At 48.9% G+C, this 72089-nt stretch overlaps 1 protein-coding gene across 1 annotated transcript; it reads left to right on the forward strand.

Moving 5' to 3' along the window:
* Window positions 1-3349: 3349 nt before the first annotated feature.
* ELMOD3 (ELMO domain containing 3) lies at window positions 3350-50548 on the forward strand. The gene is made up of 13 exons (XM_075342955.1): window positions 3350-3454; window positions 9394-9526; window positions 11701-11778; window positions 15456-15528; window positions 15862-15921; window positions 24334-24354; window positions 27717-27808; window positions 28068-28191; window positions 43863-43985; window positions 44280-44410; window positions 44501-44577; window positions 45996-46123; window positions 48561-50548. The coding sequence occupies exons 2-13, from the start codon at window positions 9515-9517 to the stop codon at window positions 48776-48778; spliced, it is 1137 nt and encodes a 378-aa protein (XP_075199070.1). The 5' UTR covers window positions 3350-3454; window positions 9394-9514; the 3' UTR covers window positions 48779-50548.
* Window positions 50549-72089: the final 21541 nt, after the last annotated feature.

Consider the following 72089-nt stretch of genomic DNA (forward strand, 5'->3'; position numbering starts at 1 on the left):
TGGAAAATGTCCAGCAGTGCCACCAACTCAGAACAGGCAGCATCCAGTGGGACCTGGATAGAGACACATACTGTGTGGAGAACTATAGCCAGAAGTGTTCCTCATGGAAGAATTGCAGTTGTGGCCAATAAGCCTTATTACTTCAACATAGAAACAAGGCTAGGCGACTCTTATATGCATGAAAACATAGGAACTGGGCTACAGAAAAATGGCTGCAGCTGCTCAGGACTGTTGAGTTAAAATGTGAAAACGTTGGCTGTAACATAACAGTTTGTTTGCTGAAGGGCTGGAGAGGTACAATAATGAGTGTCTCCAGGAACAGTGAAGCATGGTTGAGGGTACTGGCAAGTTTTGGCTGCATTTTAGCAAATGGACTAGGGGTTTTGGTCAGGATTAATGGTGTCCTCAAGGCTGAGAAATATAGGCAGATACTTATGTAACGAGGTGGACTGCTTGTCGTGTTCCTTTCCCTGAAGACACCAATCACGTTGTTGTATTGTCATGTGAATTGTGTCCTGTCTTTGTAAATAATGTAATATGTGTAATGTATTATATGTGGTATAGTTGGACTATACGGCAGAAAGTAGTTAAGTGTTGGTACTAATCCACAATGGGAGGGGTTAGCTTAAAGGGGGAAATACGGTTTCTTCTAAACAGTTAATGACGATCCAGTGTGTAACAGAAACAGATGTAAATTCTGTAGGTCGCCAATGTGGTATGCAGTGGGTGACCTGTGGTAGCAAAAGGAGAAAGGAGACGAAGCAGAGAGAGCACAATCCTGAAGTGCTGATTAAGACACAGAGTGTAAGAGGGACTGGTACGTGATGCAAGTTGACTTTCCCGCTCAAAGTCTCCTCAAGCATCCGAGAGTGCAAGGCTCCATTCTGGCACTATTGTCTACCTTCTCCTCTACAAGGAGAAGAGACGTGGATTCGGAAGGGCCTGAGAGCGCAAAGCTCTACTCTGGCTATAGTGACAAAACGTATCCCCTGCTCTACCAGGAGACTAGACATGGAGCTGCAGGAAGGGAAAGTGACTATCATGGACTGGACTGTTGTGCTGGGACTCATAGGACTAGTAAGATCGGGAACAACCCAGAGGGAGCTGAGAATGTGACTAAAATTGTGTTGTAAAACTGTAATGACCTGGAAGTTGTGTGTGCTGTCTCGTGTGTAAAGTTGTTATGGAAGGACCATTAAGTAGAGTTGTTGTTGAAACTGGTGGCCTCCTTGCGGAAGCGAATTGTCATCTAGTCCTGGCCATCTGAAGCCAACAGTAACATGCGGCCTGCACGGTTATAGTGCCCACACCTAACAAGTTGACACATCGGGCCAGGACCATGTGTTTCATGTAGCGTGCCCAGGCGTTTGAAGTCAATCCATCGCCCACGAATACCTCCCTGCGCCACTCTACACTAACCTAACATGTTATATCATCAGGGAGTTGTCTGGTTGGCTCCAAATTTAATCTACAGCAGGACAATGACCCCAAACATACAGCCAATGTCATGCTCCATTAGCATATAGCTTCCGATACGAGAGCATCGGAAGTGATATGTTAATGACCCTCTTCTGCGAGCGACAGGTGAGGGCCATGCAACTGTGATCTGATCTTGCGATCGTATCACAGCTGCGGAGAAGAGTGAGGCAGCACTTTCTCCCCATCTCCTCCATGGCCTGTCTCTGCATATATCGCACTGCACTCGGATTACATGCAAGTGCAGTGCGATGTTTCACACGCTCCCATAGACTTGTATGAGGGTGCGTGAGCCGAGACTTGCTTCCAAACGCAGAATGCTGTGATTCATTCTGTATGCAGATAAGACATGAGAAATCAATCACAGATGGACACTGCCCCATAGTTTTGCACTAGAGTGAGAGCAATCTGATGTTTTATCGGATTGTACTCGTCCGTACAAAACGCAAGTGGAACCAAAGCCTGAGAAAGAACAAGGAGTTCTGGAAGTGATAATATGTTCTCCACAGAGCCCTGATCACAACGTTATCCAGTCTGTCTGGGATTACATGAAGAGACAGAAGGATTTGCACAAGCAACAGCCACAGAAGATCTGGGGTTTGTTCTCCAAGGTGTTTGGAACAATCTCCCTACTGAGTTCCTTCAAAATCTGTGTACAAGCGACCTAGAAGAACTGATGCTGTTTGAAAGCAAAGGGCGGTCACAACAAATATGGATTTGATTTACATTTCTGTTTTGTTCATTCACTTTACATTTTGTTAATTAATCTCTTCATGGTCTATGACGTACCTGTACATCCAGGGCTGTTCATGTCTCTTTAATGCGGGCTCACATGGCGAGCCGGCATTTTTCTCCGCACATGTCACTGATCTGATCAGCTGACATTTGCAACTAACAGGTGCAAGTAGATCTCTGATCCACCCGTGCCTGTTAACTAGTTAAATCAAGTTAAACTATCATCCTCTGACAGCGGGATTTAACACACTGTGATCAGCGCTCCCATGACGTGATCAGGGGGCGCCGATGCGTTATCATGACAGTCAGGGGTCAGCTGATGATGACCTCTGTTGCTGTCATGATTCACTTCCTGTGAATGCTGGCAGAGTGCTGCCACTCACAGGAGAACAGCATTTCTGCTATACATGGGGATGCTGAAGCCTTGCTCTGATCAGCAGAAGAGATTATACATGTTTGGTGTCTATGAACTCGTACCGACCTGAGGAATCATACCTACACATCCGTTTTACCAAATAGTAAACGTGGTGAATAAAAAAAACCCCAAATACAATCGTACAATTTTTTTTCTGATTTCCAGTACAATATCGGGCAGAATAAATGGTCTCATTCAAAAGTACAACCTGTCCAGCAAAAAACGAGCCCTCAAGTAGCTATACTGATGGAAAAATAAAAAAGTTACGGCTCTTGGAAGAGGGGAGGGGAAAACAAAAATCCCCAGGTGGTGAAGGGGTTAATAAACATAAGCTACTAACACAGACGGGTGTGGAAAAATGCTGCAGAGTATTGTATGTAACATATCTCTATATATCCTAATCTAATGTAATGTCAGTGCTGCATGTGCAGAATCAGACCCCAGAAGCCTCTGTACAGGTTACAGCACATAATTCTACAGCTACATCTGTTCACAATCCACTTCATAACACAGAAATGTCTTCGATTTAGAAGACATATTGCCGTAGATGATCCTCATTCCAAGTGATATAAAGTAGTCTTCAACAAAATGGCCGCCGCCCAGGACTTCACCTGCTAGGGACTGAAGACAATATTAGAAAAAAAAAAACCGTTGCGGTATAATCAGATTGGGAAGCGGAGACTTCTGGGAGTTGTGGTCTATTTGTGAATCTTTAACGTGATAGAATACTCTCGGTGAACTACATTTCTCAGGATGCAGTGCGAGGCTTGGTTGCCAGGACTTGGGAAAGTTGATGATGGCCGCAGAGATTGGAGGGAGCTATGAGGGGTAAGGGCTCGTGGATGTAGCCGGAGAGCGGCTGTGTGTTCCTGGAGGGCAGTGATGGTGTGATGGCTGCAGGGCCGGGGCTCTATGTAGGTGCACGGTGCAGGGAGAGCTGCTGTGCTGCACTGGGGACTGCACCTGTGCCTGCAGCGCTGTCAGGGGCTGCACGTCTGTGTCACTGTACACAGAGGGGGCTGCATGCAGAATGCAGATCTCCAGCACACTGATTGTGCAGTAATTGCTTGTGTTGGGCATTGATTATTCAGCCTGGACAATGGGAGCATAAGAACAGCGCCACCTATAGGCTAACATTCTGTACCTCTATCTATACATCTTCTATCCCGCTAGCTATCTCTGTATCTATCTATCTATCCACCTATCTATCCATCCCTCTATCTATCCATCCCTCTATCTATCCATCCCTCTATCTATCCATCCCTCTATCTATCCATCCCTCTATCTATCTATCCCTCTATCTATCCCTGTATCTATCTATCCCTGTATCTATCTATCCCTCTATCTATCTATCCCTCTATCTATCTATCCCTCTATCTATCTATATCCCTCTATCTATATCCCTCTATCTATCTATCCCTCTATCTATCTATCCCTCTATCTATCTATCCCTCTATCTATCTATCCCTCTATCTATCTATCCCTCTATCTATCTATCCCTCTATCTATCTATCCCTCTATCTATCTATCCCTCTATCTATCTATCCCTCTATCTATCTATCCCTCTATCTATCTATCCCTCTATCTATCTATCCCTCTATCTATCTATCCCTCTATCTATCTATCCATCCCTCCTTCTATCTATCCCTCTATCCATCCTTTTCTCCATCCATCCTCTGAGATATGATGACCCTTTATGATCGCAGTGTTCTGACCTCTGCCCCCCACTGATCCTAAAAATGAAGGGGGTTTTAATTGTGTTTTGCGTTTTATTTACTTGCAGCCTGTATCCCATGTGATAGATGGGCAATAGTCATTGTACATTGAACCTTATTCTTCTAATGTCACCAATTAGCAGTTGGAGATTTTGGGTTTCTTGAGACCTTGTGATGTGGTTCAGTGTAATATTGTCACATTATTGCACTTTTATTTACAAATAGTTGATCTTTATGTTGAATGAGTAGTTTAACCCTGCCCTTAAGAGAGAATATTTAAAGGGAACCTGTCAGGCCTCCTCTCTCTCCATCCCCCCTTCAGTATAGCCGTATGGGTGCAGAGTTCTGTAATCTGATAAGTAAACTCTTTTTATTTAAGGGTACTGTCACACTTGCGTTGTGTGCCATCCATTACAATCCGCCGCCTTGAGGAATTACGGTAACCGTTGCAGGAAGCCGTTTATTCCTCATAGGCTTCTATTAAGGGCGGATTGCAACGGATGGTCTTGTGTTGCATCTGCCCCGCGGGGCATCAGTTGTTTTGTCGGTCACCGTCGGGCAGAAAGAACGCTGAATGTAGCGTTTTTTGTTGCTGTAAAAAAACGCACTCCGCTTGATTCCGTCAGGATCCGTTAAGAGGCATAATGAATGTCTATGGTGCCGGATTCCAGTGCAGGATTCCATCAAGTTCTACTGAGCATGCTCAGCAAGTCCAGCAGAACGTTCTAAATCGTTTAAAATCACTCTTGGTCTCTCCCCCTCTCCCCCTATATATATATGATATAGAGTCATTACACACAGAGGGATCTATATATTATATAGAGTCATTACACACAGAGGGATCTATTCCTATATATTATATAGAGTCATTACACACAGAGGAATCTATTCCTATATATTATATAGAGTCATTACACACATGACTATATTATATATAGGAATAAATCCCTCTGTGTTTAATGACTCTATATAATATATAGAAATAGATCCCTCTGTGTGTAATGACTCTATATAATATATACCCTGCACCCCCGCTGATCAGCTGTTCTTGGTCCCGGCCGCCTCCTATTTATTAGAATGGGAGGAAGATATGCAGTACCCGGCTGCAGCCGCTATCAGAAGACGAAGCAGCTCCAGAACTGAGCATTTCCGGCTGCATGCTGCCACCACCGGGACAGAGAACAGCTGATGTGCGGGGTGTCATTTTGTAAGGGTATGTTCACATGCGGCATCTTTTTTTTTTTTTTTTTTTTTTTACCACAAGGATGCAGCGTTTTTGTCCCAAAAAATGCACCAAAAACACACCGCAGCAAAAATGCATAAAAACGTAATGCGTTTTTGACTCATTTTTACCGTGTTTTGCCCAATGCGTTTTTTAAGTCAAATTTATTGACTGGAATTGCTCAAAAACGCTGGAAAAACACAAAGAACTGACCTGCTGCATCTTCAAAAACATAGCCAAGATGTAGCCAACAAAAGATGCCCAGTGTAGAAAGCAAAATCGAAATCTCATAGACTTTGCTGGGGAAGGAAATGCTGCATATAGGGGCATCTGTGTGACCTCAAAAAATGCAGCAAAACATGCCCTGTGTGAACCTAGCCTAAAGCAGGCTGGGCAAAAATTTCAGCTTCTAGATGTGCAAAGCTTGTGGAGACATCCCCCAAAACACAGCAGTAATTACAGCAAAAGGTGATCCTACAAAGTGTTGACTTAAGGGGGATGAATACAAATGCACGTCACAATTTGCAGATTTATATGTTTAACTCCTTCACGCCATCCGCCATACATGTACAACGCTAGTCGGAAGCCGTTATATGGAGCAGGCTCAAGGAGTGAGCTCGCCCCATACTTGGCAGGTGATGGTTGTCTATTACAAGCCTCGACCTTAAGCCTGCGTTACACCTTACAATTTTGCATACGATATCGTATGCGATCGTACCCGCCCCCATTGTATGTGCGTCACGTTCAATTTGTTGACCGTGTCACACAATCGATTAAAAGCTGTCACATGTACTTACCCTTCCATATGACCTCGATGTGGGCGGCGAACATCCACTTCCTGGAGTGGGAGGGACGTGCGGCGCCACAGCGACGTCATGCGGCAGCCGGCCAATAGAAGCGGAGATGAGCGGGATGTAAACATCCCGCCCACCTCCTTCCTTCCGCATTGCCGGCGGGAGCCGCAGGACGCAGGTAAGATCTGTTCATTGTTCCCGGGGTGTCACACACTGCGATGTGTGCTGCCTCGGGAACATTGAACAACCTCACGTTCAATTTTTAGGAAATGAACGACGTGTATGTGATGAATGGTTTTACGTTCAATCGCAGTCGCACATAGCTGTCACACGCTACAACACCACTAACCATGCCGGATGTGCGTCACTTACAACGTAACCCCAACGACACATCGTAAGATACATTGCAGCGTGTAAAGCGGGCTTTACAATCGCGGGTGGAGTGAAGCTCTTCCCACCATTGTTAACTTGTTAAATCCCACTGTCAAACTCCAACAGTGACTTTTAACAGTCGCCAGCATGGGGCCTCACCATTCTAACCTGCTATCGGTGCTCCCGTGATGTGATCACAGGTCGCCGATGGGTTTCTATAACAGCAGGGGGTCTGTTAATGGCCTCTGGCTTGTCATAGCCGCTCTCCTTTGACAATATTACAAAAACAAAAAGTCTGCATATAAGGCCGGGGCCATAAAGGGACTAATGCGATCCTCGCATGACACTCGGTTCGCGCTGGCAGCACAGCAGGAGCCGAATGTCATGCGAGTGTCACTGCGACTGAGGTCCGATTGCATGATTGGAACAGCTGCTGGGGCGCGGGCCGGCACAGAGGAGGGGAGGGAGGGATTTATATCCCTCTCCCCTCCGTTGCCGGCTATTGCCATTCTCGCTATGCACTGAAAGTACACTGGTGTACTGCGAGTGCAGTGCGATCTTTCTCTCGCCCCATAGACTTGAATGGGTGCGACAGAGTCTCGCATTACACCCGCAGCATGCTGCGATTGTTTTCTCGGTCCGATTGTGGCCAAGAAAATAATCGCTCATGTGCGCTGGCACACAGGCTAATATTGGTCCGAGTGGAATGCAATGTTTTATCGCACTCCACTCGCACCGATTTTCATGGCGTGTGTCTTAGGCCTAATATATGCACACCAATAAATATTGTAAGACAATTCAAATTTAATTATGACCCAAAAACATACTGTAGACTGTATATTAAAATCAATTGAAATAGCGAGGCATGCTAACAACCCTATACATAGCCAACATGCATATAATAATTCAGAATAATGATAATACCAAAACAATCCCCACAGCTGGTAACGTGCTTATCTCAATACTATGGACTGAAACCAGCTGATAACACTGATGGTATATATATATATATATATATATATATATATATATATATATATATATATATATATATATATATATATATATATATATATATATATATATATATATATATATATATATATATATATATATTATAGTATCCAACGAGATATCCCTAAGAGTGCTAGTAGGCAAGGACGGCTGGTAGAGCATAACCCACAATAGAGGAACAGATTTAGGGAATATGAAGCATATAATGCCAGCTGGCAAGTGATACAATACCCGTAGGGGAGGAATAAGCTGGAGGAAAGCCTAAATGAGGCTCAGGGATGTCAGCAAGAGGAGGACCCGACGCATGTTACCACTCTCCATGGCTTCGTCAGGCCCCTGATTTAATCAGCCATCATGTGCCTCTAACAGCTGTGGGTGGATAGGAGATCTGCCCTCAGCTGTTAACCAGTTAAATTTATTTAACACGCAGCGGTAGGGGGTGCCTCACTCCACACTCCAATCATCGTCTGTGACATGATCACTGGGTACCGATGGGTTTTCATGACGACCTGTGGTCAGCTGGTGACCCCTGTGTCTGTCATGGCAATCCTCCAGTGAACGCCGCCTGTGAGCTGGCATTCATAGGAGATCATGATTCCAGCTATACATAGCAGTGTTGATGCACTCTGTTCTGTATAGCTAAGTGATCAGGCTAAATTAATCTGATCAGTAAACATTGTAACACAAAACAATTCAAACTTTTTTTTTTTCTGCACTAAAATGCAATTAAAGGCGGTGAAACTATGTTATCTTGTATGTTAGGAGTTAACTCGTCTCCTGAAGTGTAACTACTGTGCACTTTAAGCAGGCACTGGTGGATCAGCTATGTAGAAACCAGCTGTACAAGATGTAAGATAAAAGCTCTCAGAAAACGCAAGGTAATTTCTGTCTAACTAATTAAAGCAATTTACTAACTTGAGAATATCCCTTTTATGGGGTTAATCTTGTAGTGTTGCATATGCTATTGAGACAGCACTAGTTCGGTGGCTGTCTGTTTTTCTGGACTACTCCTACCTCGAATGTTCTGATTCTGCTTCCCTGCATGTATTTGACAATACCGTAACACCCAGGGAGGAGCGATTGGAAGATTTAAGGCAGGACTAGTTGGCATATATAGAATTAAAGTCCATTCTTCAAACTCTGCAGCATTAGTATATTGAATGACCTATTCATACTAAAGAGATCCGCTATAGTAGTGGTTTTGGGCAGTCTGGGGACAGGACAAGTTCCCTTAAAGTTTTTATCTGTCGAATAAAAGTTTTTTTTTAGAATATGTTTAAAAAACAAAAGAAATAATACTTGTCGATCCTCTGATGCTTCCGGCGTGATTCAGCCCGATTCCCTGCAAATCTGTACTGACTGCTGCAGTGATGATGTCCCAACACCGGGACATGTGACCGCTGCAGCCAATCACTGGGTTAGGAAGTAGAGACTGGCGTGGACCGGAGAATGTTGAAACAGGGGTAACCGGCAATGGTGAGGTGAGTAATGGGGCACATCCTCTAGTACTGCCATGGTTATACCAGTATGGCATTATACAGTAGTCTAGCGAGCACTGGATCGTAAGGCAAAGTGTATTAGGTCCTTATCACAAGACTTCTTGTAATTGTACATAGATTATATATTGTTTTATGTTTGTCTTCTGCTCAGGCATCTTCCACCCATTGCCCAGTGTGGCCCATAATGGAGACCGTGGCATTAGGATGAAGCTTGAAACCTGCACAACTGTAACACCTACCGCCCTTTATTTGCACTGACATCAGGATGAAGCATGGAGAGTGAGGTAGGGGGGTCACTGGATCCAAAACTAATAGAATTGCGGTGTTGTGTGACATTTAGATTAATACTTTATTATAGCGAAGGCTTTCATGAGATTCTGCTGCATGTATCCACATGTCATATATATACCGTATTTTTCGTTTTAGAAGACGCACCCAAATTTAGAGAGAAAAAAAGGTAAAATAAAAATGGGGTCCGTCTTATACTCCGGTGTTGTCTTACCGGAGGGAGGCAGCAGTGGTGGTGAAGCGGGGTCACAGGAGGCAGAGGTTGTGCTGGCAGCGCTGGCAGTTCAGTAGTGGCAGCAACAGCGGCGGGTCAGTGGTGGAGCAGGCCAGTGCGGTGAGTGTCCCAGTCTGTCCGTGGTCCTGGTTCAAATGATGGTGCCAGGAGCAGCGCATGCGTAGATGGAGCTCTCATCCAAGGGCTACATCTGCGCATGCGCTGACTCCAGGCGCCATCATTTGAAACTGGGACCGCAGACACACTGGGACACCGCAGTCCACACAGCCACCCGGCCGCACGCACAGAGTGGCAGGCCGCCCGCCCACCCGCACAGAGAGGCAGCCAGCACCGACAGGCACCCGGCCGCCCGCACGCAGCCATAGGCACCCGGCCACCCGAACACACCCGGTCACTGCACAGACAGCCCCCACTGGTAAGCTATATTCGGATTTTAAGACGCACCCCTCATTTTCCTCCAAAATTTTTGGGAGGAAAAGTGCGTCTTAGATTCCAAAAAATGCGGTAGATGTTTGTTTGTTTTTTTATTTATGAGGGAATGTCAGTTTATAGAAGCCTTCAATGTATTTTAAAGCAGATCTATAATCAGATATCACATCAAAATAAACAACTATTATTAAATATATGTTAGACCTGATGAGACCGGTGTATTTACTTTGATAATTCATATCAGAAAGGCAGTATATTCCTATTTCAAAGTTTTAAAATAAATCTCTGCCCACCTTGCCTGATCAGCAGCTCCTCAGTGTCCCCCTTCTGCTGAAATCTCGTTCTGCTCAGTACAAGCTGCAGCTGATATCTCTCACTGCTGAGTACAAGCTGCAGCTCAGCTGAGATCTCGCACTGCCCAGTAGAAGCTGCAGATGAGATCTCTCACTGCTGAGTACAAGCTGCAGCTGAGATCTCGCACTGCTCAGTACAAGCTGGAGCTCAGCTGAGATCTCGCACTGCTCAGTACAAGCTGGAGCTCAGCTGAGATCTCGCACTGCTCAGTACAAGCTGGAGCTCAGCTGAGATCTCGCACTGCTCAGTACAAGCTGGAGCTCAGCTGACATCTCGCACTGCTTAGTACAAGCTGGAGCTCAGCTGAGATCTCGCACTGCTCAGTACAAGCTGGAGCTCAGCTGAGATCTCGCACTGCTCAGTACAAGCTGGAGCTCAGCTGAGATCTCGCACTGCTCAGTACAAGCTGGAGCTCAGCTGAGATCTCGCACTGCTCAGTACAAGCTGCAGCTGTCTGTCAGGATGGGTGGAGGCTGAATACATTTGAACTCATGTGCTCTCTTTCTATAGCTGGACTCCTAAAATGTTCATGTTATTATCAGGATTACAAAGCCATTCTGACATAGATTTTTTTAAGTAAGTACACCAGTTTCATCAGGTTTAAGATACCTGTTTAATAATGCATACCGATTTGTCTTGTGAATCCAGTGACCTATCTGCTTTAAAGGGAATCTTCTGTTTCAATAAAATCAGTGTTTTACCAGCAGGAGATTATCATCACAGGACTGTGTCTCATGCTTTTTTGTCCAACCCTGTCTCCACCACTAATTAGCAATTTTCTGAAAATGTACACAGAAAGCTGCCAATCAGTGGTGTTTGTGTGGTTATACAGGACTCAGCATTCTGGGGTCTGTTAGATCTGCAGCAGCGGATTGTATCAAAATGATAGCAAAGTGACACATCACAGGAGTTAGGGTCTCTGTCCCTACCCTACATGATGTTGCTCTCAGATTACATAGCAAAAACCTGGTGACAGATTCCTTTAGTCGCCATATATGCTACTACAAATATTCCAGCACCACGGCTTGTCCACCAGACAATCCTCTGGCCACAGACTGGACGGATGATGAGTTTCCTGGCAGTGGTGGTTTCCTTGTGCTCTGTGTCCTCTGGATGTTAGGTATATGTTGATATTTTCTGTTTTCTTTCCAGATAATGAATGGTTGGGCCGTGGGCCCTGATGTTCACCAAAACCACAACAACTTCCTTCCAGTCATCAAATCAATGCCAGTAAGTGACGGCCATGACTGCCCGTGTGTGGGTATCATACGTCCGCAGACCTCCTTTTACAATGTGACCTCTCGGATGTTGTGACTCCCCCCCCCCCCCCCCCCCACACCACCCTACATCCACACCGATCTGTGGATCTGTGGTTGTTAGTCATGCACATTTGTATATGACTCTGAGTTAACCATTTCCTATATAGTAGGATTCACGGTTTGTTCATAATTTTATCCCATATGATACCATATTATAGTGTGCACTGTGTGCCCCAAATTCAGTCTGCTTTGTGGGAAAGTTCCTCCAGTGCCAAGGAATCAGCCAATCTAAAACCAAAACAATTAAAGGACACAAACCTTCTGCCGCTCGTATCGGTGACAGCTGCAGTGGATCACCTGGGCAGGTGTATTTGCTTAGCCATAGGCCCAGATGAGCAGCACAGACTGGAGGTTTTGGTGCAACAGGGTACAGTGGAGTTGGACAAGCCAAATAACACTTGGAGCAGTGGAGCGGTCTATGCAGATGACTACCTGGAACACTAGAGTGTTATGATCCGGTAACCATGGAAGATTAAAAAAAACTCCCATAGGTGAAAAAACACCAAGAAACACGAGTAGTTGGAACCTGGGCTAACCGCAATCCCCTGACTATCAGACCACACTAGAAGTAGCCGTAGAGCATTCCTAACATCCTAGACACCACATCACAGCCTGAGAAACTAGCTACGCCTCACAGAATGAAATGAGGAAATCTACCTTGCCTCAGAGTAGTCCCCAAAGGAATTGGTAGCCCCCCCACATACAAAGATTACGGTGATGTAGAAAAACACAATACTCAGGAAAAATAGAATTAGCAAAGGTGAGGCCCAACTAACTTAATACAAAGGAAAGGAACTGATTGTGGTCAGTGTAAAATCCCTATAGAAAAATATCAAACTCCTGATAGTAAAAAAGTCCCTTGAGATCATACAACCTCACCCCCACATTATCAAGTACTCCTGTAAATAATGGGAAAACAAGGTACCAAAAGAACACAAAATACAGAAAAGCAAATAATCAAATCAGACAGGGATAAAAATCCCTTTTCCTGCAGGAAAGCCAACACAGGGGAAACCCCCATGCTCACAACACAACGTCACCTGCAAGAAAACAGATACAAAGCAAAACAAGGAAAATCAACACCCTAAGGTATAAACCAGAAAGCAAGGCAAAAACTGAAACTTATTTGCAGAAATCTTGCTCAGGGATACAGGGAAGGACAAATCTCCAGGACAGGAACAGAGACAGGGAATATACAATTATAACCGGCAACAGCCGGGCAGAAAGTGCTCTACTATATAGACCAGACTTGTCTGCAATAGGACTTCCCCCAATTCCCAATTAACACCGACACCTGTCTGAGTCAATGGCTCAGATTTAGCTCCACTACCATTCCTGACCACAAGAGGGAGCTTCAGAACAGCACCCACACAGACGACGTTCACAACAGTAGAGCTGTCTATGCAGATTAGTACCTGGAACAGCAGAGCTGGATTTCACATGGCACATAGGCTGGTTGGCACCTGAGGCATGCAACAGAAGAGCGGAGTATCCTAGATGGCATCTTGGTTGTGCAATAACAGAGCACAGAAGACACCTTGGAACACCAAAGCTGAGTATGCAGACATGCAACTTGGAACTGCTGAGTTGAGTATGCGAACAAGCGGGTGAGTTTTCCTGGAGACCTATACGTAGTTGAGCTCAGCAGTTTAGTGCCACATGAGAGTTCAAGCATGAGCTAACTAGGGTACCCTGAATTAGCTGAAAATTCAAGTGGCCTAAGAAGACATTTCAGGTGACATCACAGGTGTGCCCCAGGTTACAAAGGTAAACGGGTGCACAAGAGTAGAGGTAGGCAGCTGCTGGAGAGGCCGGTGCTGGAGCTGAGTCAGGTGATTAGCAGCAATGTATGATAAGTACAGTGCCCCCTAGTGATGAGAAATGGTGGGAATTGAGCAGGAATCATGAGCTGAATGTTATGCACGTACGTATGACAACACAGGTTATACTACCTCTTTACCCATTTCATTGCAGCTGTGCCTGCACTCTACTGGTTCCTCTACAGACTGGTATCCTCAGCTACACAACATTCTAATGGTTCTTGCACAGACTGGTATATCCCTAAATGCACAACTAGAAACTCACAACTTGGACCTGTCTGCCTGAAAGACCGTCAAGTTGTTTCTTGAACCTTCTGAGGAACCAGAAGGAAGATTGCTAACCTTAAAAATCAAGATAAGGGTAAAAGTGCAGAGATCGACAACGATCAAAGGTGTGGAAACCTAAAATGTGCACAAGTGGATAAGGGAGAAATAATAGATGCAAACAAGGGTAAACTCCTAACAGAAAACAAAAGATTGAAGGAAAGGCAATGAGAAAACTCAGAAAACAACCATTTTCTCTGCCTAATTCCCTTAGCGGCAGGGCTGGAACTCCTTAATGGGGTGGTTCACCCATATTTTTTATTGTCTAGTTCGATATTATATTGAGAAACAATGTTTCTCTCAAATACCTTATGTTGGCAATAGTGCCTGTGAGAGGCGCTATTGCAGACAGCTGTTCCCCACTCTGGTGACGTCACGTCAAGTTCCGCACACGTCACATCACTACGGCCAGCTGCAGTCTTCCTGACTCACTGAGCTGTGGGCGGTGTTTCACTGCTTGTCACAGCCCATCAGCTCCCTGCTCCCTCCTCCCTCACAGCAGAACGCTGCAAGCAGGAGATGTGCTGCGCTGTGACAAGCAGTGAAACACCGCCCACAGCCCAGTGAGTCAGGAAGACTGCAGCCGGCCGCAGGGATGTGACGTGTGCGGAACTTGACGTGACGTCACCGGAGCGGGGAACAGCGGTCTGCAATAGCGCCTCTCACAGGCACTATTGCCAACATAAGGTATTTGAGAGAAACATTGTTTCTCAATATAATATCGAACTAGACAATAAAAAATATGGGTGAACCACCCCTTTAACAGTCATCCACATAGAAATATAGCCAGCAGAGAATGCTGATATATGGGGAGTGTAAATAGCCCCACCCAGGATGTGATGGGACAAAGAAAATGAGCAAGTGAGCACACCGGATAACCAGAAAAGAATAGAAGAAGTAAAATACCGTCAGCATTTGGTCAGGGGTCTACCAGGCTGTGGCTCAGCATGGAAGGAAACTGACCACGCTGCATATGGTCACTAGTTTGAGTCCCGAACCTAAGGCATGACACTGGACATCTGTGAGTGGCACCAGCGCAGCACATCCTCCCAAAATCCCAGCACACCATCCATGGGACAGACATATTGCTTGAGTCCATGCAGACAGTATAGCAGGCACCCACAGTACAGCATCCATTTCTTACATGCTGAAAAGCTCTAGTGTAGGTGATTATTTTGGGTGATAGTAGGATTAGCTATTCCACTTATACTGTATGACAGTGAGTGATGGAGGGGTCCGATTCTGGATACCTCCTGCCTGTGCCCAGAGACGTTGCTGAACTGGATAATGGTTAGTGGTTCGGATCCGATCCGTATAAAGCTATTCATATGGCAGGTATAGGCTTTGTCCTGGGGCCTTAACCACATGTGACCTCTTTATTATTAATGGGGACTTATATGTTGTATTATAATTTGATGTCTAGTATATGTTTTCCATCTTGCAGATTTCTGCTGTGAAACAGAACAGTGTCTTACAGACCTTGGTGGGCAGGAGCGAGGAACCTGAGAAGGAGCTGGGTAGGAGCCTTCATCCTAGTCACCAACCCGTCATTTCAGTGGTGTTCATTTATTTACCACAGGTGGAAAGTTTAATTACACTTCACCTCCATTTCCTCCTTCTTCAGGGCATCCTTTACAGTTGGGAATAGGGGTAAAGCACATATTTGGGAGGGGACCTGCTTGGTCCCTTGTAACGTGGCGAGATTCTGTCGTCTCTTTTGAGTCTACATGATCACATCTGGTCTGGCTTTAGAAGCAGCTCATTGGCATTGAGCCATGATCTAAGTTCCTTAGACCCCTCTTCGTTATTGCTTTCTTTCACTTTTCATGAGTTTATTCTTTTTTTTGCAGAAAGTGAAGATTTGCTCAGAGCGGAGCAGGAATGGGACGCCTTGGAAAATATACAGACAGGTCAGTGCCCGATCATGGGAATTAATAATGTCTGTACTTTGAATACACTTGGTTTTAGTACTGTGGCGATATAGAGATGTGCTTACAATTTGTGAATAAAGGAACTTATGTTCTACAATAGATAATCCTATACTGACCGGATTGTCTGGATAGCAATTCTGTGCACAAGTATAAGTCCCAATACCAAGTAAGATGGAAGTGGTTTGAATGACCCCCTGCACAATGCTTGTGTCAGTCAGACACGATGGAAATATGGTTGTTCAGAAATGCTAGTAGAATGTGGGTCACCTAAAAGGGAATCTGTCACCAGGTTTTTGCTATGAAAGCTGAAGCTAGCATGCTGCAAGGGTTAACACAGATAATTCAGGGCTGTCTGTCTTGTTACAGTAAGAAAAATGAATCGGAAACAAAAAAGTACCGTATTTTCTGGCATATAAGACGACTCGGGGTATAAAGGCCGCTTTACACGCAACGACATCGCTAACGAGATATCGTTGGGGTCACGGAATTCGTGACGCACATCCGGCCTCGTTAGTGACGTCGTTGCGTGTGAAACGCAGGAACGACCGTTAACTATCAAAATTACTTTCCTAATCGTTGATCGTTGACCAGTCGTTCCTTTCCCGATTATCGTTGCTGTTGCAGGACGCAGGTTGTTCGTCGTTCTGCGGCAGCACACATCGCTATGTGTGACACCGCAGGAACGAGGAACTACATCGTACCTGTGGCTGCACGCAATGAGGAAGGAAGGAGGTGGGTGGGATGTTCGGCCCGCCGATTTCCACCCTGCCGCTTCTATTGGGCGGCCACTTAGTGACGCCGCTGTGATGCCGCACAAACCGCCTCCTTAGAAAGGAGGCGGTTCACTGGCCACAGCGACGTCACAGGGAAGGTAAGTCCGTGTGATGGGTGTAAGCGATGTTGTGCGCCACGGGCAGCGATTAGCCCGTGATGCACAACCGACGGGGACGGGTATGCTCGTGTAAAGTGGCCTTAAGACGACCCCCAACTTTCTTTATCGTTCCTTATGGGAGACCCAAACCATGGGTGTATAGCTTCTGCCTCCGGAGGACACACAAAGTACTACACTCAAACGTGTAGCTCCTCCCTCCGGGCTATATACACCCCCTGGATGACAATCTACCCAGTTCAATGCTTTGTGTTTCAGGAGGTACACACACTTGCATTCTCTGATATTTATTTTTTTTTTCATTTTTATTTTAATTTTAAAGATTTGGAAGAAAAGCGGGTCCAGTCTGGACTCCCGGCATGTCCCTTCACACCCCACTTTGTCGACGGTGCTGTTAAGGTTGACTTTATAAGGCTGGAGCCTTCACATGCCGCGCTCCTTCACATCCTCTGTCGAGGCTCTGGTTTGAAGTGGGAGCTTCCACGGTCCTCTCTGCTTGCAGAAGACCGGTCTCCATCCGCAGCCCTGTCTGGTCCCTGCTGGAAGGAGCGTTTAACCCCCACTCAGGGACATGGCCCTGCGTCTCAAAAGCTAAGTATTGAGACGTTTTTCAGGGGTCCCGGGTACTTTTATTGGGGGGGACAGTATGTGTTTTAGCGTTACTGTAAATTCCGGCCGGTTCTGGGGGTTTCCCCTAAGAACCGCGCCGAAGGTGCCTGCTCGTCGGCCGCATTTTAAAATCTAGGCCCCGGCTTTAGTTTGGGCCTAGTTTCGGTTTCGGCTTCTCTGCATGTTTTGCATACAGCGCCGCCCACCGCCCGACCAGCAGAGGGGAGGGCACTCCTCTCTGGGGAGATGTTCCCTCCCCTGTATCTCTCCCTGTATCTCTCTGCCCTCCGTTTTTCCCGCTCTTGGGCTTATACACACCCCCCCTCCTTCTCCCAGCGCCATTTTCTCAGCGTTCTTACACTGGAAGGCGCTGGATGCTGCATACTGTCAGGAAGGCTGACGCTTCACAGGGTCTTTGAGCGGTGGAATCCGGAGGGCACACAGAGAGCGGGCTGGTAAGCCACAACCTTCGGTTGTGGACTTTTATTACACTCTCAGGGCATTCTACAGGAGTGTATTCTTGCTGCAGAGCTTCCACCTCAGCAGCATGTCTGTCACCCGAAGCAAGGCTGCAAACATGTACGCTATATGCACTGCATGTAAGCTCATTCTGCCAGAGCCAAGCACATACCCACATTGTGATGCCTGTGCTAACATGTTTGTGTCTCAGCCTGGAGCCTCCTCAGGGGTCCCTCCGGCTGCTCCGACCCCGGTGGCTGAACCCCCGGCTTGGGTAGCTTCCTTTTCACAAGCTATTTCCCAGTCTTTTGCCGACTCCATGGGGCAGCTGTCCCGGACACTGCTGTCCATGCATCAGCCCCCTTCTCAGGGTGCCTCTGCGGCTCCGAGCTCTGCAGAGCCCTCAGAGCATGTCCCAGGACCCCGTCCCCCTAAACGGAGACGCAGGGAACCTTCTCCTTCCTCGTCCCACGGCTCTGATTCACAAGCCGAGGTGCAGGGCGAGGAGGATTCGTTTACTGTGGGCTCAGACGCTACCTCTATGTACCCCATTGACTTGTCTGAGGGTGATGCGGATGTTAGTGACTTGATTGCGTCCATTAACTCCGTACTGAACCTCAACCCACAAGAGTCAGAGGAACAACCCTCTCTGGTAGAGGTACACCAGTTTACCTCTCCTAAGAAACCTAGGAGTATGTTTTTTAACCACTCCAGCTTTCACACCACTGTTAACAAGCCCAGGGCCTGTCCTGACAAACGTTTTCCGAAGCGTAGTTCAGATGACCGTTTTCCTTTTCCACCAGAGGTGGTTAAGGACTGGGCCCAGTCCCCAAAGGTAGACCCTCCGGTGTCCAGAATCTCAGCCCGCACAGTCGTAGCTGTGGCTGATGGCACTTCTCTTAAGGATCCCACTGACCGCCAGGTTGACCTTCTGGCCAAGTCTGTATATGAGGCGGCAGGAGCCTCGTTCTCCCCGTCTTTTGCGGCAGTGTGGGCTCTTAAGGCAGTCTCTGCCTCTCTGGCGGAGATTCATTCCCTCTCCAGGGACTCTATTCCTGAGACGGATGCCTTAACTTCTCAAGCTTCGGCTTTTGCATCCTACGCCATGTCTGCCATCCTGGAGGCTTCTCACCGCACGGCGGTGGCCTCCGCTAACTCCCTCGCGATCCGCAGGATCTTGTGGCTTCGAGAGTGGAAAGCAGACGCTTCCTCTAAGAAGTACCTTGCGAGTCTCCCTTTTGCTGGGTCCCGGCTGTTTGGGGAACAGCTGGATGACATAATTAAGGAAGCTACTGGCGGGAAGAGTACTTCCTTGCCACAAACTAAAGCCAAGAAACCTGTCCAGGGCAGGAACCAATCGAGGTTTCGTTCCTTTCGTTCCTCTAACTGGTCATCCTCTAAGCCCTCGGCCTCGTCCACTACCGCAGCCAAGGATCGTAAATCCAACTGGCGCGCAAAGCCGCGTCCTCAAAAGACCGGAGGAGCCGCTGCCACTAAGGCAGCCTCCTCGTGACTATCTGGCCGCGCCAGCAACGTCCTTGGTCGGTGGCAGGCTCTCCCACTTTGGCGACGTTTGGTTGCAACACGTCTCCGATCAGTGGGTGCGGGATATCATCTCCCACGGCTACAGGATAGAATTTTCTTCCAGCCCGCCAAACAGATTTTTTCTGTCCACCCCCCCCTGCTCCAAAGCCGCCGCCTTCTCTCAGGCCATGGCATCCCTGCAGGCCAACGGTGTAATTGTTCCGGTTCCCGCCCGGGAACGGTTCAGCGGTTTCTACTCAAACCTCTTTCTAGTCCCCAAAAAGGACGGTTCCTTCCGACCCATCCTGGATCTCGAGCTTCTCAACAAGCATGTTCAGGTGCGGCACTTTCGCATGGAATCTCTGAGATCGGTCATTGCCTCAATGACCCAAGGAGATTTTCTGGCATCCATCGACATCAGAGATGCCTATCTGCATGTGCCTATTGCGGTTTCACACCAGCGCTGGCTACGCTTTGCGATCGGAGAGGAACATTTCCAATTCGTGGCTCTCCCCTTCGGCTTAGCCACGGCCCCTCGAGTATTCACCAAGGTCATGGCAGCAGTGGTTGCGGTCCTGCACCTCCAGGGGTTGGCAGTGATTCCTTACCTGGACGACCTTCTAGTCAAGGCCTCATCCAGTGCAGACTGCCAGCGGAGTGTCTCTCTCACTCTCGCCACGCTAGTTCAGTTCGGGTGGCTTGTCAACCTGCCCAAGTCCACTCTGACCCCGACCCAGGTGCTTTTGTACCTAGGGATGCAATTCGAGACTCTGCCGGCACTTGTCAAGTTGCCCTTAGTCAAACAGCAGTCCCTTCGTCTGGCGGTGCGCTCTCTGCTGAGGCACCGCCGTCATTCCATCAGACACCTCATGCAGGTGCTGGGTCAGATGGTGGCGTCCATGGAAGCGGTCCCCTTTGCTCAGTTCCATCTGCGTCCCCTGCAGCTGGACATTCTCCGCTGTTGGGACAAGCGGATCTCTTCCTTGCACAGGCAGGTGGCTCTGTCGTCACAGACCAGGAGCTCCCTTCAGTGGTGGCTTCGGCCCCTCTCTCTGTCTCAGGGACGCTCCTTCCTGACTCCGTCCTGGGTGATCCTCACCACGGATGCCAGCCTCTCCGGTTGGGGAGCAGTATTTCTCCATCACCGAGCACAGGGCACTTGGACTCCGTCCGAATCAGCCCTCTCGATCAATGTGCTGGAGATCAGAGCTGTGTTTCTAGCTCTCCTAGCCTTTCACCACCTGTTGGCGGGCAGGCACATTCGAGTTCAGTCGGACAACGCGACAGCGGTTGCCTACATCAATCACCAGGGCGGGACTCACAGCCGTCTGGCGATGTTGGAGGTTCAACGAATCCTCCAGTGGACGGAGGACTCCAAGTCCACCATATCTGCAGTCCACATCCCAGGCGTGGAAAACTGGGAGGCCGATTACCTCAGCCGTCAAACCGTGGACAGCGGCGAGTGGGCCCTGCATCCGTCAGTGTTCAGATCAATCTGCCGCAAGTGGGGCACTCCGGAAGTGGACCTAATGGCATCCCGGCACAACAACAAGGTTCCGGTTTACGTGGCGCACTCCCACGATCCTCAAGCCTTCGCAGCAGACGCACTGGTTCAAGATTGGTCTCAGTTCCGTCTGGCCTATGTGTTTCCCCCTCTAGCGCTCTTGCCCAGGGTTCTGCGCAAGATCAGAATGGAGGGCCGTCGAGTCATACTCATTGCTCCGGACTGGCCCAGGCAAGCTTGGTACCCAGACCTGCTCCGTCTGTCCGTAGAGGTGCCGTGGCATTTCCCGGACCGCCCAGACCTTCTCTCTCAAGGTCCGTTCTTCCGCCAGAATTCTGCGGCTCTCAGATTGACGGCGTGGCTCTTGAGTCCTGGATCCTGACGGCTTCAGGCATTCCCTCTGAGGTCATCTCCACCATGACTCAGGCTCGGAAGTCTTCCTCGGCCAAGATTTACCACAGGACTTGGAGGATTTTCCTGTCCTGGTGTCGCTCTTCCGACCATGCTCCTTGGCCGTTCTCCTTGCCGATCATCCTGTCTTTTCTACAGTCCGGTCTACAGCTAGGACTGTCCCTCAATTCCCTCAAGGGACAGGTGTCGGCTCTGTCGGTATTGTTCCAGCGGCGTATCGCCCGACTGGCTCAGGTGCGCACCTTCATGCAGGGCGCATCTCACATCATTCCTCCTTACCGGCGGCCCTTGGATCCCTGGGACCTTAATCTGGTCCTCACGGCCTTACAGAAACCCCCCTTTGAGCCTCTCAGGGAGGTTCCCTTGTTTAGACTTTCACAGAAAGTTGTTTTTCTAGTAGCCATAACTTCTCTCAGGAGAGTTTCTGATTTGGCTGCGCTCTCTTCGGAATCCCCCTTTTTGGTGTTTCACCAAGACAAGGTGGTTCTTCGTCCGTCTCCGGACTTTCTCCCTAAGGTGGTGTCTCCTTTCCACCTTAACCAGGACATTTCATTGCCTTCTCTTTGTCCGGCCCCTGTGCATCGCTTTGAAAAGGCGTTGCATACCTTGGATTTGGTGCGGGCGCTCCGAATCTATGTGTCACGCACCGCCGTTTTTAGGCGGTGCACCTCACTTTTTGTGCTAACCACTGGTCAGCGCAAGGGTCTCGCTGCTTCTAAACCGACCCTAGCTCGTTGGATCAGGTCGGCTATCACCGATGCCTACCAGTGTTCTCAGGTGCCTCCCCCGCCAGGGATTAAGGCGCACTCGACCAGAGCTGTTGGTGCCTCCTGGGCTTTCAAGCACCAGGCTACGGCTCAGCAGGTTTGTCAGGCTGCCACGTGGTCCAGTCTGCACACTTTTTCGAAGCACTACCAAGTGCATGCTCATGCTTCGGCAGATGCGAGCTTGGGCAGACGCATTCTTCAGGCGGCTGTCGCCCATTTGTGAAGTTAGGTTTTGCCTACTTCTCAGTTTGGTTTATTCCCACCCATGGACTGCTTTGGAACGTCCCATGGTTTGGGTCTCCCATAAGGAACGATAAAGAAAAAGAGAATTTTGTTTACTTACCGTAAATTCTTTTTCTTATAGTTCCGACATGGGAGACCCAGCACCCTCCCTGTTGCCTGTTGGCAGTTTTTTTGTTCCGTGTGTTTCACCGGCTGTTGTTAGTAGTCAGAGTTCCGGTTATTCCGAGTTTTACTCTATCTCTACTTATGGGTGGATGTCCTCCTTCAGCTTTTGCACTGAACTGGGTAGATTGTCATCCAGGGGGTGTATATAGCCTGGAGGGAGGAGCTACACGTTTGAGTGTAGTACTTTGTGTGTCCTCCGGAGGCAGAAGCTATACACCCATGGTTTGGGTCTCCCATGTCGGAACTATAAGAAAAAGAATTTACGGTAAGTAAACAAAATTCTCTTTTTTCCAGTTAAAATATAGAGTTTGGGATATACCGTATATACTCGAGTATAAGCCGACCCGAGTAATGAGCCCATTGTTTAGTAATGACCCCATCAGTAATGTCCCTATTGTTTAGTAATGTCCCCTGCAGTAATTATTAATGAGCTCATTGTTTAGTAATGTCCTCCTACTGGTCCCCTTCTTACCCCCTGTGTGCCGTTGTTTACACATAATAAAAGATATGCTCACCTCTCCTCCGTTCCCTCTGTGATAGCATCCGGTGCACGCAGCCGTCGCTGTAGCATGTCGTAATGGCTTTACTGCAGTTGAATGCTTTACGGCGCCGGATGCTATCACGAAGGGGTCTGTGTGCCTGTGGTCTGCAAGAAGCAGCTGAAGGCACCGCGGGAACGGAGGAGAGGGGAGCATATCTTTTATTGTGTGTATAAACAACGTCAGTAAAGCCATGACTGCACCGTGCACTTTTGAGAAAATTTTCAGGGGTTAAAAAGTCGTCTTATACACCGTAAAATACGGTAGTAGTACTTACTCGCCAATCTCTGTGTACTTCATTGCAGCAATGACCTTCATATACTACTCACAACAATCACTGGTGTCAGCAGTTTATGGCACAAGACCACTGGGGCCAGTGATCGTCTGCAGTGGTCATGTGTGGAAATGGGACACCATCTATTCTGAATGGTTGATCCTGTGATATCTCCTGTATATAGAGGGGTTACCTGTTTTTGAAATCCTGCCTGTGATGATAATGAGATGACTGGTAAGCAGTGATCTCTACAGAACAGGAAATGTCAGCTTATTATTAGGTTCAGTAATTGAAGAGAAAACTGTAAAGCGGGCTTTACACGAGACGATAGATTGTGCGATGTGTCGTTGGGGTCACGGTTTTCGTGACGCACATCCGGCATACCGCACGACGTTGTCTCGTGTGACACCTCCTAGCGACGCAGTATCGCTCACAAATCGTGAGTCGTGTATTCGTCGCTAGGTTTCATAAAACTGTTTAATTAAAATGGCGGCGGTTGTTCATCGTTTCCGTGGCACCACACGTTGCTCCGTGTGACACCACGGGAACGATGAACAGCAGCTTTACCTGCCTCCCGCGGCACCCGACGGCTTAATGGAAGGAAGGAGGTGGGCAGGATGTTTACATCCCGCTCATCTCCGCCCCTCCGCTTCCATTGGCCGGCTGCCGTGTGACGTCGCTGTGACGCCAAACGTCCCTACCACTCCAGGAAGTGGACGTTCGTCGCCCACAGCGAGGTCATCCGGAAGGTAAGTACGTGTGACGGGGGTTAAACGAGTTTGTTCGCCACGGGCAACTAATTGCCCGTGACGCAAAAACGACGGGGGCGGGTACGATCGATTGTGCTATCGCACAATCTATCGTCTCGTGTAAAGCAGGCTTAAGAGTTTAGTTGTTTGTTGTTTTTTTTTAAATTGACAATGACACGGAAAATAAAGAGAAAATATTTATATATCATTCTCACATGTAAGCGTAAAGAGTAATTGCATTTTTGTTTTCTTTCTTAGAGTTGTACTGCAAAAAATCAGGTATGTACAAACCTTCTATGAACTGCTGATTTCAATGACCCATTGATAATATAAAGCGATCTATCCCCAGTTTTGACTTGTAAATGTTGTTGGCCCAGTCTGTACTGGTAGCTGATAGTCAAATCATTATTGTCATTTTAAAGGGAACCTGTCACCAGATTTGGGGCCTATAAGCTGCGGTCACCACCAGTGGGCTCTTATATACAGCATTCTAACATGCTGTATATACTGTAAGAGCCCAGGCCGCTGTGTAGAATGTAGTATACACTTTTATAATACTCACCTAAGGGGCGGTGCGGTGCAGACTGGTCGGATGGGTGTTTCCGTTCTCCGGTATCGGCACCTCCTCTTTTGGTGGTTGTCATGGTAGCACAGGGTCATGTGATGACTCCTGTGCTAGACATGAACTACTTTCAGTTTCACTTGGCCCGGAGCCCAGTGAAGCAGAAAGTGACCGTATCTGCTGTTTACAGCTGTATAGCTCTGATCAGGAGATAAGGCAGAGCTGATCGCTATAGCCCCCTAGGGGGACTTGTAAAATAAGTAAAGTTTTAAAAAATTAAAAAAAAAACAAAAAAAAAAAAACCTAAAAGTTCAAATCACCCCCCATTCGCCCCATTGAAAATTAAAGGGTTAAAAAAATAAAAAAAATATACACGCGTTTGGTATCACCGCGTTCAGAAACACCCGATCTATCAAAATATAAAATCGATTAATCTGATCAGTAAACGGCGTAGCGGCAAAAGAATTCCAAACGCCAAAATGACTTTTTTTGTCGCCACAACTTTTGCGCAAAATGCAATAACAGGTGATCAAAACATAGCATCTGCGCAAAAATGGTACCGTTAAAGACATCAGCTTGAGACGCAAAAAATAAGCCATCACTGAGTCGTAGATCCTGAAAAATGAGAACGCTACGGGTCACGGAAAATGGCGTAAAACAAGTGCCACTTTTTTCAGACAAACTTCCGATTTATTTTTTTTAACCCCTTATATAAAAGTAAACCTATACATGTATGGTTTCAAGAACTCGCAGTGACCTGAGGCATCACATCCACACATCAGTATTACCATATAATGAACACAGTGAATAAAATATCTCAAAAACAATAGTGCTATCGCACTTTTTTTGCAATTTTTCTGTATTTGGAATTTTTTGCCGCTTTCCAGTACACTATATGGTAACAGTTATGGTGTCATTTAAAAGTACAGCTCGTTCCGCAAAAAATGAGCCCTCACATGACCATATTGACTGAAAAATAAAAAAGTTACGTCTCTCAGAAGAAGAATGGCGAAAAAACAACCGGAAAGCAAAAAATCGGCCGGTCGTGAAAGAGTTAATGATGTCAAGTTAAATAAAGAATTATAAAATAAAAAAAAATCATCATTATCATCATTTAAAGGGAACCTGTCAGGTGTAATATGCACCCAGCTCCACGAGCAGTTCTGGGTGTATATTGCTAATCCCTGCCTAACCGTCCCTGTATCTAGTAGCACAGATAGGGAGATCATTAGAAAAAGTATTTCTAAAGATCCTTTATGATATGCTAATGAAGCTAGCGGCTAATCGCAAGGGTATAGGTTTCACCTCTCATTCCGCCCTCTTAGCATGTCCCTGTGGGCATGCTACCATGCTAACATGCCATTCAATGCCCAATGCCCAGCAGTGACTTGTGTACCTGTGTCCGTTGTCACTGCATCAGAACGCTGGTCAGTGAACATGATCAGAAGTCACCGCACTTCCGGTCATGCGCACTATGAAGCAGGGTGTACGCGTCCCGGCTTCAGAGAGGTCAAGTGCGCATGACCGGACTTCTTATGCAGTGACAACGGACACAGGCACACGAGTCACTGCTGGGCATTGGGCATTGAATGGCATGTTAGCATGGTAGCATGCCCACAGGGACATGCTAACATGCCATTCAATGTCCAATGCCCAGCAGTGACTCGTGTGCCTGTGTCCGTTGTCACTGCATAAGAAGTCCGGTCATGCGCACTTGACCTCTCTGAAGCCGGGACGCGTACACCCTGCTTCATAGTGCGCATGACCGGAAGTGCGGTGACTTCTGATCATGTTCACTGACCAGCGTTCTGATGCAGTGACAACGGACACAGGTACACACGTCACATTGAATAGCATGTTAGCACGTCCCTGTGGGCATAATAACATGCTAAGAGGCCGGAATGGGTGCACGAACTAACACCCCTGTGACTAGTCCCTGCGCTCATTAGCATATCATAAAGGATCTTTCGAAATACTTTTTCTAAAGATCTCTTTATGCTACTAAATACAGGGACGGTTAGGCAGGGATTAGTAATATGCACCCAGAACTGCTCATGGGTCCGGATGCATATTGCACCTGACAGGTTCCTTTTAACTACTGGCTCATCCAAAAGGACCATATCTCTCAGGTACTTACCTCGGAGATGTAGCTAATGTCTAAACCTTTTAATAAGCCTTGCAACTTGAGTAGGGATAAATCCCAAGGCAGAAACACCTCTATAGACACCTGTTTCGGGGGGTTTGCCCATCATCAGTGTAGAGCTGAGTCTGGCTGGCTGAGTGCGATGTCTTTGAGGCAACAAGGGGGTAAGTAATGACTCTAAAGAGACAAGCGGAGTATGAAGTCTTAACGCCACTTTACACGCAATGACATCGCTAACGAGATGTTATTTGGGGTCACAGAATTCATGATGCACATCCGGCCTCGTTAGCGACATCGTTTTACATGTGAAACACAGAAACGACCTTTAACAATCAAAATTACTCACCTTATCGTGGATCGTTCACACGTCGTTCTAATCACAAATATAGTTGCTGTTGCAGGACGCAGGTTGTTCGTTGTTCCTGCTGCAGCACACATCGGTATGTGTGACACCGCAGGGACGAGGAACATCTCCTTACCTGCGGCCGCCCGCAATGAGGAAGGAAGGAGGTGGGCGGGATGTTACGGCCGCTCATCTCCGCCCCTCCGCTTCAATTGGGCCCACGATTTGCCTGTGTCGTACAACCGACGGGGGTGGGTGCTTTCACCAGCGATATCGCTAGCGAAGTGCCCTTTACAGGCAGTGAACTATGTTTCCTAGGATAGGTTCTTTCGGTGAGAGAGTTAATTTTCATACTTTTTTTTTCCCCCATGTAACCTTGCCTATAAGGCTCCGTACTCCACTGTTATGGAGTACGGATCTATGCACACTTCAGCATCAATGTTCTGCATGAAGGCAACAAAACATGGCAGTTGACCCCATTCCAAAATGTCATCAAATTATATTTCTAGTTTAAAAATGGGGAAAACAAGTTTAATATTAAAGTATCGCTCCCATTCTTCTTAGCAGATTCTCACACATATTCCTATTTACAGGACTTCTGGGAGTTCTTCCAGGACAGACGCCTTTGATATCCTTCAATGAAGCCCTGCAATACTTCCAGACAGCAGACCTGTCCGAATACATGGTACGGAGCCGATAAAATTGTGAAATGGAATATTACCTAGGGGGCAATCCACATGTCTGTATCCTCTGACCGCTCATAGATTTCCACAACTATCAGTCATGGTGTCTTATTCCACTGTGATATACGCCTGGGACAAGGCATCTTGAACCGCTTTCCTCCATGTCCATTTAGCCTATCCCACAATCTGAGAGTCTCGGTGGACGGTCCCCTGACACCTTCCATGTTTCTCCCAAATTCTATGTATTCTTTCTATTTTCAGAAAAAGATCCAGCCCACCGTGCGGCGCTCAGGGTTGTCTGCCGTCAGTCACCTACTGTTTGGACCCCCTCGGCTCCATCGAGACCTGCATGCAGAGAGGGACCTGGTGCTAACAATTGCACAGTGTAAGTATGTAATAGTCACCGTATGGCAGCACAATAGAGACATGGTTGACAGTAAGACTATTTTACAGTTAATCTGTTTCCTCATATGCTGCCTTAAAGGGGTTTTCCCACAAACAGTTAATTTTAATCAATAGATCTTGGAATAATAATAATAATAAAAACACACACACACACATTATGCTCACCTTACCTTTCGTTCCCTCGCCGGCCTCCTGGTTCTTGTAGTCCGCCAGTACAGGATGTGCAACGGGTAACCATCGCGACAAGGGAGGAACTTCCGCTGTCAGCCGCTTCTCAAAGGCAGCGCTGACCAATCAGAGGCAAGCGGCTCATGCCTTTGATGTCAGCGCACTGGCAGCGGAAGCTCCGGCATCGGTCGCGATGGTTACCCGATACACATCCTGTACCTGCGGACTACAAGAACCAGGAGGCCGGCGAGGGAACGGAAGGTAAGGTGAGCATAATGTGTGTATGTGTGTGAGTTTGTGTGTGTTTGTGTGTGTGTGGAATGGCACAATAGGGGACCAGGATGGGACACTGAACAAGTTGGGGAACGAATTTTCTGAGCTTGCATTATTTCCTATGGGAAATTTTGCTTTGCTAGATGAGTAACTTGGTTTACAAGCACACTCCCAGGACGGATTGTTCTCGTAAACCAAGGTTCCACTGTATATGTAACAAAATAATTATTTTATAATATTATTATAACGCCATTTATTCCATGGCACTTTACATGTGAAAAGGGGTATATATAATAGGGACAAGTACAATAGTCATAAACAATACAAGGCACCGACAGGTACAAGAGGAAAAAAAGACCCTGCCCGTGAGGGATCACAATCTACAAGGAATGGGTGAGGATACAGTAGGTGAGGGTGGAGATGGTCAGAGAGCGGTATAGTGGACTGAGGGTTACTGTAGGTTGTAGGCTTGTCGGTAGAGGTGGGTCTTCAGGTTCCTTTTGAAGCTTTCTATGGTAGCTGAGAGTCTGATATGCTGGGGTAGAGCATTCCAAAGTATGGGGAAGACATGGGAGAAATCTTCTATGTAATTTCGGGAGGAGGGGATGAGAGGAGAGTAGAGAAGGAGATCTTGTGAGGATTGTAGGTTACATGCAGGTAAGTACCGGGAGACCAGGTCAAAGATATAGGGAGGAGACAGGTAGTGGATGGCTTTGTAGGTCATGGTTAGGGTTTTGAACTGGAGTTGTTGGGCAATTGGAAGCCAGTGAAGAGATTGGCAGAGAGAAGAGGTCGGAGAGTAGCGGGGGGAGAGGTGGATTAGCCGGGGAGCATAGTTTAGAATAGATTGTGGGGGTGCCGTGCAAGACTGTTAGAATGGAGGCCAGAGAGAAGGAGGTTTCAGTAGTCCAGGCGGGAGATAATGAGGGCATACACTAGTTCTTGCAGCTTCTTGGGAAAGGAATAATATGAGCAATTCAAAAATAGCAATAACAAATCTGTGTTGCTTTTTGGTGAGTGATTTTTTTTAGAAAAAGCAACATTTTTTTGTTGGTAAAACTGCAATTTGGTTGATAATTTTTTAACTTAAATATTGTTAATAAAAAAGCAAATTTTGTCTTATTGATTTAAAAAAAAAAAAAAAAAAAAAGGGACTTAAACTGCAGTTCTTTGATCAGTGCCTGTCATTGATGGGGCTTTTCTTTATCGTTCCTTATGGGAGACCCAAACCATGGGTGTATAGCTTCTGCCTCCGGAGGACACACAAAGTACTACACTGAAAGTGTAGCTCCTCCCTCCGAGCATATACACTCCCCGGATGACAAATCCAACCAGTTCAATGCTTTGTGTTCAGGAGGTCACACACACACATGCATCCTCTGATTTTTGATTTCAAAGATTTGGAAGAAAAGCGGGTCCAATCTGGACTCCCGGCATGTCCCTTCTCACCCCACTGTGTCGGCGGTGCTGTTAAGGTTGATTTCAGGGCTGGAGCCTTCACATGCCGCGCTCCTTCGCCATCCCTTGGGGCTCTGGCTTGAAGTGGGAGCCATCACGGTTCTCACTGCTTTGCAGGAGACCGGTCTCCATCCGCAGCCCTGTTCAGGATCCTGCCGGACGGAGCGATGACCCCCCAGGGACCTGGCACCTGCGTCTCAAGCTAAGTACTGAGACGTTATTACCACAGAAAGTGGTCTTTCTAGGGGTCCCTTGTACTTTATTTGTGGGGGAGAATGTGTTATATGTATGTTTTAACATTTCCGGCCGGTTCTCCAGTTTTCACTGGAGAACCGCGCCGATGGTGCCTGCACGCTGGCCGCATGTTTAAATCTAGGCCCCGGCTTCGCCTGAGGCCTAGTTTCGATTCTATGTCAGTCAGTGCAGTGAGACAGGGTGGCTCCGCCCACCGGCTGCTCAGCACAGGGAAGGGACACTCCTCACTGAGGAAAGATTCCCTCCCCTGTATGCCTCATTTGCCCTCCGTCCTGCTCTCAGAGTAGGCCCCGCCCCCTCTCCTCGCTGCGGACGCCATTTTCTCAGCGTTCTAGGGCACAGAGATCAATGTCTGCAAACACATTGTGACAAATGGGGGCCTGGGACAGAGCCCCCAGTTCTGGGGGATCTGGAGGGCACAGAGATGCCCCTATGTTAAACAGTCTGGCAAGCCACAACCTCCGGTTGTGCAGCTGCTTATACACTCTGTTTATATACTCTGCTGGGGGTTTTTTTCCGAAAAGCCCCCACTTCTGGGGAATCTGGAGGGCACAGAGTTGTTATGTTAAACAGTCTGGCAAGCCACAACCTCTGGTTGTGCTGCTGCTTATATACTCTGTTTATATACTCTGTTGGGGGTCTTTCTGGACAGAGCCCCCACTTCTGCAGCATGTCTCATATCAGTGCAGGGCTGCAAGGCTGTTTTTTATTATGCACCGCATGTTGACTCGTACTGTCTGTACCGAGCACATAACCACATTGTGATGCCTGCTCTGACATAGTGGTGCCTCAGCCTGGAGGCTTATCCCCAGTGGTCCCTCCGGCTGCTCCGGCTCCGGGGTAGAATCCCTCTCTCCAGGGGACAGCTGTCCCGGACACTGCTGAGCATGCATCAGCCCCCTTCTCAGGGCGCTTCTGCTGCTACGGCTCGCTCAGCAAAGCTCACAGAGGATTCTTCATCTGGGAGCCCGTCCTCCTAAAATGGAGACGCAGGGTCCCCTTTCCCTCCTCGCCCCGCGGCTCTGGTTCACGAGCTAACTCGCAGGACAAGGAGGATGCCTTACTGGGGGCTCGGACGCTCTCCATGTACCCCATTGATCTGTCCGAAAGTGACGCAGATGCTAATGTTTGATTGCGTCCATTATATTTGTACTGGACCTCAATCCGCCTGTATCAGGGGAGCACCCCTCTTTGGCAGAAAAGCATCAGTATACCTTGCCTAAGAGAACAAGGAGTGTGTTCCTTATCCACTCCAGCATTCAGGTCACTGTGACCAAGCCCAGAGCCTGTCCTGACAGACGCTTCCCAGAGCGTGGTTCTGATGACTGTTTCCCCCTTCCACCAGTGGTGGTCAAGGAGTGGGCTCATTCACCAAGGGTGGACCCTCCGGTGTCTAGACTTTCAGCCCGGACAGTTGTATCAGTGGCTGACGGCACCTCTCTGAGGATCCCACTGTCCGCCAGGTTGTCCTTCTGGCCAAATCTATATATGAGGCGGCAGGGGCCTCGTTCTCCCCATCTTTTGCAGCAGGGCGGGCTCTCAAAGCCATCTCTGCTTCTCGGGAGGAGATGCATTCCCTCACCAGGGCCTTTATGCCCGAATTGGTTGCCTTAACTTCCAGGCTTCAGTCTTTTCATCCTATAGCTGGAGACTGTCACCGCACTGCGGTGGCCTCGGCTACTTCCCTCGCTATCCGCAGGTTCCTGTGGCTTCGAGAGTGGAAGGCAGATGCTTCTTAAGAAGTTCCTTGCTGGACTCCCTTTTGCTGGGACCAGTCTATTCGGTGAACAACTGGATGAAATTATTAAGGAAGCTTTTGGCAGGAAGAGTACTTCCATGCCACAACCCAGGAAACCTTCCAGGGCAGGAACCAGTCGAGGTTTCGTTCCTTTCGTTTCCTCTAACTGGTCGTCCTCTAAGCCCTCGGCCTCGTCCACTAACTCAGCCAAGGTCCGTAAACCAACTGGCGCATGAAGCCGCGTCCTAAGTCGGCAGGAGCTGCTGCCACCAAGGCAGCCTCCTCTTGATTATCTGTGGGTTCAACACGTCTCCGATCAGTGGGTGCAGGATACCATCTCCACGGCTACAGGATAGAATTCTATTCAGCCGCCAAACAGATTTTTTCTGACAACTCCCCCCTGCTCCAAGGCCGCCGCCTTCTCACAGGCCGTGGCATTCTTGCAGGCCAATGGAGTAATTGTACCAGTTCCCGACTGGGAACGGTTCTGAGATTTCTACTCAAATCTCTTCCTAGTCCCCGAAAAGGACGGTGCTTTCCGACCTGGATCTCAAGCTTCTCAACAAGCATGTTCAGGTGCGGCAATTTTGCATGGAATCTCTGCGATCAGTCAATGACCCAAGGAGATTTCTTAGCATCCATCGACATCAGAGATGTCTCTCTGCATGTGCCATTCGCAGTTTCACACCAGCGTTGGCTACGTTTTGTAATCGGAGAGGAACATTTCCAATTCGTGGCTCTCCCCTTTGGGTTAGCCACGGCCCCTCGTGTATTCACCAGTTACGGTTCTGCTCCTCTAGGGGTTGGTAGTGATTCCTTACCTGGACGCCCTTCTAGTCAGGGCTTCATCCAGTGCAGACTGTCACCGGAGTGTCTCGCTCACTCTCGCCACGCTTGCAAGTCCACTCTGACCCCGACCCAGGAACTTACGTACCTAGGGATGCAATTCGAGACTCTGCTGGCACTTGTGAAGCTGCCCTTAGTCAAACAGCAGTCTCTTCATCTGGCGGTTCGCTCTCTGCTGAGGCTCCGCCGTCATTCCATCAGGCACCTCATGCAGGTGCTGGGTCAGATGGTGGCGTCAATAGAAGCGGTTCCCCTTGCCAGTTCCATCTGCGTCCCCTGCAGCTGGACATTTTCCGCTGTTGGGACAAGGGACTTCTTCCTTGCACAGGCTGGTGGCTCTGTCGCCACAGACCAGGAGCTCTCTTTAAGTGGTGGCTTCGGCCCCTCTCTCTGTACCAGGGACGCTCCTTTCTGGCCCCGTCATGGGTGATTCTCACCACGGATGCCAGTCCATCCGGCTGGGGAGCAGTGTTTCTCCACCACCGAGCACAGGGCACTTGGACTCCGTCCGAATCAGCCTTCTCGATCAATGTGCTGGAAATCAGGGCTGTAGTCCTAGGACTCGCAGCCGCCTAGCAATGTTGGAAGTTCAACATATCCTTCAGTGGACGGAGGACTCAAAGTCCACCATATCCGCAGTCCACCATATCCGCAGTCCACATCCCAGGCGCAGAAAACTGGGAGGCAGATTATCTCAGCCGTCAAACCGTGGACAGCGGCGAGTGAGCCCTGCATCCGGCAGTGTTCCGGTCAATTTAGCAGGCGGGGCACTCCGGAAGTGGATCTAATGGCATCCCGGCACAACAACAAGGTCCCGGTTTACGTGGCTCGCTCCCACGATCCTCAGGCCTTGGCAGCGGACGCGCTGGTTCCAGATTGGTCCCAGTTCGTCTGGCCTACGTGTTTCCCCCTCTAGCTCTCTTGCCCAGAGTCCTGCGCAAGATCAAAATGGAGGGCCGTCGGGTCGTACTCATCGCCCCAGGCCCAGGCGAGCTTGGTTCCCAGACCTGCTCCGTCTGTTCGTAGAGGTGCTGTGGCATCTCCCGGACCGGCCAGACGTTCTCTCAGAGGGTCCGTTTTCCACAACAATTCTGCGGCTCTCAGATTGACGGCGTGGCTCTTGAGCCCTGAATCCTTACGGCTTCAGGCATTCCTTCCGAGGTCATCTTCACTATGACTCAGGCTCGGAAGTCTTCCTCGGCCAGGTTTTACCTCAGGACTTGGAGAATTTTCCTGTCCTGGTGTCGTTCTTCCGGCCATGCTCCTTGGCCGTTTTTTCCTTGCCGACCATCCTGTCCTTTCTACAGTCCGGCCTGCAGCTAGGTCTGTCCCTCATTCCCTCAAGGGACAGGTCTCGGCTCTGTCAGCGGCGTATCGCCCGACTGGCCCAGGTGCGCACCTTCATGCAGGGCGCATCTCACATCATTCCGCCTTACCGGCGGTCTCTGGATCCCTGAGACCTTTCTTTGGTCCTCATGGCCTTACAGAAACCCCCCTTTGAGCCTCTTAGGGAATTTCGTTGTTTAGTCTTTCACAGAAAGTGTTTTTTCTGGTGGCCATAATTTCTCTCAGGAGAGTCTCTTATTTGACTGTGCTCTCTTCGGAGTCACCCTTTTTGGTTTTTTTCACCAAGACAAGGTGGTTCTCCATCCAACTCCGGACTTTCTCCCTAAGGTGGTGTCTCCGTTCCACCTTAACCAGGACATTTCATTGTCTTCCCTTTGTTCGGCCCCTGTGCATCGCTTTGAGAAAGCGTTGCATGCTTTAGATTTGGTGCGGACGCTCCGGATCTATGTGTCACGCACCGCTGTTTTTTTTTTTTAGGCGGTGTACCTCTCTTTTTGTGCTGACCACAGGTCAGCGCAGGGGTCTCTCGGCTTCTAAACCGACCCTAGCTCATTGGATTAGGTCAGCCATATCCGATGCCTACCTATGTTCTCAGATGCCTCCCCCGCCAGGGATTAAGGCGCACTCGACCAGAGCTGTCGGTGCCTCTTGGGCTACGGCTCAGCAGGTCTGTCAGGCTGCCACTTGGTCTAGTCTGCACACCCTTTCGAAGCACTACCAAGCGCATGCTCATGCTTCGGCAGATGCGAGCTTGGGCAGACGCATCCTTCGGACGGCTGTCGCCCATTTGTGAAGTTAGGTTTCGCCTACTTCTCAGTTTCTGTTTATTTCCCACCCATGGACTGCTTTGAGACGTCCCATGGTTTGGGTCTCCCATAAGGAACGATAAAGAAAAAGAGAATTTCTTTGTCGCTCCATTGGGAGACCCAGACAATTGGGTGTATAGCTACTGCCTCCGGAGGCCACACAAAGTATTACACTTAAAAGTGTAAAGCCCCTCCCCTTCTGCCTATACACCCCCCGTGGGATCACGGGCTCCTCAGTTTTCATGCTTTGTGCGAAGGAGGTCAGACATCCACGCATAGCTCCACTGTTTAGTCAGCAGCAGCTGCTGACTATGTCGGATGGAAGAAAAGAGGGCCCATACTAGGGCCCCCAGCATGCTCCCTTCTCACCCCACTCTTGTCGGCGGTGTTTGTTAAGGTTGAGGTACCCATTGCGGGTACGGAGGCTGGAGCCCACATGCTGCTTTCCTTCCCCATCCCCCTTAGGGCTCTGGGTGAAGTGGGATCTTACCGGTCTCCAGGCACTGAGGCCGTGCTCCATCCACAGCCCCTGGGGAATCTGCTGGACATGGAGCTGAGTATCGTCAGGGACAGGGCCCTGCTACTTCAAGGTACTCTGTGTCCCCGTACAGACCGCGCACAGACACACTGCAGCATTGCTGGGTGTGTTAGTGCGCCGGGGACAACAACGCTTGTGCCATTACTAACTACAGCTTTGCTGAGTGAGTCACTGCCGCGCCGGCCGCTGCTGTCTGTTTTACACTGCGGCGCGGCTGGGACTTGTGGTGCGCCGGGGACTTCCGCGCTGGCCGTGCATATATGCCGGCCGAGCTTATTACTCGAGTCCCCGGCTTTTGCGGCCTAGTTTCGTTTCGTTCCCGCCCCCAGGCCTGTCAGTCAGGGGAAGGGCGGGACGCTGTACAGAACGTCAGCGTCGAGGGCTGGAGTCTACTTTACATACTCCAGCCCTCACACTGAGCACAGTGGGACGCCAGTTTCCCGCACTTTGTCTGAGGCACGCCCACGGTCCGCCCCTCTCCACAGGACGCCGGCAGCCATTCCTGTGTGCAGTCTGAGCTGGAGAAGGGAGACAAGTTCTGGGAGACCCAGACACGGGATTCTGGCGACCACACACCCGCTTTTGAGCGGGCGGTAAGCAGCACCTGTGGTGCTGACCCCACTAGTGCCGAAGTGTACATTTGTATTTTTATGCTTGCATGCTATACATTGCACTGTACGGTCGCTGTTGATTCTTGGCTATATACCCTCCTAGATTGCTCAGAGGAGACAACAGCATGTCGTCCGCAAAAAGCAAGGGTGCCAAGGCACAGGCTTTCTATGCTGCTTGTACCGCATGTGAGGCTACTCTACCGGCAGGTTCCACTGACCCCCATTGTGTGCAGTGCTCGGCCCCTGTGGCACTTGCTCGGCCGGGGCCTCTGCTAGAGGTGACCCAGGAAGAACCACCTGTGAATACTGTCCAGGTGACGGGGACGGAGTTTCCAGTTTTTGCTGATAGATTGTCTGTGACTATGACTAAAATTCTAGAAACTTTGCAGTCTAGACCGGTAACTCAGACCATGGGCACTGTTGAATCATTGCTTCCTGGTCCCCCTCAGTTGGAACAACTCCGGGCTCCGGGGGTGTCCCATGCATCCCAGGGTGAACGCTCTGACACGGACGACAGTCCCAGACAGCCTAAGCGAGCTCGCTGGGAGCGGCCCTCGACTTCATCACACTGGTCAGGGTCCCAGCAGGAGGACTCTCTGTATGATGAGGCGGAGGTAGCTGATCAGGATTCTGATCCTGAGACCGCTCTCAATCTGGATACACCTGATGGTGACGCCATAGTGAATGATCTTATAGCATCCATCAATAGAATGTTGGATATTTCTCCCCCAGCTCCTCCAGCGGAGGAGTCAGCTTCACAGCAGGAGAAATTCCATTTCAGGTATCCCAAGCGTAAATTGAGTACTTTTCTGGACCACTCTGACTTTAGAGAGGCAGTCCAGAAACACCACGCTTATCCAGATAAGCGTTTCTCCAAACGACTTAAGGATACACGTTATCCCTTTCCCCCTGACGTGGTCAAGGGCTGGACCCAGTGTCCCAAGGTGGATCCTCCAATCTCCAGGCTTGCGGCTAGATCCATAGTTGCAGTGGAAGATGGGGCTGCACTTAAAGATGCCACTGACAGACAGATGGAGCTCTGGTTGAAATCCATCTATGAAGCTATCGGCGCGTCGTTTGCTCCTGCATTCGCAGCCGTATGGGCACTCCAAGCTATTTCAGCTGGTCTTACACAGATTGACACGGTCACACGTACATCTGTTCCGCAGGTGGCGTCCTTAACCTCTCAAATGTCTGCATTTGCATCTTACGCGATTAATGCTGTCCTGGACTCTACGAGCCGTACGGCAGTGGCGTCCGCCAACTCCGTGGTTTTACGCAGAGCCTTGTGGTTAAGGGAATGGAAGGCAGATTCTGCTTCCAAAAAGTGCTTAACCAGTTTGCCATTTTCTGGTGACCGACTGTTTGGTGAGCGATTGGATGAAATCATTAAACAGTCCAAGGGTAAGGATTCATCCTTACCCCAGCCCAAACCAAACAAACCCCAACAGAGGAGGGGACAGTCGGGGTTTCGGTCCTTTCGAGGCTCGGGCAGGTCCCAATTCTCCTCCTCCAAAAGGACTCAAAAGGATCAGAGGAGCTCAGATTCCTGGCGGGCTCAGTCACGCCCAAAAAAGACAGCCGGAAGAACCGCTACCAAGGCGGCTTCCTCATGACTTTCGACCTCCTCTCTCCGCATCCTCGGTCGGTGGCAGGCTCTCCCGCTTTGGCGACATTTGGCTGCCACAGGTCAAGGACCGTTGGGTGAGAGACATTCTGTCTCACGGGTACAGGATAGAGTTCAGTTCTCGTCCTCCAACTCGATTCTTCAGAACTTCTCCACCTCCCGACCGAGCCGATGCTCTTCTGCAAGCGGTGTGCACTCTAAAGGCAGAAGGAGTGGTGATCCCTGTTCCTCTTCAGGAGCAAGGTCACGGTTTTTACTCCAATTTGTTTGTGGTGCCAAAAAAGGACGTGTCTTTCCGTCCCGTTCTGGACCTAAAACTGCTCAACAAGCACGTGAAAACCAGGCGGTTCCGGATGGAATCCCTCCGCTCCGTCATCGCCTCAATGTCTCAAGGAGATTTCCTAGCATCAATAGACATCAAGGATGCTTATCTCCATGTGCCGATTGCTCCAGAGCACCAGCGTTTTCTACACTTCGTTATAGGAGACGAACACCTTCAGTTCGTAGCTCTGCCTTTCGGGCTGGCGACAGCCCCACGGGTCTTCACCAAGGTCATGGCAGCAGTAGTAGCAGTCCTGCACTCTCAGGGTCACTCTGTGATCCCTTACTTGGACGATCTACTTGTCAAGGCATCCTCTCAAGAGGCATGCCAACACAGCCTGAACGTTGCGCTGGAGACTCTCCAGAGTTTCGGGTGGATCATCAACTTTTCAAAGTCAAATCTGACCCCGACCCAATCGCTAACATATCTTGGCATGGAGTTTCATACTCTCTCAGCAATAGTGAAGCTTCCGCTGGACAAACAGCGTTCACTACAGACAGGGGTGCAATCTCTCCTTCAAGGCCAGTCGCACCCCTTGAGGCGCCTCATGCACTTCCTAGGGAAGATGGTAGCAACAATGGAGGCAGTCCCTTTTGCGCAGTTCCATCTGCGTCCACTACAATGGGACATTCTCCGCCAATGGGACGGGAAGTCGACGTCCCTCGACAGGAACGTCCCCCTTTCTCAGGCGACCAAGGAATCTCTTCGGTGGTGGCTTCTTCCCACCTCATTGTCAAAAGGAAAGTCCTTCCTACCCCCATCCTGGGCGGTGGTCACGACAGACGCGAGTCTATCTGGGTGGGGAGCAGTTTTTCTCCACCACAGGGCTCAAGGTACGTGGACTCAGCAAGAGTCCACCCTTCAGATCAATGTTCTGGAAATCAGAGCAGTGTATCTTGCCCTACAAGCCTTCCAGCAGTGGCTGGAAGGCAAGCAGATCCGAATCCAGTCGGACAACTCCACAGCGGTGGCATACATCAACCACCAAGGAGGAACACGCAGTCGGCAAGCCTTCCAGGAAGTCCGGCGGATTCTGACGTGGGTGGAAGACACGGCATCCACCATATCCGCAGTTCACATCCCGGGCGTAGAAAACTGGGAAGCAGACTTCCTCAGTCGCCAGGGTATGGACGCAGGGGAATGGTCTCTTCACCTGGACGTGTTTCAGGAGATCTGTCGCCGCTGGGGGATGCCGGACGTCGACCTAATGGCGTCCCGGCACAACAACAAGGTCCCGGTTTTCATGGCACGGTCTCACGATCACCGAGCTCTGGCGGCGGACGCCTTAGTTCAAGATTGGTCGCAGTTCCGGCTACCTTATGTGTTTCCACCTCTGCCACTGTTGCCCAGAGTGCTACGCAAAATCAGGTCCGACTGCCGCCGCGCCATCCTCGTCGCTCCAGACTGGCCGAGGAGGTCGTGGTACCCGGATCTGTGGCATCTCACGGTAGGCCAACCGTGGGCACTACCAGACCGACCAGACTTGCTGTCTCAAGGGCCGTTTTTCCATCTGAATTCTGCGGCCCTGAGCCTGACTGTGTGGCCATTGAGTCCTGGATCCTAGCGTCTTCAGGATTATCTCAAGAGGTCATTGCCACCATGAGACAGGCTAGGAAACCAACCTCCGCCAAGATCTACCACAGGACGTGGAAGATATTCTTATCTTGGTGCTCTGCTCAGGGAGTTTCTCCCTGGCCATTTGCATTGCCTACTTTTCTTTCCTTCCTGCAATCCGGTTTGGAAAAAGGTTTGTCGCTCGGCTCCCTTAAAGGACAAATCTCAGCGCTATCTGTATTTTTTCAGAAGCGCCTAGCACGACTTCCTCAGGTACGCACGTTCCTGCAAGGGGTTTGTCATATCGTCCCTCCTTACAAGCGGCCGTTAGAGCCCTGGGATCTGAACAGGGTTCTAATTGCTCTCCAGAAGCCGCCTTTCGAGCCTATGAGGGATGTTTCCCTTTCTCGCCTTTCACAGAAAGTGGCCTTTCTAGTAGCGGTCACGTCTCTTCGGAGAGTGTCCGAGCTAGCAGCGCTGTCATGCAAATCTCCCTTCCTGGTGTTTCACCAGGACAAGGTGGTTCTGCGTCCGATTCCGGAGTTTCTCCCTAAGGTGGTATCCCCCTTTCATCTCAATCAGGATATCTCCTTACCTTCTTTGTGTCCTCATCCAGTTCATCAATTTGAAAAGGATTTGCATTTGTTGGATCTGGTGAGAGCACTCAGAATCTACATTTCCCGCACGGCGCCCCTGCGCCGCTCGGATGCACTCTTTGTCCTTGTCGCTGGTCAGCGTAAAGGGTCGCAAGCTTCCAAATCCACCCTGGCTCGGTGGATCAAGGAACCAATTCTTGAAGCCTACCGTTCTGCTGGGCTTCCGGTTCCCTCAGGGCTGAAGGCCCATTCTACCAGAGCCGTGGGTGCGTCCTGGGCATTACGGCACCAGGCTACGGCTCAGCAGGTGTGCCAGGCGGCTACCTGGTCGAGTCTGCACACTTTTACCAAGCATTATCAGGTGCATACCTACGCTTCGGCGGACGCCAGCCTAGGTAGACAAGTCCTTCAGGCGGCGATTGCCACCATGTAGGAAAGGGCCGTTTTACGGCCCTATCACGAGATATTATTTTACCCACCCAGGGACTGCTTTTGGACGTCCCAATTGTCTGGGTCTCCCAATGGAGCGACAAAGAAGAAGGGAATTTTGTTTACTTACCGTAAATTCCTTTTCTTCTAGCTCCAATTGGGAGACCCAGCACCCGCCCTGTTTCCTTCGGGCTTTTTGTTTTTTCGGGTACACATGTTGTTCATGTTGAATGGTTTCAGTTCTCCGATATTCCTTCGGATTGAATTTGTTTTTAAACCAGTTATTGGCTTTCCTCCTTCTTGCTTTGGCACTAAAACTGAGGAGCCCGTGATCCCACGGGGGGTGTATAGGCAGAAGGGGAGGGGCTTTACACTTTTAAGTGTAATACTTTGTGTGGCCTCCGGAGGCAGTAGCTATACACCCAATTGTCTGGGTCTCCCAATTGGAGCTAGAAGAAAAGGAATTTACGGTAAGTAAACAAAATTCCCTTCTTTGTTTACTTACCGTAAATTCTTTTTCTTATAGTTCCGACATGGGAGACCCAGCACCCTCCCTGTTGCCTGTTGGCAGCTTTCTTGTTCCGTGTGTTTTCACCGGCTGTTGTTGTAGACAGAAGTTCCGGTTATTCCGGGTTTTACTCTATCTCTACTTATGGGTGGATGTCCTCCTTCAGCTTTGGCACTAAACTGGTTGGATTTGTCATCCGGGGAGTGTATATGCTCGGAGGGAGGAGCTACACTTTTAGTGTAGTACTTTGTGTGTCCTCCGGAGGCAGAAGCTATACACCCATGGTTTGGGTCTCCCATGTCGGAACTATAAGAAAAAGAATTTACGGTAAGTAAACAAAATTCTCTTTATTCAGGCCAGCGTATAATTGTACTATATGCTGTGCTGTCCAGGTTCATATATAGCACACAGACCGCAAAAACTGACCAGTGTTACTCAAAAGGTTTGTTCAGATGGAATGAGTGTCCATGTAAAAAAAAAAAAAAATTGCGGCACACTCTATATTAGGTGAGACTCACACTCAAGTCTATGGATGTACGCCTGAAAATCGCAGCCCATACATATAATCTGTATTGTATTCAATTTTTCATGGCTGCATTGCCATTATTAAGATAAACTCTATTCCATCGTGTATATTTTAAAATGTGTATAAAAATTGATGCTACAGGGACGGCAAATGGATGTGATATATGGTTATTAGGGATGATCGAGCACTACCATGCTCGGGTGCTCGGTACTCGTAACTAGTGATGAGCGGGCACTACCATGCTCGGGTACTCGTAACTAGTGATGAGTGGGCACTACCATGCTCGGGTGCTCGGTACTCGTAACTAGTGATGAGCGGGCACTACCATGCTCGGGTGCTCGATACTCGTACCTAGTGATGAGCGAGCACTACCATGCTCGGGTGCTCGATACTCGTACCTAGTGATGAGCGGGCATTACCATGCTCGGGTGCTCGATACTCGTACCTAGTGATGAGCGGACACTACCATGCTCGGGTGCTCGGTACTCGTAACTAGTGATGAGCGGGCACTACCATGCTCGAGTGCTCGATACTCGTACCTAGTGATCAGCGAGCACTACCATGCTCAGGTGCTCATTACTCGTAACTAGTGATGAGCGGGCACTACCATGCTCGGGTGCTCGATACTCGTACCTAGTGATGACCGGGCACTACCATGCTCAGGTGCTCATTACTCGTAACTAGTGATGAGTGAGCACTACCATGCTCTGGTGCTCAGTACTTGTAACTAGTGATGAGTGAGCACTACCATGCTCGGGTGCTCGGTACTCGTAACTAGTGATGAGCGGGCACTACCATGCTCGGGTGCTCAGTACTCGTAACTAGTGATGAGTGAGCACTACCATGCTCGGGTGCTCAGTACTCGTAACTAGTGATGAACGGGCACTACCATGCTCGGGTGCTCAGTACTCGTAACTAGTGATGAGTGAGCACTACCATGCTCGGGTGCTCAGTACTTGTAACTAGTGATGAGTGAGCACTACCATGCTCGGGTGCTCTGTACTCGTAACTAGTGATGAGCGGGCACTACCATGCTCTGGTGCTCAGTACTTGTAACTAGTGATGAGCGGACACTATCATGCTCGGGTGCTCAGTACTTGTAACTAGTGATGAGTGAGCACTACCATGCTCTGGTGCTCAGTACTTGTAACTAGTGATGAGTGAGCACTACCATGCTCGGGTGCTCGGTACTCGTAACTAGTGATGAGCGGGCACTACCATGCTCGGGTGCTCAGTACTCGTAACTAGTGATGAGTGAGCACTACCATGCTCGGGTGCTCAGTACTTGTAACTAGTGATGAGCGGGCACTACCTTGCTCGAGTGCTCGATACTCGTACCTAGTGATCAGCGAGCACTACCATGCTCAGGTGCTCATTACTCGTAACTAGTGATGAGTGAGCACTACCATGCTCTGGTGCTCAGTACTTGTAACTAGTGATGAGCGGGCACTACCATGCTCGGGTGCTCTGTACTCGTAACTAGTGATGAGTGAGCACTACCATGCTCTGGTGCTCAGTACTTGTAACTAGTGATGAGCGGGCTTTACCATGCTCGGGTGCTCGATACTCGTAACTAGTGATGAGTGAGCACTACCATGCTCTGGTGCTCAGTACTTGTAACTAGTGATGAGCAAGCACTACAATGCTCGGGTGCTCAGTACTTGTAACTAGTGATGAGTGAGCACTACCATGCTCGGGTGCTCTGTACTCGTAACTAGTGATGAGCGGGCACTACCATGCTCGAGTGCTCGATACTCGTACCTAGTGATAAGCGGGCACTACCATGCTCGGGTGCTCGGTACTCGTAACTAGTGATGAGCGGGCACTACCATGCTCAGGTGCTCATTACTAGTGATGAGTGAGCACTACCATGCTCGGGTGCTCAGTACTAGTAACTAGTGATGAGCGAGCACTACCATGCTTGGGTGCTCTGTACTCCTAACTAGTGATGAGTGAGCACTACCATGCATATTTTATTTTTATTTTTCTGCTTGTATGGCAAAAAGTAAAATCAGTTGACTGTATACATTGTTTATTATGTGTACGTAGGTCCACTGGATAATGGTCAGCAGGTTCATGTCCGAGTGCTGCAGACTATATACAAGAAGCTGACTGGTGCCAGGTTTGACTGCCCCCTGTACGGATCACACTGGGAGCAACTGGGATTCCAAGGTGAGCTGATGGTGGGGGTGGGTGCAGGGGGAATCGATGGTAGTAGTGATGTTCTGATGACCCTGAGAATCGAGGACGGCCTTTTTTTAGAGGGGAGGGGAGGGGGAGGGATCCCAAGTCAATGAACAGTATAAAAGAGGATGTCTGAGTCAATTGGCTGCATTCCTAAAGATGGCAGTGTGGAAATGTATAACTGCATATCAGACAACAAACCGGATATTGTATAATGTCGGACTTCTGAAGTTTGCATCTCTCACTGTCTGTTAATGAGATGCCCATTCTCTTGCCCTGTAGGTCTTGATCCTGGCACAGACTTGCGAGCCGCCGGCCTCCTTGGTCTTATGCACCTTTTGCACATGGTGATGGAGCCCAAAATTCTTCCTTTGGCTCATGACATTTTCCGGCTGTCGCAGCACCACAGACAGGTCTCTATCACTTATATACATAGTCGTCACAGCTACAACCCTCACTTGTATACATTCACGCTGAATATAATCCTGTGTCTTCTCTTCCAGAATTTCCCGTTCTGTCTCATGTCTCTTAACATCACGAGAATCTGTATACAGATTCTGAGGGAGGAGCGGGTGAGCCGGTGAGTGATGCCGCTGTAGCAGAGCTGAGGTTTCATGTTAGAACTTATGGCTATAGTTGTATTATCTATGGTTTTACATAGGACTGCATGTCACCATGTTGTGTTTTCTTAGCTCAAAGGAAGATGAATTGAAATTGACCTCTCTTACCTGTTGTCTATGATTTCTTGCACTTCCATTATAATCCATGGAGAGTAAGATGGTCTCTGGTTATAGATGTCAGTGATGCTGATTGGTGATGTCATGAAGAGCATTAGTGATGTCACCGTTAGTCCATTGTAAGCTGTCTGCTGGTTAAAGGATTTCTGTGTCCCCATGACATTTATTACCTAGACAATAGGACCTCCAAATAACATTATAATAAAAGGTGGAGATTCACTTTAAAACTAAACAGACTGTTCAAACCAAGTACAAACATTCACACCTGAGACCTTGTAACACTAATGAGTCATATGACAACGGGGGGGAAAATGACTAATTGGGCACAATTTGGCAATTTTCACTTAGGGGTGTACTCACTTTTGTTGTCAGCGCTTTTGACATTAATGGCTGGGGGACCAAATATACACTGTTATACAAGCTGTACACTGATGTCATGGGGTATGTAATGAAGGAAAAGGGGCCCCCGTGCTGTCCCTTATCTCGGAGGTAGGCTTGATGGTAGCCAGGTCTGAGCCCCCTGTGTGACCCTAACTCCTGTCTGAGCCCTGATCTTACTCCCCCTCTCCCCCACCCTTGGGGCAGGCCAGAAACACAATAACAAAACCCCACAGAAACAACACAGACAAGGGAGAAGGAAAACTTGTACACACCACACTCAAACACAAAGGAGAGACAATATGTGTACAGGGGAATAAAGAAAAGGGAAGGCAGTAAATGCACAACAGGGGTATGTCCACACCACTCAAAATAGCAACAAAAATCACCATAAACTGGATCGCTGAAGCTATTATCGGCGTATACTGGAAGAAACCCATACCTTAAATAGGAAGGAGGCAGTTGCACGTGGCAATTAGCAACCCGAGCTCCTAGTTCCTGCTCACCAGTCTGCAGGAATTAACTCCTGCAGGGCTGAAGACCAGTGAACCTGAATCAGCCAACGCCCAGCTCTGGCTGAACAATTCTGAAGCCTCAAGTCGCTTGTCAGATTCTGTGATTCTGTAGTGTGAACAGAGTCTGACGCCGCCGTGCCACCAAGTGCATAGCAGAGCCGAGCATCGCATGACAACCGACTACATAATATTGTATCAAAATGTCAGATCTTCAGTGTTGTTCCATGTAAATATATGATATAATGTTTACAAAAATGTGAGGAGTGCACTCACTTTTGTGATATACTCTGTGTATGTATGTATGTATGTATGTATATATCTATCTAGGACTCATTTCCGCATACTTGTATATTCTCCTCTCCATACAGGGAGTGTAACCGCAGACAGCAGGTGTTTGCGGTCCTCAATGACCTCTATGTGGCCATTTACTACCATTTGTACCATGTGTGGAAGACCCAGAACAAAACCATCAGCGATTCTGGCTTTATACTAAAAGGTGAGACTAGGACGTCACATTTAACCTTCCTGTCTCATTTATCCATCACTGTGTATATAGACATGTCAAGACGTCTTGGAATTTCTCATCTTTGTATTTCAATCTCCAGTCATATAAATCCATCTTTCTCCTTGTAAATCTATATGTGCCAGGGGGCATAAAGGCTCCATAATTAATCCCAGTTACAGTTTATAATGCTGAACAGCCCTGGCTGTCCCGGGAACACGGCTGCACTGCACGTGCCCCCGGCCCGCATGCTGCTTCAATTATAATGCCACTAACAGTTGGAGGCTGTATGCTACTTTTATGACTGACTTCACTAAAGAAAAATATATGTATATTCATCCTCCACCCAAAAATCAGCCTTACTCTTCTCTATGGGCGGCTGTTAAGTATTTCTAGTGAATTTCTTTAAAGGGGTTCTCCAAGAATGTGGTATCATGGCCCCCTTCACATAATTCATATGGTAGCCTGTCCTAGGCATGTGTCTATAAGGGCTACAGTCTGAAGAAACACCACTCCCGAGACCTGCGACCAATCTTACAGAAATTGTATCGTAAGGACACCTACCGGAGCTGCTGGAGACTGGCTGTGACAGGAGAAGAAATAAATCTTCTCTTTGGCTGACTGAGCTTAAAGGATTCTCTAGCCTCTAGCATTCACAGTCAGCCGAAGAGAAGATTTATTTCTTCTCCTGTCACAGCCCATCTCCAGCAGCTCAGGTACATGTGCATAATATACAGCTCCTATGACAGTTTAGATACAGGTCTCGGGAGCTGTAGTCTGTCTTGACACCTGTCTTAGATTGACTGCCGTTTGAATTGCATAATGGGGCCATTGTTATCATATTCTTGGAAAACCCCTTTAAGAGTTTTGGAATAATATAATATCTATATAGTAAATATGTATCAGTAACCCAACAGATCAAGAGGCCTAATCTAGATTGTTATATAATGGTACTGTCACTATAAACCAGCATGCCGGAGGGGTTTCGCATGACATTGGCTACCTGAACAAAAAGTCTGTGTGCAGACATGGTGGGCATGATCGGCAACTCTGCACCATTTATCTCAAAAGTAATGAATTTTATTTTGGGGAGAGGGAAGACCCTAATACTAATCTCTGATGTTATATTATATATGTATATACACACACACACACACACACACACACACACACACACACACACACACACACACACGACTCAGCCTGAAAGTAACCCTCATAGGTGCCCATTAACTCTCCAAGTCCCCCCCTTATATATGATGGCGTGCGTGCTTGTGTATGCATTTGAGAGGTCCTTGTTTCTCTGGCAGTACAAAAGATTTGGTGTTGTATGTCCAAATTCACAAACCTAAACCCTCACCAACCCCAAAATTCCCCAGACATTATTGGCAACGGAGATTTGGGAAACATATACACATTATGTGGTTGTCCAATTTGACCAAAAACAACAGGTTTTGGCAGATTTGATCTATTGTTTGTTTTTTGTATTGTATTTTCTACATCTATTGTTGGCCTCACGATTGTATATGTTTATTTTTGTTTCTCTTATGACTTTTTTTGTTTTCTTTGTGCACAATGTTGTGTAATATTTCTATTACAGTAGCATGGTCAGAACATGCACATCTCGGGCTATGTGCACACGGTGCGTTTGTGATGCGTTTTTTTTGAGAAATCAGCACCAAACCTGCATGAGAATTTTGAAGCCAGCAAAGTCTAAGATTTCTGAAGTTGCTTTTCTTTTCCTTGCAGCTTTGGTGCAGAAAATATCTGCAGTATGTCATTTGTTGGGGCTTTTTTTCCTGTTTTTGTTTTTGTTTTTTCTGGTTAGCCTTTCCAGGCATTGACATCATAAAAAAGGAATGGAAAAACCACCAAAAACGCATGCGTTTTTTTTGTCAGAGGGTGCAGGTTTCATGCAGAAAATGTATGCAGCGTGTGCACATACCCTTACAGGGAATCTGTCAGTAGGTTTTTGCTACCCCATCCTAGAGGACCCTGATTCCAGTGATGCGTCATTGAATGGCTGCTTGCTGCAGTTTTGATAAAACCACCATTTTAATAGCACTAGAGGACTAGTAAACTTGCTGCCAAGTAGTCCTCCATATTCATGAGCACTGTATAACCCCGCCCCCACCACTGATTGGCAGCTTTTTGCTCATGCACAGTGTATGCAAAGCTGCCAATCAGTGGTGTGGGCGGGGTTATACAGGGCTACGCATTGAGAGAAGTGGTAGATTTGCAGCAGATAAAAGAGGGATTTTATCAAAATCACAGCAAGCAGCCCAATAAGTGATACATCACTGGAATCTGAGTCTCTGCCCCTACATTCTGCCCCTAGTGGAATAGAAAAAATTTAGTGACAGATTCCCTTTAACAGAAGTGGATGTGACGTTACCACTTCACTACTACTGACTGTTCTTTTCTTAAATAGAGATTGACGCTCTTGCCAAGAAGAAGTCCAAGGACCTTTTCCGCCAGTTAGATGCCCATCTTAAAGAACGTCCTTTACCCAAGGATCTTCCCCTTGAAATCTGGACACACCACCCTGCTGATCAACGGATGGAGAATCATGAGGGGAGCCACGCACCGACAGGAATCTGTTTCACCGGGGTGTGTGAGCAGCAGGTGCAGGAGGATAGGCTTATATGAGACTGGGATATGCTGTGGGCACAGCTCTGATACTTGCGGGCATTAAATTTAGCTGTTGGGTTCATTCGCTCAGCAATTTTATCATTATCCATGTCTGCATTAAACAAACAAAACTGCAGAATGTAGACTGCTGTAATGGATGATGTTTGGTTATTGCTTATGTAGGGAGTAGTGTATAGACCACATGAAAACCCGAAGCTGCGCACCCAGTACAATGTCAGGAATGTAAGATGCTCAGGGCTCCTCATCTAGGCTGATCATCATGGCACATACACATCAGTCCAAGTGATGGCCAAATGATCAGCTCTGGACCTCAAATAGTTAGTGATTCCGACACCAGTTGTAGAATTTTCCACCACTTATCTGTTAATGTCTGAGCCATGAATATTCCAGGGGACTTCCATGCACATCTGGCTTACATCTCGCTGCCACCGACCACACATCTGTCAGGATGGTTATCCTTGATGAGTCCCTAGTGACCGTTTCCAAAATGATGCCTCCTTCTCCTCGATGTGAATATTTGGTAACCAATTCAGTCTACACAGCCAAAGCTTGTTTGTGTTTTATTACTCTGATTAGGCTTAAATTTCGGTATAGTACTATATTATCACACAGTAGAGCCCCTTTTTTTATACAACGCTCCAAATTCTGTGCATAAGCCTACATTTAAAATGTAGCATTGTGTGTGCCTGCAGCCACCACTAGGGGGCGTTTACTGCAGACAAGTTGTACATTGAGCCTGCTGATAACACTGTATGTAGTGCGCTCCCATGCGCCCCCTTGTGTTTTCTTATAAATTTATATGTATGCCAGGGATTGACACTCCATATTAGAAAAACGGAACTCCAACCATTATAAAGATATATTAAGATAATAATTGGCACAGAATTTTAATCATACAAATGACATGATGATTGCAAGAGGTAGACATATACTTTGAGGTGTAATTTAAAGGGCATTTGTCACCCGATTTCTGCCACCTAATCTGAGAGTGGCATCATGTAGAGACAGAGACCCTGATTCCAGTGATGTGTCCCTCACTGGGCTACGTGCTACAGTAATATCACTATTACAAGAACCGAGCAGGTCAGATGCCCTGAAAGTGCTCAGCTCAAGCAACGAGTGGAATGATTGGGCTGTTCGACCCTCCTTCCACATACAGCCGACCATAAAAAGCATTATTTTTGGGTGGAGGGTTTTGGGGTTTTTTTTAGACACCGTACATCCAAAAATGTTGCTTTAAGCCAGGGGTGGGGAACCTCCGGCCCGCGGGCCGTATACGGCCCGTGACGACATTTTATGCGGCCCCTGGGCACATTCCCGGGGACCATTGTGCTTTGGTGGCAGCCGCACTTTTCCCGGCTGCCGGCCCTTTAAATCCCACTGCCTGATGCCCTGTGGGTAGATGCTAGAATGTATGGGCTCTCTCCAGATCCTGACTTCCAGGACCTGACTGCAGCCCATACATTTTAGGCTTATCCCCGGCCTGTGTGCTCTGGTGGGCGGGTAAGCAGCACGCTGCGATAAAGTCACACAGAAGAGCTGCAGCAGGTTTACCAGCCTCCCGAAACTGTGCTGTGTGTGTGTGACTCTCCCTCCCCCTCACTGCGAGTACTCAACCCATCGCTGCCCCCCCCCGCTCAGTGGTGTGTACCCCCTCGTACTGTGTGTACCCCCCAATGCTGTGTGTACCCCCTCGTGCTGTATGTACCCCCCAATGCTGTATGTACCCCCTAGTGCAGTGTGTACCCCCTAGTGCAGTGTGTACCCCCTAGTACAGTGAGTACCCCCTAGTACAGTGAGTACCCCCTAGTACAGTGAGTACCCCCTAATGCTGTGTGTACCCCTTAATGCTGTGTGTACCCCTTAATGCTGTGTGTACCCCCTCGTGCTGTGTACCCCCTCGTGCTGTGTGTACCCCCTCGTGCTGTGTATACCCCCTCGTGCTGTGTATACCCCCTCGTGCTGTGTATACCCCCTCGTGCTGTGTACCTCCTAGTACAGTGTGTATCCCCCAGTGCTGTATGTACCCCCTAGTGCTGTGTGTACCCCCTCGTGCTGTATGTACCCCCCAATGCTGTGTGTACCCCCTAGTGCAGTGTGTACCCCCTAGTGCAGTGTGTACCCCCTAGTGCAGTGTGTACCCCCTAGTGCAGTGTGTACCCCCTAGTACAGTGAGTATTCCCTAATGCTGTGTGTACCCCCTAATGCTGTGTGTACCCCCTAATGCTGTGTGTACCCCTTAATGCCGTGTGTACTCCCTTGTGCTGTGTACTCCCTTGTGCTGTGTACCCCTTAATGCTGTGTGTACCCCCTCGTGCTGTGTACCCCCTCGTGCTGTGTACCCCCTCGTGCTGTGTACCCCCTCGTGCTGTGTACCCCCTCGTGCTGTGTGTACCCCCTCGTGCTGTGTGTACCCCCTCGTGCTGTGTGTACCCCCTCGTGCTGTGTGTACCCCCTCGTGCTGTGTGTACCCCCTCGTGCTGTGTGTACCCCCTCGTGCTGTGTGTACCCCCTCGTGCTGTGTACCTCCTAGTACATTGTGTACCCCCAGGTGCTGTGTGTACCCCCTAGTGCTGTGTGTACCCCCTAATGCTGTGTACACCACAGTGCTGTGTACCCCCTCAGCGCGGTGTAACCCCTCACTGCTGTCCGTGCCCCCCCTAGTGCTGTCTGTACCCCCTGGGTGATGTCTATGCCCCCCCACCAGTGCTGTCCACACCACCTAATGCTGTCCATGCTGCCACCAGTGCTGTCCATGCCACGGTGAGTGCTGTCTGTGCCCCCCTTATGCTGTCCATGCTCCCCAGTGCTGTGTGCCACCCCTCAGTGCTCTTAACTCGCTACTGCTGTCTGTACCCTCCCACTGCTTTCTATGCTCCCCAGTCCGTGCTCTCCTGTTGATGTCTATGTTCCCCCAGACCTGTCTGTCTCCCTCGTGCTGCCACCCAGTGCAGTCCGTGCTGCCACCCAGTGCAGTCCGTGCTGCCACCCAGTGCAGTGCGTGCTGCCACCCAGTGCTGTGCGTGTCCCCAGTAATGCCTGTGCCACCGCCAGGGCTGTCCATGCCCCCTACTGATGTATATGCCCCAGCCCCTCCTGTGATGTATATGCCCCAGCCCCTCCTGTGATGTATATGCCCCATCCCCTCCTGTGATGTATATGCCCCAGCCCCTCCTGTGATGTCTACTCCCAGTGTCTCCTGTAATTTATGCGCCCCGGCCCCTCCTGTGATGTGTATGCCCCCAGCATCTCCAGACAGAGACAAACCTGGAAAAGCAGCTGTGAGAAACAAGATGATCAATATCACCGAACATCACAATCGTACCAAAGAGAAGCAGCTCCGGCCACCACAATAGGGGTGAGTTAATTAATCGTTTGACCAAATATAGCAGGGTTATTTTTCAGGTTGATAATGTTGTGCGGCCCCCAAAGGTTAGTAGGAAATTCCAAATGGCCCCCGGCAGTAAAAAGGTTCCCCACCCCTGCTTTAACCCCTAGTGAGAGACATTCAGAGACTGCATTCAGTGAAGCGAGTCTCTTCGTTGTGATCGATATTTCACAGACAAAACATCTGAGCAAAGTACCCGAGCACCCCAATGCTTGATCGAGTACCGGGCACGCTTTATCAGAATGAGATTATCCCCGGAGGACTAGTAAATCTATTGCCATGTAGTCATGAGCTCTGTATAACCCCACCCCCACCACTGATTGGCAGCTTTCTGGCTATGCACAGTGTACACTGAAAGCTGTCAATCAGTGGTGTAGGCAAGATTATACAGAGCTCAGCATTCAGAGAAGTGGTAGATCTGCAGCAGATAAAACGGTCAAAACTTCAGCAAGCAGCTTAGTAAGTGACACATCTGTGGAATCAGGGTCTCCGCTTCTACATTATGCTGCTCTCAGACTCTCATCACATCACCCGGTACGGCTGCACACTCTCCTGATAGGAGCAGGTCGGCTGCATGTATTTCTATGCAGCTGAGACGCTCCTGTCAGGAGAGTGTGCGGCCATGTCGGGTGATGCGATGCGAGCTTCGTGCGAGTGTGACTTTGGCCTAAGGGAGTATCTGGGCAATAGTGCTGATGGCATATTGCTAGAATATGGCAGAAATATCCGATTACTGGGAAATATAATGATGGCTAATTTGTCACCCAGCTTTTACGAGACAGAGCAGGGCCTATAGCTAATGTACACACATGGCGGATTCCTGGGCCCCGTGGCACTCGGCACTTGCCCAGTTTCACCGGGTGCTGGCCCCGCCTGTCCTTGTTTATCAGTTTCTGACAAATCTGGGTTTAAACAAAAAATGGCCATTATTAAAATAATGGTGGACATGTAGAAAACTGTCTTGGTTACCAATAGCAACCAATCAGAGCTCAGCTCTCATTTTTCAGGTGCAGGATACAAAATGACTGCTGCCTTGTGATTGGTTGCTAATATCCGTTTTTGTTTTATCCCCTCATGATTCTTAGTAATATTTGTCTCTGGGGAAGATGAATGACCCCTAATATGACAGCAATCTTGGGTTGATCTCCAATCTTTTTATATCCCTCAAAAGAAGGGGAGTTAGTAATGTCCGGCAGCCACCATCCTCCCTGAATTTTGCACGTGCCCATTTATCGTCCATAGTCGCCCACCAGCCTTTCCATGGGTCCCTGGTGGTCTGACTTTGGCGCTGAAGGGACATACGTTCACTTCTTAGCCACACGTGTGGCAGAATTTGCCTGTACAGGCAGCTTAGCACTTTTTCCGGCATCAGCAGCCATTTTGTTGTAGTCCACATAAATGGCCTGTTTCTATGGTAATGTAGTAAATAAATAGAGTGTGGGTAGACGGGGGGGTTGGATAGATTTTTATTTTGTAATAATTATTTATTTTTATAAAATGGGGAAGGATTGGGGGGAGCGAAGCGACTTTATGTGCATTAGTGGCCAGAGAATTGTTACTTTATTTTCCCCCTTGCATTCCCTTATTATCACCTATGTATTCACCAACCTTAAAGGGGTTGTCCATCTTTGTGGACAATTTTTTATTTTTTTTTTATTTTTGTTAAATTAATATAATTTAGGCTAAAAATAAAGTTTGTAGTTGAGTTTTATATATTTTTTTTTGCCTTCTATGGCCTTTATCTATTCCTGCCTGTGGAATGGGTTCATCAGTAAGCTCAATCTAACAGTCCAATGGTACAGTTTCTAAGAGCCTAAGTACACGGTGCGTTTTTTGAGAAATTGCACGAAAATCTGCATGCCTATCCTGAAGCCAGCAAATTCTATGAGATTTCTGGTGTTGTGCGCACTTTGCTTTTTTTTTTTTTTTTTCTTGCAGCAGATTTGGTGCAGAAAAAAATCTGCGTCATGTCAATTGTTGGGGTGGTTTTTTTTTTGTGGGTTTTTTTTGTTTTCTTTTCTTAGGCAGCCATTGATTTCAGTAAAGAAAACTCACCAAAACCACATGCGTTTTTTAAGTGGGTTTTTTTGGTGCATTTTCTGCATCAAACCTGCAGCATCTGCACATACTCGATCTCCTTTGAGCTGATTTATGACCACAGACCACAAAGTTGAATGTGCAGGAAAACAAAGGGCCTGTAAAAGCCAAACTGTGCAAAATTTGTGAAGAAACCATATTGTAAAAATGTTTTTTTTTTTTTTTACTTCAGTACATGCACTTTAGCCAAAAATTTAAAATAAAAAAAAATCTCGGTAGAGGTGGACAACCCCTCTAATAATGGAGATTCTCACCGAATAACTTGATGTTTGTTTCCTCCATTTTTGTGATGAGTGACTACCTTGCTATATTGCTATATCCTTTTTTTCTTTGTCGCTCCATTGGGAGACATATCCTTTTTTTTCTTTGTCGCTCCATTGGGAGACCCAGACAATTGGGGTGTATAGCTTCTGCCTCCGGAGGCCACACAAAGTATTACACTGAAAAGTGTAACCCCTCCCCTCTGCCTATACACCCTGCATCACGGGCTCCTCAGTTTTATGCTTTGTGTGGAAGGAGGCACACATCCACTCATTCTTTCCCATTTTAGTCAGCAGCAGCTGCTGATTTTATCGGTTGGAAGAAAAGAGGGCCCCCACAGGGCCCCCGGCATGCTCCCTTCTCACCCCACTACGTCGGCGGTGCTGTTAAGGTTGAGGTACCCATTGCGGGTACAGAGGCTGGAGCCACATGCCGTTTTCCTTCACCATCCCTTAGAGGCTCTGGGAGAAGTGGGATCCTGACCGGTCATCCATTCACTGGGACCGGACTCCCTCCGCAGCCCCTGTGGGAATCTGCCGGACAGGAGTCTATGTATCCTCAGGGACAGGGCCCTGCATCTAAAGGTACTCTGTGTCCCCATGGGGACTGTGCATGGAGCGCTTGTTTCACAGATGCTGCAGCAGCTGCTGGTTTGTGAAGACCGGGACTTCCGCGCCGACCGAGCCTGTTTGTCGGCCGCGGTATTAAATTTAGTCCCCGGCTTCATTGCGGCCTAGTACCATAACTCCCGCCCCCGGGCCTGCCAGTCAGGGGTAAGGGCGGGACGGTCGACCTGACGTCGGCAGTGAGGGCTGGAGCATACTTTAGGTTTCCTCCCCCCCCCTCACTGATCACTGTGGGGCCCCAGATTCCCGCACTTTACTAGTCGCCGCCCACGGCTCCCTCCTCCCCTGAGAGCTCCGGCAGCCATTTTTACACACATTCTGCCGGTGGAGGATTTCAGGAACGAGCTCTGCAGCTCTGGGAGACCTAAGGCAGGGAATCTGGTGGACACACACTCCGCTTCGGGCGGTCGGTAAGCCACACCGGTCACCCGGTGCTGGTCCCCCCTAGGGTGCCGGAGTATATATATATATATATATGTATATATTTTCTCTGTTCGGCCGGGTTGTTTACTTTTGGCTATATACCCTCAGTGATCACTCTCCTAGGAGACAACAGCATGTCGTCCACAAGGAGCAAGGGCGCTAAGGCAAAGGGTTTTTTTGCAACCTGTACCTCTTGTGGGGCTATGTTACCTGCGGGTTCCACCTACCCTCACTGTGAGCAATGCTCGACCCCTGTTGCACTTGCTCAGCCGGAGCCTCGGTCACTAGTGGGCCCCTCGGATCAGGCAGACCCTCCTGCTTCCACTGTCCAGGCGGCAGGGACAGAGTTTGCAGTTTTTGCTGAGAAACTCTGAGTCGCTTTCACAATCCATGGCTCAGTCTATGGACAAATGGTCTGCCAAGCTACTAGAAGCCTTGCAGTCCAGACCGGTCCTTACACAGGCCCCGGGCACTGTTGGATCATCGCCTCCAGGCCCCTCTCGGTCTGCGCCGCAGCGTGCTCCTGGGGTGGCCCCTAGGTCTCACGTGGAGGTCTCCTGCACGGACCACAGTCCCAGACCGGCTAAGCGAGCTCGCTGGGAATCTTCCCCGACTTCCTCACGCTGCTCGGGGTCTCAGCTTGAGGACTCTCTGGAGGACGAGGCGGACGTCGCAGCTCAGGGCTCTGACCCTGACGTTGCCCTCAATCTTGATACACCTGAGGGGGACGCCTTAGTAAATGATCTTATATCGTCCATCAACCAGGTGCTAGATCTTTCTCCCCCACCTCCACCTATAGAGGAGTCGGCTTCGCAGCAGGAGAAACACCAGTTTAGGTTTCCCAAACGTACACGGAGTGCGTTTTTCGATCACTCTAACTTCAGAGATGCTGTCCAGAAGCACAGAGCATTTCCGGACAAGCGTTTTACTAAGCGCCTTAATGACACACGTTACCCCTTCCCCTCTGACGTAGTTAAGGGTTGGGCTCAATGTCCCAAGGTGGATCCTCCAGTCTCTAGACTGGTGGCTAGATCTGTAGTATCAGTTGCAGATGGCTCATCGCTCAAGGATGCCACTGTCAGGCAGATAGAGCTCCTGGTGAAATCCATCTATGAAGCCACAGGCGCGTCCTTTGCCCCGGCCTTTGCAGCCGTGTGGGCTCTCCAAGCTATCTCAGCTTGTCTGTCTGAGATTAATGCGGTCACACGTACCTCTGCTCCGCAAGTTGCGTCTTTGACTTCTCAGGCGTCGGCTTTTTCGTCCTACGCCATGAACGCCGTCCTGGACTCTGCTAGCCGTACAGCGGTAGCATCCGCTAATTCGGTGGCAGTCCGCAGGGCCATGTGGCTACGCGAATGGAAGGCAGACTCTGCTTCCAAGAAGTTCTTAACCGGTTTGCCGTTTTCTGGCGACCGATTGTTTGGCGAACGATTGGATGAAATTATTAAGGAATCCAAGGGAAAGGACTCGTCCTTACCCCAGTCCAAACCGAAGAGACCTCAGCAACGGTAAATACAACCGAGGTTTCGGTCCTTTCGGCCCTCAGCCAAGTCCCAATCCTCCTCGTCCAACAGGCCAGAGAAAGGCCAGAGGAACTCCTATGCGTGGCGGTCTAAGTCACGCCCCCAAAAAACCGCCGTAGGCACTGCCTCCAAGGCGGCCTCCTCATGACTTTCGGCCTCCCCGAACCGCATCCTCGGTCGGTGGCAGGCTCTCCCGCTTTTGCGACGCCTGGTGGCCACATGTCCAAGACCGATGGGTGAGAGACATTCTGTCTCACGGTTACAGGATAGAGTTCAGCTCTCGTCCTCCGACTCGTTTCTTCAGAACATCTCCGCCCCCATCTCGGGCCGGCGCACTTTTTCAGGCTGTGGGCGTTCTGAAGACAGAAGGAGTGGTGATTCCCGTTCCCCCTCAGGAACATGGTCACGGCTTCTACTCCAACTTGTTCGTGGTGCCAAAGAAGGACGGATCATTCCGTCCCGTTCTGGACCTCAAACTGCTCAACAGGCATGTGAGCACCAGAAGGTTTCGGATGGAATCTCTCCGCTCGGTCATCGCTTCGATGTCACAAGGAGACTTCCTAGCATCAATCGACATCAAGGATGCTTATCTCCATGTGCCGATCGCACCCGAACATCAACGCTTCCTGCGTTTCGCCATCGGGGACGAACACCTTCAGTTCGTGGCACTGCCTTTCGGCCTGGCGACAGCCCCACGGGTCTTCACCAAGGTCATGGCATCCGTTGTGGCGGTCCTACACTCCCAGGGACACTCGGTGATCCCTTACTTAGACGATCTCCTAGTCAGGGCACCCTCTCGGGTGGCGTGTCAACACAGCCTGACCGTCGCTCTGGCGACTCTCCAGCAGTTCGGGTGGCTCATCAACTTCCCAAAGTCCAAGTTGACACCGACCCAATCACTGACTTACCTCGGGATGGAGTTTCATACTCACTCAGCGGTAGTCAAGCTACCGCTGGACAAACAGCTTTCGCTGCAGACAGAGGTGCAATCTCTTCTTCGGGGTCAGTCACACCCCTTGAGGCGCCTCATGCACTTCCTGGGGAAGATGGTGGCAGCAATGGAGGCAGTGCCCTTCGCGCAGTTCCATCTGCGCCCACTCCAATGGGACATTCTCCGCAAATGGGACAGGAGGTCGACGTCCCTCGACAGGAACGTCTCTCTTTCCCTTGCAACCAAGACGTCACTTCAGTGGTGGCTCCTTCCCAACTCTCTGTCGCAGGGAAAATCCTTCCTACCCCCAACCTGGGCTGTGGTCACGACGGACGCGAGCCTGTCAGGGTGGGGAGCGGTTTTTCTCCACCACAGGGCTCAGGGAACCTGGACTCCGATAGAGTCTTCCCTTCAGATCAATGTTCTGGAGATAAGGGCAGTGTATCTAGCCCTAAAGGCGTTCCATCGGTGGCTGGAGGGCAGGCAGATCCGCATACAGTCGGACAACGCCACGGCGGTTGCGTACATCAACCACCAGGGCGGCACGCGCAGCCGTCAAGCCTTCCAGGAAGTCCGGCGGATTCTGCTGTGGGCGGAAGCCACAGCCTCCACCATCTCCGCAGTTCACATCCCGGGCGTAGAAAACTGGGAAGCAGATTTTCTCAGTCGTCAGGGCATGGATGCGGGGGAATGGTCTCTTCACCCAGACGTGTTTCGAGAGATCTGTCGCCGCTGGGGAACGCCGGACGTCGATCTCATGGCGTCACGGCACAACAACAAGGTCCCGGCCTTCATGGCACGGTCTCAAGATCACAGAGCTCTGGCGGCGGACGCGTTAGTTCAGGATTGGTCGCAGTTTCGACTCCCTTATGTGTTTCCTCCTCTGGTGATGTTGCCCAGAGTGTTACGCAAGATCAGATCCGACTGTCGTCGCGCCATTCTCGTCGCTCCAGATTGGCCGAGGCGGTCGTGGTACCCGGATCTGTGGCATCTCACGGTGGGTCAGCCGTGGGCGCTTCCAGACCGCACAGACCTGCTGTCACAAGGGCCGTTTTTTCCATCTGAATTCTGCGGCCCTCAACCTGACTGTGTGGCCATTGAGTCCTGGCTCCTAGCGTCGTCGGGTTTATCTCAGGATGTCATTGCCACTATGAGACAGGCCAGGAAACCAACGTCCGCCAAGATCTATTACAGGTCGTGGCGGATCTTCTTGTCCTGGTGCTCTGATAAGGGTTTTACTCCCTGGCCTTTTGCCTTACCTATTTTTCTTTCATTCCTTCAATCCGGAATGGACAAGGGTTTGTCACTCGGCTCTCTCAAGGGACAAGTATCGGCGCTCTCAGTATTTTTTCAAAAGCGCCTGGCAAGGCTTCCGCAGGTCCGCACGTTACTGCAGGGAGTTTGCCACATAGTTCCACCCTACAAGCGTCCGCTGGAACCCTGGGACCTTAACAGGGTGTTAATGGCTCTTCAAAAACCACCTTTCGAGCCGCTGAGGGATGTCTCTTTATCACGTCTTTCGCAGAAGGTGACATTTCTTGTGGCAATTACCTCACTCCGAAGAGTGTCGGAGCTTGCAGCGCTGTCATGCAAATCCCCTTTCCTGGTTTTTCACCAGGATAAGGTGGTTCTGCGTCCTGTCCCGGAGTTTCTCCCTAAGGTGGTATCTCCTTTTCATCTCAATCAGGATATCTCCTTACCGTCATTTTGCCCTCATCCAGTTCACCAGTGTGAAAAGGATTTGCATTCATTGGATCTAGTGAGAGCACTCCGGCTCTGTGTCTCGCACGGCGCCCCTGCGCCGTTCAGATGCGCTCTTTGTCCTGGTCGCTGGCCAGCGTAAGGGTTCGCAGGCTTCCAAGTCAACCTTGGCTCGGTGGATCAAGGAACCGATTCTTGAAGCCTACCGTTCTTCGGGGCTTCCTCTTCCTTCGGGCATGAAAGCCCATTCTACCAGAGCCGTGGGTGCGTCCTGGGCATTGCGACACCGGGCTACGGCTCAGCAGGTGTGTCAGGCAGCTACCTGGTCTAGTCTGCACACCTTCACAAAACACTATCAAGTGCATACCTATGCTTCGGCAGATGCCAGTCTAGGTAGGCGAGTCCTTCAGGCGGCGGTTGCCCACCTGTAGGAAGGGGTCGTTTTCGGCTCTCTTTTATTGAGGTATTCTTTTACCCACCCAGGGACTGCTTTTGGACGTCCCAATTGTCTGGGTCTCCCAATGGAGCGACAAAGAAGAAGGTAATTTTGTTTACTTACCGTAAATTCCTTTTCTTCTAGCTCCTATTGGGAGACCCAGCACCCGCCCCTGTTCCCTTCGGGCTGGTTGTTCTTTTGTGTACACATGTTGTCCATGTTGAATTGTTCTTTTGGTTATGGTTTCAGTTCTCCGAACATCCTTCGGATTGAATTTACCCCAGACCAATTTATAAGTTTCCTCCTTACTGCTTTTGCACCAAAACTGAGGAGCCCGTGATGCACGGGAGGGTGTATAGGCAGAGGGGAGGGGTTACACTTTTCAGTGTAATACTTTGTGTGGCCTCCGGAGGCAGAAGCTATACACCCCAATTGTCTGGGTCTCCCAATAGGAGCTAGAAGAAAAGGAATTTACGGTAAGTAAACAAAATTCCCTTCTTTTTTTTTCTTTTTTTCTTTTTCCTTCTTTTTAGCTATATCCTTTTGTGTGACCCGTGTTATAGGGTGAGTGCTGAAAAAAAACAACCCTGAAAGCGCATGCTGGATATAATAGCTGTAATGTATAAATATGGACCACAGGATATGTGTATGGTGGCATTCATGAGTTAAATCTATTGTCCTTTGGTGTCTGCCACTTTAAGCACTCTTATTTCCAAGAATGTGTCTCAAGCATGTAGTCTCCTACACTTTCCTATACAAATGGCCACTGGGAAGAAAAAAAAACAAAACGTACACCACCTCTGACAGTAGTAAATTTTGGGGAATATTTCCAACCAGAGTTGGTGTGAATCATTTCTTGGGACCCAGTCTAGCTGCCACTTTGGTACTTCAAGCAAAAACTGATGAAATATTAAAAATACAGTAGAGAGGACTAAATTTCAGTACAACAGATGAACCTCCATGAATTGACACGGCAGTAGGCAGACAAAATTAGCACACATGTACCTAAACATAGTCTCATTGACACAGTGCCCCAATATCAATAAGCATAGGTATATTGGACCTTATAGTCCTAATGTCATTGCTGCAGAAAAGAAATTGGTGTCATACATTAAAGAATCCATACCCATTTGAAAAAGTGACAGGCAGTGCCAAATGGAAAGGTACACCTTATGAAAGATCCCAAACGCACGTTTTGCAATGTTATAAGTCTGGCTTCATCAGGAAGAACAGAGGGGTCCCTTTGTTCCCTCTAATGAAGCCAGATTTGTAACAATTTAAAACACGTGTTGGAGACCTTTTCATAAGTCCGGCTTCACCAGGGGGAACAGAGGGGTCTGAACCCCTCTATTCCCCATGATGAAGCCAGACTTGTAACATTGCGAAACACACGTTGGGGATCTTTCATGAGATATACCTCTCCATTTGACACTGCCTGTCACTTTTTCCTTAAGTATGGATTTATTTAATGTATGACAGCAATTTCTTTTGTGCAGGAAGGACAATCTGTGGCCACTGGACAGAAGCCTTAAGGACCACCTCTCTTGCATGACCACATCCACAACTTCTTTTGATTAGCTGGCCTGACATTACCTCACACTGTATTGATGAAATCACACTAGGCCAGCTAATCAAAGGAAGAGCCATGCATGTCACTGGATAAGAGGAGGTTTTCAGGGCTTCCGTCCAGTGGCCACAGATTACCAATGCGATCGCTGGTCCGGGTCCCTCACATCCACTTGCACAAATTCTACTCCCCATGTATACCTTGGAAAGAAGTTAAAAAACTAAAACACTCTTGCATCGTAATTTTTTTGCTCTGTTCACACTTGCATTTTGACCTCCCATTTCCATTTTTCAGAAAAGACAAATTAAATTAAAGGGGTTTTCATACAAAGTTAATGTCAATTAATAGATCTTGGAATAATAAGCTCCACAATTGGATGTGTTTGGAAATTTTTTTTTCCCTGTTCTGAGATAATCTTATATATGTGTCCCTGCTGTGTACTGTGTAATGGCCGTGTCTGATCTTACAGGGATATGGTCTGATCATACCACATCTCCTGGGCCGGGGAGGACACAAACAAATATAAACACATTACAGCACAGGTTTATAGCTGATTATTTCTTTAAGTTAAAACAATTGTTAATAACAAGCAGGGAAATGTTTTACCTCACAAAAAGTATCAGTTATGATGCTGTGCTGTAATGTCTGTATACTTTTTACATCCTCCCTGACCCAGGAGATGTAATATGATCAGACCATGTTCCTGTACGGTCAGACACGGCCATTACACAGTACACAGCAGGGACACACATATATAAGATTATCTCAGCACAGGAACATTTTTTTTAAACACATCCAATTGTGGAAATTATTATTATGCCAAGATCTATTGATTAAAATCAACTTTTTGGGAAAACCCGTTTAATATCAAAAACTGTTGTAAACAAAAGTTGAGGGGCTCTTCATTATTATGGGGTCTGTCTGGGTTCTGTTATGTGTTAGATTTTTTTAGAACGGAAGAAAGGTTCTGCATTAAGCTTTTTTTTTCTACCCAAATAATGTAACCCAAATAGACCCTTTAACAATCAGCGGGGCCCCTCTACTTTCGTTTTGTAGCAACATATCTGTTTTTTTAAATTAATTTCTTTTCTTTTTTCCTAAAAAAAAACCCCCTAGAACATACCTATTGAATGTAAAAACCCAAGTGTGAACTTAGCCTTACTTGTGATGATCCGGAGTTATCTTTCAGAGCTGCACTCAGAATTCTGCATTAATCTTGCACCAACATCTTATCTGAGCCCCCCCCCTGTATTGCAGGTGGACGGTGGTCTTACATTGAATTGTAACATGCTGTATGGTGTAAGGATTGCAGACATTGAGCCAGCAATGAATTCTGGGAGAGTACAGCTCTGAAGCCAACAGAATTGTGAATGCAGCACTGGACTATAAAACAGACTGTAACATAAAAACGTTCCCAATGTTTTCTACTTGTAGACTGGTTACTGCTATAAAAGGAAAATAACCTTCCATTCGACCGCCCGCGTTAGTAATCAGATTTTTCTAAATCTATATTATGTTGACAGGGGATTTTATTTATTTTTTGGGGTAAATCTTCCTTGCCTTATGACTGCACAATCACCAGCATGGCCTATTTGCCAATTTTGGGGCATTTTCTATATTGGTAACAGTCAGTGATTGCTAATTTGTGTGATTTGTAAAGAAATTTTCCCCCAAATTCGATTTTGCTCCGGGGCCTATGGTTTCCTGTATTACCCGAAGGCACAGCATACAGCGAGTTAATACTTCACATTGCGGATCTATCATAATTATCACTAATTTACACGCATCATTTATTTATTTGGTGGAGCTGATAAACATTATTGCACTTAGGCGGCTGTAAAGGGCTGTAGTCATGTCGTCCTTCTATTTGGGTATATCGGGCTGCGAGGCTCGGCACTATGTGTACCGCCGGCGTAGTCTCACAGCTAGAAGCCAGCAGATGTCGGCCGCATTCATGAACCTTGTATTTGATACTGCTGAAAGGCACACTGTGGGTGACTGTGAGTGAATGCTGTATATGATATTTTGGATATTTTAAGAATAATTGTGAATTTTAGATGAGCTACTAAAAATCCAAAGGGATAATAATAATTCTTGCTATGGACGTGTAATGACATGTATATGATCCTGGAGCACTTGCTGTATGTGTACTGTTCTACTTGGGAATTTGATGTTATATATAATGTGCATGTGCAACAATAAATCTGTGCATGAGATTTTAAACTTTGTCTCTGGCTTTTCTTATTGATGCTGAACATCCGCTAATGTGGTAAGGAGGTCCCAAGATAACGCTGACCCCACTATACGATGAGTTGTTGTGTTTCACAGTGGCACAACATTTCATGACGCGCCCAAAAAGAAGACTCTGATTTTGATTTCTGCAGGTGATCCCACCAAGTTGGTAGTGTAAAAGTGTCTGTTGATTCACACACACTGACCTATCATGACTCTTTAGAGGGAAGCTTCCACCACAGCTTGTGCCTTCATTAGTCTCTTAGGGTACTTTCACACTTCCATTTTTTTTCCTTCCGTCACAATCCGCCCTTTTGGAAAACAGCAGAATCCGTTAACGGATTCCGCTGTTTCCCATAGACTTGTATGGATGACAGATTGTGCCAAAAGTACCTGCGTTGCTTCCGCTGGGCGACGCTGCGTTGCTTCCGCCGGGCAGAAGGAACGCAGCATGTAACGTTTTTTTGAGCAGCGGAATCCTTAGGATTTCACTGCGCATGCTCTCTCTGGCTCCCTGCACCCGTAACCAGGGCACACATCGGGTAACCAAGCAAAGTGCTTTGCTTAGTTACCCGATATTTACCCTGGCTACGTGTGCAGGGAGCCTGACACTTCCCCGCTAAACTCCGCCCCCTCCCGCACTCCACTCCGCATGCACAGACACGCGCGCACACTCACCTGTCCTCAGCGCCATGGTCCCGCTCAGCTCCACCCACCCCGCACTACGCCCCCTGCACACATTCTCGGCGGCCGAACGATCAGCTGATCACCCGGCGGCCGGCTGCTGTGAGCGATCAGCTGATCACCCGGCGACTGGCAGAAGGGTGATCAGATGATCGTTCACAATAGTCTGCCACCGGTAACTGTAAAAAAAGAAAAATAAAAGCTGATTCCATTGTTTTGTACGATCCGTTGCATCCGTTGTGCTACTATATACAACGCATCCGTCACACAACGCAATGCAACGGATGCCGTTCAACGCAAGTGTGAAACTAGCCTAAGAGGGAAGCCTCCACCACAACTTGACCCAACATGTCTACATAGGTCTCTTACATGGCAGCCTTTACCACAGATTACAGTACAATGCCACTGTGGGTCTCTTACAGGGTGGTTTATACCACAGCTTTGCTTACCATGCATATATGGGTCTCTTAGAAAGTAATCTATACCACAGCTTGGCTTAGCATGTCTGTATGGGTTTCTTAGAGGTTAGTCTATACAACAGCTCAGGTTACCATGCCTCCATGGGTCTCTTAGAAGGTAGTCTATAGCACAGCTAGGTTTAACATGACTCTATGGGTCTCTGAGAGGTTAGTCTCTATCAAAGCTTGGCTTAGCATACCTCTATGGGTCTATTAGTGGCCAGTCTGTATCAAAGTTTGCTCTACCCAAACTCAAGTTGCTCAAGCTCGGTTTAGTATGTCTTTATGGGTCTCTTAGAGAGTAGTCTATGCCACAGCTCGGCTTATCATGCCTCTGTGGGTCTATTAGAGGGTAGTCTATAGCACAGCTCGGCTTATCATGCTTATATGGGTCTATTAGAGGGTAGTGTTTAGCACAGTATGGCTTAGCCTGACTTTATCGATCTCTTACTGGGTATTCTATACCACAGCTTGGCCCAGTATGCCTCCATTGGTCTCTTAGAGGGTACTCTATACCACAGCTCAGCTTATCATGCGTCTGTGGTTCTCTTAGAAGCTAGTCTATACCACAGCTGGGCTAAGCATGCCTCTATGGATCTCTTAAAGGGTAGTCTCTATCAAAGCTTGGCTTAGCATACCTCTATGGCCTATTAGTGGCCACTCTGTATCAAAGTTTGCCCTACCCAAACTCAAAGTTGCACCAGTCACCTAGTGATGACTTGCTTTGCTTCTTTGTTGATCCTCAGTTGCATCCAAAACGCTGTGTTGTACAGTACAGACACAGTGGATGGGATTTATAGAAAATCCCTATAAAATGCATACAGCTGCACACTGAAAAGCCAAAAATGTACAAGGGAAAATATGGCACTGCATTACTGCAAAAGAGAGATATTTAGTTTATGTATTGGCCAATACATGTAAGCCCGGAAACCAACGGCAAGGTAATCTCTGTAATCCGGGTACCAACTTAAATGCCACTGTCTAGGTTAAAAACATCCATATCTGGGCAAAATGCCACTATTTGGACCCCATATGTCTCTTTTGCATTAATGCAGTGCCATATTTTCCCTTGTACATTTTTGGGTTTTTGGTGTGCAGCTGTATGAATTTTATAGTTACAATGTTTTTTCAGTTAGCACCTGTTCACATTTGTTGGATGTGCTGGTCAGTTTTTTTTGGATATTTATAGAAAATCCCGTGTCCACTGTGTGTGTACTGCCAGCAGCTTAAACTGACTTGCGCTGCGGCTTTCCGAGCCACAGGGATGTCAGTTCTTTGCATGCGGAGTTGCATGTGTCTTTTGCAGGGAGAACACGAGAGACAACAGCGCCCCGTACCCTGATCATGGGCACGAGCAGCTGCGGTCTCCTGTGGAGGAGACTCACGGCCCCGCAGATCAGGACCGGCCGCGTCCAGGACGCAGCACATCCTCATTGCAGTCACATACCCTAATATACCAACACTTTTGTCATCATACTCCGCGGCTGAGATGTTCTGCGTCTGACCCTAACCTTCAGTTTTCTTTGAAAAGAGAATATTCCATAAAAGAGCATCTCACACAATGAGGTGATTCTGTATACACAATTTTCCTTTCCATTTACTATTGCCATGAGTGTAAATAGTTGGCTGGATTGTGTGGGTCACGGTTACTGTTAATGGTTTTTCCACGTTAAAACTACAAATCACTACAGTGTCTTTCCAGGAATGGCTTTTGGATCTTATCTTTGGATATCCCAAAAGGTCTTTTTGTTCACATAGGACCAGCATCCCTATAGATCACCAATAAAACTATTAAAATGGCTCTTTTACAAAACTTTGGACTTGTCATAGAAGAGTTTTGATAGTTGTTGGTGTAGGTGCTGAGACCCCCATCAATAGCTGAAATTAAAGGGAACCTGTCAGGTGCAATATGCACCCAGAACCACGAGCAGTTCTGGGTGTATATTTCTAATCCCTGCCTAGCCGTCCCTGTATCTAGTAGCATAGATGAAGGGATCTTTAGAAAAGGTATTTCTTCGGCGCTCCATTGGGAGACCCAGACGATTGGGTGTATAGCTACTGCCTCCGGAGGCCACACAAAGCATTACACTAAAAAGTGTAAGGCCCCTCCCCTTCTGGCTATACACCCCCCGTGGGATCACGGGCTTGCTCAGTTTTCAAGCTTTGTGCGAAGGAGGTCAGACATCCACGCATAGCTCCACTGTTTTTAGTCAGCAGCAGCTGCTGACTATGTCGATGGAAGAAAAGTGGGCCCATATGGGGCCCCCAGCATGCTCCCTTCTCACCCCACTTTTGTCGGGTGTTTGTTAAGGTTGAGGTACCCATTGCGGGTACGGAGGCTGGAGCCCACATGCTGTTTTCCTTCCCCATCCCCCCTCAGGGCTCTGGGTGAAGTGGGATCTTACAGGTCTCCAGGCACTGAGACCGGGCTCCATCCACAGACCCAGAGAACCTGCTGGATATGGAGCTGGGTATCGTCAGGGACAGGGCCCTGCTACATTAAGGTACTCTGTGTCCCCGTACACATCGCGCACACACACACCAGCATTGCTGGGAGTGCTAGTGCGCCGGGGACAACAGCGCGGAGCGCTCGTGCTATTATTCACGGCAGCTTTGCTGTGTGAATTTATGTATTGGGAACTGCCGCGCCGGGCCGCTGCTGGGTGTTTTTACACTGTGGCGCGGCTGGGACTTGTGGTGCGCCGGGGACTCCGCGCTGGCCGTGCACATAGGACGGCCGCGCTTATTACTCGAGTCCCCGGCTTTGCGGCCTAGTTTTCGTTTCGTTCCCGCCCCCAGCCCTGCCAGTCAGGGGAGAGGCGGGACGCTGTACAGAAAGTCAGCGCCGAGGGCTGGAGTCTGCTTTGCATTCTCCAGCCCCCTTCACTGGACACAGTGGGACGCCGGTTTCCCGCTCTTGCCTGGGGCACGCCCACGGCCCGCCCCTCGTCACACGAGCTGGAGAAGGACGCCGGCAGCCATTCCTGCAGTCCGAGCTGGAGAACGGAGACAAGCTCTGGGCAACCAGTCACAGGACTCTGGCGACCACACACCCGCCTATAGGCGGGCGGTAAGCAGCACCTGAAGGGCTGACCCCACTAAATACCGTTGTGTCCATTTGTATTTTATGCTTACACTGCACTGTAGGTCGCTATTTTTGGCTATATGCCCTCTTAGATGGCGAGACAACAGCAGCAAAAAAGCAAGGGTGCTAAGGCACAGGCTTTCTATGCTGCTTGTATTGCATGTGCTGAAGTGTTCATTTGTACTTATGCTTGTATGCTATACATTGCACTGTACGGTCGCTATTCTTGGCTATATTCTCCTAGAATGGCTAGACTACAGCAGCAAAAAGCAAAGGTGCTAAGGCACAGTTTTTCTAGGCTGCTTGTATTGCATGTGCTGAAGTGTTCATTTGTACTTATGCTTGTATGCTATACATTGCACTGTACGGTCGCTATTCTTGGCGATATTCTCCTAGATGGCTAGTCTACAGCAGCAAAAAAGCAAGGGTGCCAAGGCACAGGCTTTCTAAGCTGCTCATATTGCATGTGCTGAAGTGCTCATTTGTACTTTAGGCTTGTATGCTATACATTGCACTGTACGGTCGCTATTCTTGGCTATGTGCTCCTAGATGGCTAGACTACAGCAGCAAAAAAGCAACACAGGCTTTCTATGCTGCTTTTACTGCATGTGATACTGTTCCACCGGCAGGTTCCACTGACCCCCGTTGTGTGCAATGCTCCCCTGTAGCACTTGGTCAGCCGGGGTCTCTACTAGAGGTGGCCAAAGGAACCACCTGTGAACCCTGTCCATGGACAGGGACGGTGTTGCAGTTTCGGCTGATAGATTGTCATGGGATAGTGACTTGCAGTCCAGACAGGCCATGGGCAATCTTGATCATTGCTCCCTGGCCACCCTCATTTGGAACAAAATCAGTGCTCCGGGGGGGTCCCAGGCATTCCAGGGTGAAGGCTCTGACACGGACGACAGTCCCAGACAGCCTAAGCGAGCTCGCTGGGAGCGGCACTCGGCCTCATCACTAGTCAGGGTCACAGCAGAGGACTCTCTGTATGATGAGGCAGACGTAGCTGATCAGGACTTTGATCCTGACACCGCTCTCAATCCGGATCACCGGATGGTGACGCCATGGTGAATGATCTTATAGCGTCCAGCAATGGCATGTTGGATATCTCTCCCCCAGCTCCTTCAGTGGAGGAGTCAGCTTCCCAGCAGGAGAAATCCCATTTCAGTATCTCAAGCGTACATTGAGTACTTTGCTGGCCACGCTGACTTCAGAGAAGCAGTTCAGAATCGCCACGCTTACCAGATAAGCGTTTCTCCAAATGTATTAAGGATACATGTTATCCCTTTCCCCCTGACGTGGTCAGGCGCTGGACCCAGGGTCCAAAGGTGGATCCCCCAATCTCCAGGCTTGCGGCTAGATCCATAGTTGCAGTGGAGATGGGACTTCACTTAAAGATGCCATTGACAGACAGATGGACCTCTGGTTGAAATCTGTCTATGAAGCTATCGGCGTGTCGGTTGCTCCGGCATTCGCAGCCGTATGGGCACTCTAAGCTATGTCAGCTGGTCTTGCGCAGCTGGTCTTGAGCACAGGTACATCTGTGCCGCAGGTAGCGTCCTTATCCTCGCAATGTCTGCATTGCGACTTACCCTATTAATGCTGTCCGAGAGAGACAGTCGAGGTTTCGGTCCTTCCCAGGCTCGGGCAGGTCCAAATTGTCCTAGTCCAAAAGGGCTCAAAAGGCTCAGAGGGGCTCAGATTCCAGGCGGGCTCAATCACGCCCAAGGAAGGCAGCCAGAGGAACCGCTTCCAAGGCGGTCTCCTCATGACTTTAAGCTCTCTCTCTCCGCATCCGCGGTTGGTGGCAGACTCTCTCGCCTTGGCGACATTTAGCTGCCACAGGTCACAGACCGGTGGGTGAGAGACATTGTGTCTCACGTGTACAGGATAGAGTTCTGTTCTCGGCCTCCGGCTCGATTCTTCAGAACTTCCCCACCTACCCACCGAGCCGATGCTCTTCTGCAGGCAGAAGGAGTGGTAATTCCTGTTCCTCTTCAGGAACAAGACACGGTTTTTCCTCCAATCTGATTGTGGGGGACCTAAAACTGCTCAACAAGCACGTGAAGGCCAGGCGGTTCCGGATGGCATCCCTCCGCTCCGTCATTGCCTCAATGTCTCAAGGAGATTTCCTAGCATCAATAGACATCAGGATGCTTATCTCCACGTGCCGATTGCTCCAGAGCACCAACGTTTGCTACGTTTCGTTATTGAAGACGAGCATCTTCAGTTCGTAACCCTGCCCTTCGGTCTGGCGACAGCCCTACGGGTTTTCACCAAGTTCAGGGCAGCAGTGGGAGCAGTCCTGCACTCTCAGGGTCACTCGGTGATCCTTCCTTGACTCCAGAGTTTCGGGTGGATCATCAACTTCTCAAGGTTAAATCTGACACCGACCCAATCGCTGACATATCTGGGCATGGAGTGTCACGCTCCCTCAGCGATAGTGAAGCTTCCGCTGGACAAACAGCGTTCACTACAGACGGGGGTGCAGTCTCTCCTTCACGGCCAGTCACACCCCTTAACACGCCTCATGCAGAGGCAGTCACTTTCGCGCAGTTTCATCTGCGTCCACTCCAATGTGGCATTCTTTGCCAATGGGATGGGAAGTCGACGTCCCTAGAAGGAACGTCCCCCTTCTCAGACGGTCAAGGACTCTCTTCAGAGGAGTCCATCCTTCAAATCAATGTGCTGGAAATCTGGGCAGTGTATCTTGCCCTGCAAGCTTTCCAGCCGTGGCTGGAAAGCACACACATCCGAATTCAGTCGGACAACTCCACAGCGGTGGCATACATCTACCACCAAGGCGGAACACGCAGTCGGCAAGCCTCCCAGGAAGTCCGGCGGAGTCTGATGGGGGTGGAAGACAGAGCATCCACCATATCTGCAGTTCACATCCCGGGCGCAGAAAACTGGGAAGCAGACTTCCTCAGTTGCCAGGGTATGGACGCAGGGGAAGGGTATCTTCACCCGGACGGTTTTCAGGAAATCTGTCAACGCTGGGGGATGCTGAACGTCGACCTAATAGCGTCTCGGCACAACAACAAGGTTCCGATTTTCATGGCGCGGTATCACGATCAAAGAGCTCTGGCGGCAGACGCCTTAGTTCAGGTTTGGTCGCAGTTCCAGCTACCTATGTGTTTCCCCCTCTGACACTGCTGCCCAGAGGGCTACGCAACATCAGGTCCGTTTGCCGCCGCGCCATCCTCATCGCCACAGACTGGCCGAGGAGGTCGTAGTCCCCGGATCTGTGGCATCTCACGGTCTGCCAACCGTGGGCACTACCAGCCCGGCCAGACTTACTGTCCCAAGGGCCGTTTTTTCCATCTGAATTCTACGGCCCTGAACCTGACGGTATGGCCTTTGAGTCCTGAATCCTAGCGTCTTCAGGATTATCTCAGGACGTCATTGCCACCATGAGACAGACTAGAAAACCGACGTCTGCCAAGATCTACCACAGGATGTGGAGGATATTCTTCTCTTAATGCTCTGCTCAGGGAGTGTCTCCCTGCCCATTTGCATTCCCTACTTTTCCTTCCTTCCTGCAATCTGGTTTGGAAAAAGGTTGTCACTCGGCTCCCTTAAAGGACAAGTCTCAGCGCTATCTGTATCCTTCAGAAGCGCCTAGCACCACTTCCTCAGGTACACACGTTCCTGCAGGAGGTTTGTCACATTGTCCCTCTGTACAAACGGCCGTTGGACCCATGGGATCTGAACGGGGTACTAATTGCTCTCCAGAAGCCGCCCTTCGAGCCTCTGAGAGATGTTTCACTCTCTCGACTTTCCCAGAAAGAGGCCTTTCTGGTAGCGGTCACGTCTCTTAGGAGAGTGTCCGAGCTAGCAGCGCTGTCATCCAAAAGCTTCCTTCCTGGTGTTTCACCAAGGCAAGGCAGTGCTGC

Source organism: Anomaloglossus baeobatrachus, chromosome 4 (genome assembly GCF_048569485.1).
Source record: "Anomaloglossus baeobatrachus isolate aAnoBae1 chromosome 4, aAnoBae1.hap1, whole genome shotgun sequence".
Classification (NCBI taxonomy): domain Eukaryota; kingdom Metazoa; phylum Chordata; class Amphibia; order Anura; family Aromobatidae; genus Anomaloglossus; species Anomaloglossus baeobatrachus.

Coding starts and splice junctions, on each gene's coding strand:
- ELMOD3 (XM_075342955.1), top strand. Junction 24,355..27,716: donor GTTGTACTGCAAAAAATCAG/GTATGTACAAAC, acceptor TCCTATTTACAG/GACTTCTGGGAGTTCTTCCA. Junction 28,192..43,862: donor GGTGCTAACAATTGCACAGT/GTAAGTATGTAA, acceptor ATGTGTACGTAG/GTCCACTGGATAATGGTCAG.